A 72,089-nucleotide genomic window follows, 5' to 3' on the forward strand; every position below is an offset into this window, starting at 1 on the left:
GCAAAATCAAAATGGCTGCTTCGTTGAAGCACCCAATTCGCCTGCCAATTATTATTATTATTACTACTCTGGTGAGGATTTGGAGGTAGGTCTAATTTATTATTATGATGCTTATCTGCGTTAATAAACATTAATTCAAAATTTACTAATTAGGGTTTACTTCAAGCGGTTAATTAATATTCAGGCATACCCGAACAGTCTTCAAAGGAAAAATGAATTCGCTCTGCAGCTGATCGGTGTCGTGTAATTTTTGCATGAAAAAGAGCGATTCTTGATACAAAACTTAAAACAGCGCCAAAAATCAGTAAAGAAATGAAAACGAGATACGGGAAGTGATGCGTCATCTAAAAATCAATCAACCAAATAGGAAAAATGGAATAACACGAATGGGACTCTAATATACTAATTATTAAATTATGAAATCAATGTGAATATAGAAATACAGGGAAAAATTTAGAAAAAATTTAGAAAATTCTAAATTATTTTCGAGGTTTCCGTGGCTTCATAATAATGGTCCTGGTGTATGCTTTTCTGGAGGCTTCACTTCTTTGAAGATCACTCACTTCAGACACACCATCCTTGCATCTCATTGACTGTCTACCTCTTCTTCTTTTTTCATGAACTTTATGTTATTATTTTGAGAAATTCTGCTTCCATTCTTAATGTTAACCATTGTGATATTTCAGCTTTCTGCTGTGAATATTCTTAAGCAGGTGTAAAGTTTTTCAGATCTTTTATAGCAGAAGACAAGAGTCTTCTGCAACACCTCATCTCAAAAGCAACTGTTGTTCCACTATCAGACTTCTTCAGATTCCAAGTGTGACATCCGTAAGTCGCTGTTGGAAAATCAACTGCATCCAGGATTTTAAATTTTGTTCTTGTATAGCTAGATCCATCCTTTCAGATTTTAGACAATTCTCTGGCTATTGTTTTAACCATTATTAATCTTCTACTAATTCTTCACATTATTAATGGATCCTAGTTATTCTGCCTTGCTGCCTTCCCCAATTCTTTCTCAGTTAAGGTACGAATGTTCCCCAGTATTTTCCCTTCCTATATTTCCTTTCAGAACCATAATCTTCGAGTTTCTAGAAGTCAGTTGAAGTGCTCTATTCTTGCTGATCCCATCAACTTTGTTAAGGATTCGTCCTAGTACTTCCTTGTTATTACATTAATTAGCCATGCGGATGAAATTATATAAGGTCAATATAAGTTAGGTATTGTTTCTGGGAAAATTTCCATGCTAACACTATTATTACGGCTATTATAGCCTGTTTTTGTTTAGGAGTGTCCCTTGTTTTAAATACATTGGCTATTTTTACTCAAAATGTTTTTTTATATATATTTTAGGGCATTATGGGTAAGTGTTGAAGGCAATTATAGCAGAATAAAAGAGGAGGAAAAATTTTTTGTACATACCTTGTTTTGATACTAGGATGTCTTCAGATTCCATGTTCCTGCTGAAGGTTGTTTATAACAAGGAGAAGGGAGCGTGTGTGTGTGTGGGGGGGGGGGGTTGTTTTGACGAAATTATATATATAATTTCGTCAAAACGTCAAATGTATATATATATATATATATATATATATATATATATATATATAAATCGCATTCACTTAAATTAACAGCAATACGGAATTAAAAGAATGTATAAAAAGTTTGCTAACACACACGCATCAAAATATGGATCAGAAAGACTGGGGATACATCCGAAATGTAACTATATTCTCATAAATCCCTTCATTTCGATTTTTTGCTACCATATGTGCATGATCACATGATTTTTGAATATAAATTTAAATGTCTTTACAAATATTTGAAATATTCTTATTTATTTTTTTTACCTTAGCGAAAATTTTCTAGAGTGGAAGGCGTCCTTACAGCTTTCGTTGCCATGGTACTACAAAACGTGGACTCCAGAACCCAGTCCGATGCAATACAGAATGCGTTCTGGTGCGTATCAGAGGCCGAGAAAAGGTACAGTCTAGACAGCTGCTTGAAAGCAATGGCTGCATATGCTCACTCTTTGGAAGGAGACCTCACAAATAATTACATAGATCGAGTGTACGGAAATAGAACAGGCGAGTGTAATGTTAAACTAAAAGTTATCTGATGGTATCAAACATAGAATTTAGAAATACGTGAAAATAACCCTTATTCATTGTCCAGTAGATTTGTATGATGTTAGCAGAAAGAATTAACAGCAATGTATGTGCTTCTCTCTCTCTCTCTCTCTCTCTCTCTCTCTCTCTCTCTCTCTCTCTCTCTCTGCATTATTATTGTTATTATTAGTATTCAGCCTATCTGCAGGAATATATAGACTACATGGATATTACATAGATATTTTAATACTAAGTGAAGTACCAAAACAAACGAAGAGGCAACCATCAAACAAATGCCAAACTTTCAACAACAACACAAACACTGAAAACAAACCAAATGAGGAGGTGGTATAACAGTATTTAGCAAACATAAATTAGAAGTAATACAAATAAACTATAAATCAGAATTTGGAGAAAATATATGCATCGAATTTTAAAATATCAAACAAGAGAACTCCTTGATAATAAAGGCAATATACAGACCACCCAATTTCCTCTTCTTCATCATCATCATCATCATGCTTTTCAAGAATTGAGGTCTACAGTGGACTGTTCTGCCCTTAAATGTCATCGATTTCCTAAACACAGGTTTTCGTTTTCCTAATAACTTGTACTTTAAGACTTGTTTTGGTAATCTTTCTGTTTTCATTCTTTGAACTTGTTCCATCCATTTATGTTTATATTTTTTAATTTTTCTATTACTGGTTCTTGGTTTAATTCTTTCCTAATATCTTCGTTTCTTTTATGATCAAATAGGGTATGCTTTGCAGTTTTTCTTATATAAACTTCATTTCTGCTGTTATTAATCTTCGTTTATCTTTTTGTTTTACTGTCCAGATTTCGCTTCCATACATTAAGACCGGTAGGGCTAATGTATTGTATACTTTTAGCCTGGTTTGTTTTTGAACTAGGTTTGGTTTAAATATAAAGTTAATTACACCTGTTATTTTTAAATATTTTATAATTTTAACGTTATATCTTTTTCATTTTCATAAGTGATCATACATCCTAGGTAGGTAAATGAATTCACTTGTTCTAAGATCTTGTTATTTATTACTATTTTAGTTCTTACTAGATCTTGTCCTTTAAAGACCATAGTTTTTGATTTTTCTGTTGATATTATCATTCCATAATCTTTGGCTATCTCATTTAGATCTAAAATAGCTTTCTGTAAGTTATCTTCAGAATTTGTAATGATTATTTGGTCGTCGGCAAAGAGAAGAGTGTTTAAGTTAACTCTAAGAGAAAGTTTAATTCCTCGATGAAAATTTATATTTCATTTTATTATTATTTCATTGAAGTAAATATTAAAAAGAGTTGCTGAGAGGGGACATCCCTGTTGGACCCCTTGGTTTATCTCTCTTGTATATGATAGTGTTGATTTAATCTTATTTGTATTTGAAAATTTTCATATATACTTGTGATAGCTTTCAGGATATTATTTGGTATTTGACTTTCTTTTAATATGTTAAATAAAATGCCTTTTCAAAGTCAATTAATGCAATATGTGTTTATAAATTGTATTCCCTTCTTTTCTCTATTATTAATTTAGGCAACGTTTTCGGAATATTTCATTAGTTTGCTATTTAAGATTCTGCTATATATTTTGTAACAGGAATTTAGTATACTTATACCCCTATAATTTTTAGGGTCATATCTACTACTTTTTTTTAAAGATAGGGATCACAATTGCTTTTTTCCATTCTATTGGTGGGTTACTAGTTGAATAGATTGTATTTAAAAATGATAGGATTCTTTCTTTGAACCTTATTACTGCATATTCATAATTCTGACCCTAACTTATCTTCTCCAGGTGATTTTTCCATTTCACCTGGAGAAGATAAGTTAGGGTATGCTTTGCAGTTTCTAATTCTTCTAATTCTTCTTTAGTTATTTCCTCTTCATTAATTGTTAGCCAGTTGTCTTTTTTTAAATATTTGTCTGTCCACAGTTCTGTGTAGTAATTTAGAAATTCTTCAATTTTCAACTCGGTGTTTAATTTTATGATTAATTTAGTATCTGTACTTAAATGGTTCAAGATCGTATTTACATTAGGTATTATTTTATACAAATCATATTCTTAATTAGAAACAAATTTATTCCATGATTATATTCTCTCTTTTTTCTGACTTCTCTCTTAGCTATGGCACTTATTCTTGTATATTTGATTTCATCTTCTTATCTTTTACTGATTAACCATTTATGACAACATAAATGGTTTGACAACATCAAAGAAATGATCAAAATGACAACACTTCTGTTTTCATTTTGATCATTTCTTTGATTGTATCATCCCATATCTTCAGTGTTTTTCTTTTTATTCAATATTTTGGTGTTTTCTAAGCTTACATATGCTGCCGTATTTAGTATCGTTTTTATATTAAGCCATTCTATTTATATTTCTTCGCTTCGTTTTATTTTATCTAAATATTGGTTAATTCTTTGTCCATATAGGCAATGCATATTTGTGTCATTTAATAATCTAGATTTCTAAAGGAATGTTTTATATTTTCTTTCTTGTTATTTATAGCCATTTAGGTGGTAATTTTAATTTATTTTAACACAAAAATGTTCGCTAATTATTTCATATCTTCTGTGGACTCTAACATCTAAAGAGAACTTTGATGTGTTTTCCTTTAATAAAAAATAATCTAATATTGATATCCATCCTCTTAGCACCCAAATTAAGAACCACACATTTTCTAGATGAACTAAACAGATGGCTTTCTTCCACGGAAGAATGCCCATCAGAATACCTGATAATAATAAGTGACATGAATAAAAACATTAGCAGCATAAATAACAACACAGAACAATACCTAGACCTAGTATCGGCATATAACATAACCCCATCCTTAAAGTCGTATACCCGAAAGGAGATAGTCGAAAATACAATCACTTTGTCCTATATTAACGACATTAATATACTTGCCCCCTCCAAACGGCTATACAGCAGCCGTCATAATTTGCAAACTGGCAGTCCATTAACTCACTCTCACTGCAGTACAGTTACACACTGAACCAGAACCCATAAAACTGAGACTAGAAAACAGTATTATAGCCTTCTAAACGAAACAATAGTAAACGACGAAATCAGAAAAACAGACTGGATTCAGATAGCATTTTTAGGCTTTGCTGACACGGCATATAGTAATCATAAACTTACATTTAATAAAATATATAACAAAGCATTAACAAAAATAAAAATACACTCCCAAACTAGATGGAATCCATGGATAACAGACATGTTAATATATATCCAAGAAAAGATGCCCTCTGGAAGCAACTTAAGAAGTCACCACAAAATACCGTTTTCCAAACTGAATACAAAAGAAAACGGAATCTCCTAGCAACACAGATTAGAACGGCAAAAGGAAACTATCACATATAAAAACAAATTAACAACAGCGCAGAACGACATACAGGAAACTTGATTAGAGAACAGTGAGTGAGTGGAATAATTTGCCTTTACGGGTAGTGAGTCATCATCTAGTGTTACTGAATTCAAGGAAGGGTGTGGCAGCTGGTTTAGATTTGATTTAGATCTTTGATCGTGATCTAGTCCTCCATAAATGTACTCACATTTTCCGATATCATTAGCATCACATCGCTCCTCTCCTATCGTGTCCATCCGTTCTAAAAATACTGTTCTCTCTGCATCCAACACTAGTTTATACAATTGCTCTGAGAGCCAGGTCTCACCAATGCCAATAATTTGATGCCACAGCCTACCAAACTCAATCATTTTGTTCTTTTTTGCATCTTTGATTATTATGTTTATAAATATAAACGTGTTAACTATTATATAATTTTCTGGGCATTTTGTGATGTATCCATTTCCTGAACTTGGCATAAATACCTTTACGAGTACAGCTTTTTTTCCTCGCTATTTAAAAACAGATGAATATGTTTTTATTTTTATTTTGTTGTTATTCTGTAGCACTTGCTCGTTAATTCTTGTTAAAGAATTGATTTATTATTGAATGATGTTTAATACAACGAAGGTTGATCTTGAAAGTGTTGATCCATATTGAGTGCCATGTTTTAATTCTAATTTCAAAATTATTAATTTATTTGCCATGGCAATTTTAACCAGGCGAAAGGGATGGCCATAATAAAGTTAAAAATTCTACGCTTTAGTAATAACACTTTATCCACACCATGTAAGGCAGTACTAGAATTTATATTATTTATTACTAATTGGTTACGTTGTCTCATTCTCATTATTCAAATAAGTTCTCTAATAATAAAAAAAAGTATTTTTTTGTAGAATACTCACAATTGAATGCCCTGGCTGAATCATTCGTACTGATGGTATACTCGAAGCAAAAGAAGATGAAGGAAGGAATACCATTGGCCAACCGTATAGTCCATAATCTTAAATATATATCCTACTATCAAAGGACAAAGCTGGTAGGCTTCATATGAACTATAATATTCATGTATAATTGTTGCTTTAGTCAGTATACATATAGTTTATGCTTGCTTACATTGTTGGTTGTTATTTATAACCATGTTTTCTGCATAAATAATAAACAATTGATTTATTATACCTATTAATATTTCCCGATTTTCAACCACCATCTTTGAACATAAAATTAAAAATGTAGTAGATCATCATCACGATCTCCGCCCATGGGCCAATGCCCCTTTTGTGTCTAACGCTTATTTCGCCATTCTTTGCTATTTCTCTCCCGCTTTCCATTGCCAGATGCTGCAAACTCTTCCGGCACCACTCTTTCACATCATCTACTCACACTTGTCATTCCCGACGTTTTCTCTTTATCTCATCCATTGTGCCATTCATCAATACTTTAATCTCTTGTCTGTTTATCAATCTGCAGTTACGACCAAAACACTTTACTTTCCTTAGATTTATTTTCTGCATTACGTTATCTGTGCAGTTTGACTTGCTGTACAGTTCTCCATTTATTATCTTTTGCACTTGTTCGTAAAATCTTTTTATTGCATGTTCTTTTGAAAGACACTTTTAAGGGAATTTTCTTCTCACAGTCTTCGACTATTTCCGAAAAAGTTACGAAAATAATTTGCGATTTGGAGATGACATAGTAATTATTGAAGAAAACGAACAGAAGAAAAGCGATTTGGGTTGATGATGAAAATCAAATCATAAAACAATACCAGTGATGGAGAGAAGAGGGTGAAAAGCAAATAATGGTGAATGGGCAAGACCTGGAAGAGGTGAGGAACCTCGCATATCTCGAAAACAATATAACAAAAGATTTTCAGACTGTAAAAAGTAACGAGATCGCAGATAACAAAAGCGTAAAGGAAAATATAATGAATAGTAAATTGAAGCGCTTTCTCATAAAGCTGAGACTTGGGAAATCCACACACACACACACATACACACACACTACTTGCTCACCTTCCAGTTTTTCTTCCAGTAGATTGCTTATTCTTTATGTTAACATCATCACCATCATTAATATCTTCCCAACCTGACTAATTGCAATAATTGTTCTGTAGTTTTTGCAACTGATTTCGCTTATTTTTTTATTGCGAATGAGTGGTGTATTTGATCTTGTGCATTCTTTTGATGCTTTTCCCTCTTTCTGTGCCATGCTATTCAACCGACATAATTCGTCTGTCATCAACTCGAGACATGTTTCACATTGCAGCAGTGATCTCTCATTCCCTGTGATTTTATATTTTTTAGATGTGTTACTGCCTATTAACTGCACACGCGCACACACACACACACACACACACACATATATATATATGTGTGTGTGTGTGAGAAAATATCATCACCAGAAAATATCTTCTGGTGATGATATTTTCTTCAATTCATCAATAAACTTCTTTTGGATGCCAACATCTCCCTGTGTCTTATATTTGTCTGAGCAGTATTTTGTCCATTTCTCTTTTATTGCGTTCGTAAAGATTCCACCATTTTCATCTTTTACGACTCGTTGCTTTGGACTCCGTTTCCATTTGATGTTTCTAATCATTTTGCAAACGTTTCTTGTTCTCTATTGACCATAACCTTCATTGATATTCTTCAACTGTTCTCAGGATATTTTCATTTGGCTCTACTAACGGCATTGTCGTTTTCATTGCGTTTTGCTCTATTCGTTCTTCCGTTTACACAAAGAACTCTTTCTTAATCTTTAATGCTCTTTGTTCTTGAAATATCTTTAATAGATTTTATTTCTTCCTCGAGACTTCCCTATACACCTTCCCTGTAATTTCCTTGCTCAGTGCCTGTATTTCTGTGAAACTGACTCTAAAACTCTTCCTTCGCTCGTCGTTTGAGTTTTAACTTGATATTGGCCATCAACTAACTACGATCAAATTCCATGTCTGCTTCTTGAAATGTTCCACACTGCTGAACTGATGTGGACCATCTCTTGCTTATGCGTATCATGTCTAGCATGTTCTCAGTTCTTCCATCAGGTGACCACGATGTCCATTCTCTGCGGTACTTTTCCTGGAAATGGACATCGTGTTGCAAGTGACCATGTCATGTTTCAAGCAAAATTCAATTTCAAATTCATTCTTTTTCCTCCTTCATTGCTTTTTCCATTTCCTTATTTGTCCGTTATTCTTTTCCCATCCTTCGTTGTCCTTTACAATCGTCGCATTCAAATATCCTCCAGTAAATAATACACCTTTCATATTCACTGATATTCGTGAACTGTTCTCAAGCTATTTTTATTTGGATTGATTTCAAGATTATATTCAAATTGTTGTAGAAAAACTCTGTTTCTTCTCCAGTACTTTCTCAAACGTGACTAGATCTGGATTATTATGATATCAAATAGTCAAGCTGAAATTCTTACCATTAGCATTCTTTCATTTTATGGTTTTATCCCAAAGATGCTCCACCTCCTCTTTTACCGAGAAGAAATGCAATACCTTCCTTTTCTTTTATACTATTGCCTGACTTGATGATTTTTCAATATGTCATCCCTCCCTGCTACCGACTCTGTCGGGCTCACCTGTCGCTAATCTATGCATGTTACATTCAAGGAGCCCATGAAGTAAGGACATTCCGTGTTCCTACTGATAGTCTGTTTCTTGCTGGTTTTAATGTAGCAGATAAACGAAGTTCATACTAATTTAGATATGAGCAGAAACAATTGAAATTTTAACTGAAGTTTATTGATTTCCTAACAAGTCGCCCTCTAATGATGTGATAAATACGAAGTTAGTTACGAAAAATCAGTGTGGCGTTTACAGAAAACAAAGTTTTAAAGAACATTTTACACGATAGCAGACATTTTACTAAATAATTAATATTAATGATGCATACATTTTAAATTTAATTTATTGCAGTAGACAACAAGAGAGTTTCTTTTCTCTAACACTAGACTGCTAAATATTCCATTACGGGTTGATTGTAGAAGTTGACTCAAGGAATTGTTTCCACGTCTTTTAACTGCACTCGCACAGGCAGCCAGAAATTTTAAATCGTTTGCTTGCCGAAATAGATAAACCGGAGAAACTCCAAAATTTCTTCAGCTTCTTGTAAATTTATATTAGCGTTTTATCATACTCATAATGAATTCCAACCAATAAAATGATTTGAATTAAATGTAACAAAGCCATTGGATTTCAAAAGTAACTGGATTTAAAACTTCGTTGTAGAAAAATATCGTATTAGCAAACTCTGGCAATTGGATTCAGAATTTCATTAAATTTATCTTTTGGAACAGGTATAATGACGTACTTTTATCAACTGAATTTCAACGTCTATTTTTCTGCTGGGTTTGTGTTACCTTCCTTTATTAGCCTCAATTACTCCTCAGCCATTACAGGTGCAAGAATAGTCGACTGCTGAAGGAGAGATTTCTAGGCCAACCTAAAGGCTAAAGAAATATAGCAGGTAGGTTTAAAAAATAAATAAATAAACGAAATACTGCAGGATGAGGTTTGTCTACCTCCTGTTGACTTTGTATTTCCGTGGCTTGCTGAATTTTAATTATTAAATTAATACTGGCAAAAACACATAAATTCTACGGTACAACCTGAACGAAAATGTGTAAAACGTAGTCAATGTGTTCTTCTACGTTTTTTGTTTTATCTTTTACTTGTCTTTTTCCAGCTTTAACTGAAAATTGGCTACATGCTGATTTCTGAACTTTTTCAGGCTTAGAAAGTGACAGGGCTAACGTTTCTCTTAGCCCTTTGGGAGAAAGTGGAGAAAGAAGAGATATTAGTTGATGTATTTATTTTTAGTTTATTTTAATTGCATCGCTTTATAAACCTCTAAGTGTTTTTGCTATTAAAAATCTCGAGAGTATCCTCCAGCTGAAATCAAAGCTCGTTTTCATACTGCACCACAATTGTGTTCTTTTATTTTATGAGTGCAGAGGTGTAGGGTTATATTCGCGCCCTTAATAACTTTGCAGTCGATAATTCTGTGGTAAGAACCATCACGGTTTTCCTCCGTCAACGCTACCTAAATGGCTTTGAGCATGGCGGTGCTGTGGACAGTCCGATTACCGTTTTGAATGGTAGACCTGCTGAGGCAATGCAAAGTGCAAAGGCTATTTTTCGCATAGCAGAAACTTCATTTTTTTCATTCTAAATATGCCGACACCATTTTCTTCCATGAATTTGTTGTGCAAGGCAGATCAGGTTCCTCTTCTCCAATTCCAATGATTCAGATGAACGAATACCACTGTAATTACTATTAATCTAGCATACACTACTTTATTAATGTCCGTTGCTTATATATCTAGAGGATATATAGACAACGGACTCAACTTCCCTCCAATAACTTTCACTTACTTTAATTCGCTTTTGAAATATTTAGTGGCGGTCAGCTCATCTATTCGCAACTCATAAATTTGCCCAAATGTCCATTTCTAATAAATATTCCAGCTCCATTGAATTCGATTTCATTCATTTTGCCGCTAAAATGGTGCCCATATTATTACTAACGTGATTTCTGTCCTTTTCCCTCTTCCGAGTGCTGCTTTCACCGTCCTGGTCTGAAGGGATGAATGAAACGATTCGTGCTGGGATGACGCTCTTCATCCCAGATCACAGCGAACTATGCAAGAGTGAGTGCAGCAACGCTTGTGCTCACGATGTCCAAGAAAAATCCAGCCAAAAGTGGCTAGAAACAAAACTGCAAATTCAAATTAATCCGAATTCAAGAGGTTCAAATCTAATCTTGAAATCACGCAGCTAAACTGTCAGTCCTACGTTCTATTATTGATTACTGGACACAAGGAATGCTGATCCATGCTTCCACTTCTCTGACATCAATCTGGCTATAAGATGATATGCGATGAGTGTTCCAATCGCAAAAGCCTCCATTACGACAGCCTGAAGGCCAAGAGAAATCGTCACTGAAATGATAATCTCCATCTCTCCCAATAAATCTTTTCTCCCATGTAGAAATGTTTCATTATTCTGTTAGTAAAACTCTACGCGTTGCTTTGGGAATCATCGCACACTCTTTCAAACCTGTTCGTTATTTTCAAACCTTCAGATAGGTTGATGAAGAGTTAAGAAAAATTCACTCACAGCTAAAAAAAAAAAAAAAAAAAAATTACAAAGAAACGTGAACTTCGATTAGAGACTGAATGTTAGCTTTCGGAACGTTAACTGGCGATCAGAACACCTGCCGAGAGGAATGGCATCTGTGGAATTCGGAAGCAAACGATCAAAAAAAGTCATTAATGGCTGATAAGTATTGGAAATGCACAGTTGTTTCCTACTGACACTTTAAAGCTTTTTCATTATAAGATCATGTTTTCTTGTTATGTTTTCATAACATGTTTTCTTGTTGCATTGTACGGATTCTGCAGTGAATTAATCTTTCTTTCATTATCTTATATTTTTCTTAGAATCTCATGGTAGAACTGCATGCACTTAATACTTTCTTAGAGGATACGAAGAGAGACATTCATCTCACACTGGACTTTGAGAATGAGAACTGGAAAAATTCACTGCAAGTCACACACCACAACGTCGTTCAGCAGATGCAAGTTCCTGGTCCAGGACTGTTCGCTAAGATCACGGGAAAAGGAAGAGGGTGCGTCACTTTACAGGTGGGTGATATTTCAGCTTAAATAGGCCAATTTTCTTAATAATATCAGCGCTGTTTATTTATTTTTAAAATATTTTAATTTATTAAAATTAAATTAATTTTTATAAAATGAAGAAGGATTCTGATTTAACTGCCAGTAATAACGTGTAATCTCTCTTTTAGTTGCTTCAGAGATTAAAAAGATTTATTTCAATCAGTTTAAAGATAAACCTGGACTGTGATATGATATCACACGTAAAAAAAAAAAAAAAAAACAGCCTAAAACCATTGGGTGTTTGAATAGATAGTTGTGATCTGCGCATTCTGTTTACAAATAGAAAAATAGTGCACAACGTACTTACTGTATATATATTATATACATATATACATTTTTCTCAGATACCTCATGTAAAATGAGGGTAATATAACAGAAATTTTTATCATAAAATCTTTAGCGCAAGGATGAGGGTTAATTATTTACAAGAATTGAGAGGAGGAACATTCTTAAAGTCTGATTTACGTTTTTCTTTTGATTTAGTGATGTGCACCAATAGTTTCTTTCTATGTTCCAATAGAATCTTCTTGAAAATAGAAAATAACGAATTAATAGAACTTTGGTTTGATCGTTTCAAACGCGCTGTTCTTTTTTACATGAAACTAAGAAAACGTTTTTTTCTTTCCTGAGGTTATGTAACATACGAGGGTCGTCTGATATGTTCTCGGCCTCGACTATAGATGGCAACACTCTCGGCAAGGTTTTTTTTTTCTTAGTTGGTATCCCATCTGTCCTAAACATTCTTGTGAAATTGTAAGTAATTCTATCAAGTAGTTTGTTTTATACAGCTGTCTGAAGCAAAAGTGTTGTCTGTATCCCTGAAATGGCAAAAGTGAGTATCATGCAGTTATAAAATGTTTTGTAAAAGAAGATTTAATGCCAATAGAAATTCATTCGAAGATCATAAAAGTTTATGGACACTCTTCTCCTTTGTTTTCGACGATTACGAAATGGGCTGCTAGATTAAATGTGACCGTACTAGCCTTGAAAATGATCCCCGTAAAGTACGTCCTCAAAAGTGCAACAACACCAGAAATCATTGATCAAGTGCACGATATGTTATTGGATGGCCGGCGAGTCAAATTGCGTGAAATATCTGAGACTATAGGTATTTCAAAAGAACGTGTAGGATATATTTTGTATGGCTAGCTAGTTATGTTCACTGGCCATCTACAGATGCCGTATGGTCACTCCGATGCTCGGTGATGTTCCACACCAGGCCACGCCAGGTAGTCTCCTGTTATTTGCTTTTTTGGCAGCCTCAACTCTCTGAAGATCAGTCACTCCACACACGCCATCCATCCATCTTACTGATGGTCTCCCCCTGCCATTTTTCCCAGGAACTTTACCTTCTATTACTGTTCTGAGAAGTCCTCCTTCCATCCTTTCTATGTGTCCAAAATATTTTAACTTTCTTCTATCAATATCCTTAAGGAGCCTGAAAGTTCTTCTGATCTTTCTAACACCCATTCATTTGTACGCCTTTCAGTATATGATATCCTCAACAGCCTTCTGTAACACCACATCTCAAAAGCATATATCCGTTTCTTATCTGACTTCTTTAGGTTCCAAATCTTACATCCATAAGTCGCTTTTCGAAAAACAACTGAATTTTGTTCCCATGGAGATAAATCCATCCTTCCAGATTTTAGACAGATCTCTGACTATTGTTTTAGCCATTCCTAACCTTTCTCCGACATCTTCTGAACAGCAATTCTTCACATTAATAATGGATACCAGGTACTCAATCTTGCTGACTTCCTCAATTCTTTCCCTATTAAGGTACACTTGTTTCTCAAGAGCTTCTCTGTTTGTTTTTCCTTTGAGACCCATGATCTTTGTCTTGCTAGAATTTAGTTGAAGTCCTCTGTTATTACTGATCTTGTTAACTTTGTCAAGAATTAGTCCTAGTTCTTCCATGTATTACAAAGGAGTACTCTATCAGCAGCATATCCCAGATTACTGATCAATCTACCTCTAATTCCTGTCCTGTGCTCATCCAATGCTTCACGCATGATGTCCTCTGCATATATACTAAACAAGTGAGGATAAAGTAAACATCCTTGCCTAACTCCTTTTCCAACTTGAACCAGTAATTCAATCCAACACATGTTCTTACTGTGGCTTCTTGCTCATTATACAAGTTGGCTATCAACCTGATAGTGTGTTGAGGAAAACCCATTCTTTTCATTACTTCCCACAGTTTCACATCTTCAACATATTCAAAAGCTTTAGAGTAGTCTAAGAAACACTTCACCAGAAGGAGTCTGGATTCTTTGTATTTTTCTATGATCTGTCTAAGGCAAAGGATCTGATCTCTGATGCCCCTACCTTTCCTAAAACCTGCTTGTTCCTTGGGCATCTCTGCCTCAACTTTGGCCTCAATCCTGTTTAGCATGATCGTTAATAAAATTTTGCTTGAATGAGATATCAAACTAATAGTTCTATAATTCTTGCATGCCTTCATATCACCTTTCTTATGTAGTGGTAAGAAAACTGACTTCTTCCAGTCTCTAGGCTGCGATCCCGTCTCCCATATCCTTGTAATCAATCTATGAAACACTTTTATACCTCCATCTCCTATGGCCTTAATTAACTCTGCTGGGATTTCATCTGCACCTGGGGCTTTATTACTGTTAAGCTGCTTGACTGCTCTTTCAACTTCATGCCTAAGTGGAGGAGGTTCCAAATCAAAATTTTCTTGGTAGGAGAAGTCCACATGTTCTTTATCCACTCTGCTGTACAGGTACAGTTCCTCACAATATTCTTTCCATCTGTTTTTGATTTCCAACTCTTCTGTTAGTAATGATCCATTCCTATCTCTCATGACATTCAATTTAGGCTTAATCTTGTGCTTTAGGTCATGAACTAAATAAAACATCATTTTATAATTATGCCTTTTCATCTGGAACTCTATTTTTTCACATTTATTAGTATAGAACTTTCCCTTGTCCTGCTTGATGACTCTTCTGACTTCTCTATGTAATTTCTTGTATTCTTCGGTCCCTGTGTCTCTTTGTTTTTCCAAATGCCTACTTTTGATTAGTTCCCATGTTGAATATGATAACAATGGGTCTCTTGATTTTCTTATCGGGCCATGATACTTCTTCGCTGTATCCTGTATTATCATCTTCTCCTTCCTAAAGCATTTCTGGTGAGTTTTCCTCATTGGTCTCCAACAAATCATCCAAATGAGTTAATGTTTCTTCTGTGAATCCACTAGGAATTACTCTAACATCAAATCTAGTGAGATGTGCCTGACCTGGACGTTTTCGGAGTCTTAGTCTTACTTTGGCTCTTACTAGCTGATGGTCTGTACCACAATCTGCTCCAGGACAAGAATGCACATCAGAGATGCATGTCTTCCACCGCTGGAGAGCCAGGATGTAATCAGTCTGGTGACTTGACCTATTATTGTTCGATGTCCAAGTATAGGTCCGTCATGGATGTTTCTGGAAGCAGGTATTAGTGATAACTAATCTGTTAGCACGGCAAATTCCAACAGCCTTTCACCACGGGAGTTACGTTCACCCAGACCAAACATGCCACACTCCGGTCTGACTCTCATACTCTTCACTTTTGCATTTAAGTCCCCTAAGATGTACAGTATGTCTTTCCTTGATAGACAGTCCAAAACAGTTTGTAATTTTTCATAGAATTCTTCACTCTCTTCTTCAGGTCTATCCCTGTGGGGTGCATAAACTACCACAATTGATACATTGGTATGCTGAGCCTTAAGTCTAATGGAGAGTATCCTATCATTAATGAGGTTATAACCAAGAAGGCTTCTTGCCTGAGCTGTCTTCAGTATCACAGCTACCCATGATGTTTTGGGTCACCACATGAGTAAATAACTAGCTTACCATGTTAAGCTAGTTATTTGCTTTGTATGAAGAATTTAATTATTTTGTATGAAGAATTGCAAATGAAAACTCAAGATGGGTGCCGCGTTTGCAGACAGGAGATCAAAAACGCACTTGCATGAAAATCTCTGAACAGTGCTTGGAGCGTTTTAAGAAGAATAAAACTAATTTTGCGCATCTATTTATTATGATGAATGAGACTTGGATTCACCAGTGCATACCAGAATCCAAGCAGCAGTCAAAACAGTGGACAGAAGCCGGTTGTTCAGCGCCAATGAAGACAAAGTCATGACATTGGTGTTTTGGAATGATAAAGGCATTTTGTTTATTAATTATCTTGGAAAGGGTAAAACAATAACCGGGGAATATTATTCCGATCTTTTAACCAGACTACACGAAAACATTTGTCAGAAAAGATCCAGTTAGCAGAAGAAAAAAATCATCTTCCATCAGGACAATGCATCTGCCCATAAAGGTGTTTTGGCAATGGGTAAAGCTATATAAATGGGATAAGGGATATGCACTATGAACTCTTCGATCATCAACTCTGTTCCATACAGTTGGCTCCCTCTAACTTCAATCTCTTCCCAAAACTAAAACTCTTCTTCGTTGGTCAAAGTTTTTCTTCGAATGAAGAGGTGATTGCAGCTGTCGAGGGATATTTTGCAGATCTTACTGAGAACCACTACAAGGACAGGATAATAGCGCTGTAGCATCGCTCGAATAAATGTATTAGTCTTAAGGGATATTATGTTGAAAAAAACAAAATCATTTTGAAATTACAATTTTTTTTTTCGTTGTTAGGCCGAGACCTTTTCAGACCTCGTATATTTGCAAGAGACCTGCTGCTATCTTGAAATATCCATAAACTAGATTACTGCTTTGATTCATATGTATTCTTCAGCCATTTCATATGCAAACTGAAATGTAAATATGATGATCATTTAAAACAGTGCTTCCCAAACTTCTGGATGTCAGGGCCCCCTTTGCAAAAATTAAAATATTTCACGCCCCCCCCCCTCGGAAAAAATTCGTAATAGAGATATATTATTATAATATTTATTGTACTTATATTCAATACAAAACATACACAGCGAATATTGCAAAAATCAAATGCATATATTACATTTTTTGCCTCTTACCGTTTGGTTCTGAAGACGATGCGAGCTGTTCTGGAAAATATGGAATACTCTCTTTTTTTTTTTTTGTCTGTTTCTGCTTCTTCTGATTGTTCGCGGGATTTTTTTTTTATTTTTTATCAGCCACTTATCCATCTCAGGGTTAAATTTTTTAACGTCAAATAGATCAAATAATATCACCACTTACCGATACTGGCACACCACAGACTGATAACATGAAATTAGTGAATGTTACATGAATAATGGAATTCCCGGACCAGGAACATTTTTCTCTTTTGTGAATTTTCTCCCTTTAATGGAATTAATCCTAACGCGAAACAGACAGCAAAGGCAGGTTATTAAAACGTGCATATGATTGGTGCGGTATTAACAAAAGATGGTATAAAAAAATATAAACACACTACTAGTTTCGGCCTGTAACAGCCTTCTTCAGGTGACATTATAAAAGAAAAAACACTAAACATTGAGGGTTAAAAGACTATGAACATCATAGACAGTCTTTATACATAATTAGCATTAAAACGTTGTAGTTGTATTTGAAGCTGTTCTTTCATTTGTTGCATTGTTGGGAGAGTGCGTGCTTGCTGCATCACGTGAACGCCAGTACATGATTACAGCTGAATGACTATCAGGGAGGTTGTAGCTCAAGTTGTTATTTAGATGAACAGGATTGAAGATGATTTCTCTCGATTCCACAATTTTCTCTCTATTTCGTCACTGCAACGGAAGATGTTTGTAGATTTTTCCCAGCAGACTTTGTGACTTTGGTTATCATCATTAGGACCAGCCGAGAAGAGGATATGACTTGATAATGCACTTGCTCGCTGTCTCTTGTAAGTAATGTCTCTCATGTGTTCTTCCATACGCATTTCGACAGATTTGTCTGTCTGCCCGAAATAAGGAATATCGCAGTCACATAATATTTTATATACGCCAGGGTATTTGAGTTGATGATGACAAGGTTTTGGGTGGCTAATTAAGGAACGGATCTTTGGAAGTGGAGTGAACAAGGTTCTGATATTGTATTTTTTTAGAACTTTTGCTAATTTATGTGAAACAGTACTTATGTAAGGAATAGATATATTGCCTTTGAATCTATTTGTTTCTTCTGAGTGATGTCTGGGAGGATTAAGAAGGAATTTGTTAATGATTTTCTTGGAATATCCATTAACTTCGAAAGAAGTTTTCAGATGGTTTATTTCTGTAAGCAATTCATTTGGATCATCAAGAAGAGAACGGGCTCTATGTCCCAAGGTGGAAATTATTCCAAGCTTATGAGGAGGGAAATGATGGGATTGACTGTGCAGATATCTGTTGGTATGTGTGGGTTTTCTATATATCGATATTTTTAGTTTATCAGCAGAAGAGCGAGTCAGTTTGACATCAAGAAAAGGCAAGGAATTATCCGTTTCAAGCTCAGCAGTAAACTTAATACTTTGATGTCGGCTATTGAGATGTTAATAGTAGATATTAATAGATAGATGTTAATATATATATATATATATATATATATATATATATAATTACTACGGCAGCTATGTATGCAATTCATCTGAGATATAAAAAAATAATAATAATAAATAAATAAAATAAATAAATTATTATTATTATTTATTGTGTATTTATTATTATATATTTATTATGTATTTATTATTATTATTATATTTATTATTATTAATTATTAAATAATTTATTATTATTTATTATTATTTAAGGTGAAACACTTACGCCACTACACAGTCATGTTAAAACACTACTACAGCCGAACATATAGAGTAACCAGAACAACATATCAAATAACAAGACCACAGTCAACAAACTACATAACATATAAGTACAACAATCAAACGGCAAAGCCACCCGAAACTTCTACGTACCTGACATGAAAAACAAACTGCCGTTCGACAACAGAAACCTAGGAACATACAGAGAGCTGAAACAGGCACTATATAAATATTATAGCGAGAATGAAAATTAGAGCAATTCCTGTTTCTCTCTCCCCCACCACACATACACACACACAAACCTACAACAACCCCCCCTCTCAAAAAACTATCACTACAAGAACACAAAGAAACAAACACACCATGTCTAAATCCAACCCTATTTGCACAAAAAAAAAAGTTAAACTGTAATAGCAGTCGAAGTCTTTCAAGCACGTACCAACAAACAGTAAAATCAACACCTGGCTTGTGACCAGTATAGGAACACAACCATGTAACCACCACCCTCTGTCATCTATTATCTTCCTCAGATAAGCTCTGCTAAGCTTCGAGGAAGAAAATTACTAACTTGCAAGTATCTGCTATACACACTTGTAATGCGTTATAAATATTATATACATATAATTACTACAGCAACTATGTATGCAATTCATCTGAGGCAAAAAAAAAAAATTCTGTATAATCCTTATTGTAAATATTATTATATATGTAACTTATACTGAGACATAATAAAATGTAAAAAAAAAAAGTATTATTATTATTATTGAATTGTGTGTGTATGTTGCATTACTGCATTGTATCGTGCATTGTGTGCACATTGGTGCCAATCCATATTTAGCTAGTTTAAAAAAAAATGTATATTCATATTTATAAAATGTACTCTGCATTTTGTATATCGAATTTTCGTACTGTACAGAAAAGATAATATGTTTTTCATTGTGTGTGTGCAGATACTCTGTGTGATAGTAAACCTTATCATTTTCATTGTAAAAATAAATAAGTCGTTTATAATAAAAAAAAATATTATTATTATTATTATTATGTATATTCTAAATTCAAAAATTCTGTATAATCTTTATTGTAAATATTAGAAGAACATGTGTTATAAATACATAATATAAAGGTAAAAAGTATTTTTTTAAATTTTTAATTGAAATCCAATGTAGAAAATGTAGCACTTTGTGCTGAATTCTCTAAAAAAAAATTATTATTATTATTATTATTATTCTCATATAAGCTCAGATACATCCTCAGATAAGTTAAGAAGTAAGCTTCGAGGATGAAAGCTGAGAAAGTACATCTCATCCAAGATTTTTTTTAAAAAAGTAGCATATGTATCATATGTAATCAAAACTTATGATTACAATGTAATGTAATGTGCGTATCACATGTAATTAAATGTATGTAATATATGTATCATATGTAAATAAAAAATTTTATCTGGACCTCCAAGGAGTCAAGAACTCATCGAGGGAGGCTACATTTCACCCGCACCAGTTGCAATACCTCCCTTCAATTCATTCACACGCGATGCACTTACTACTGCAAACAATTCCACTCACTCACTGCTCTGTGAGTCAGTGGAATAATCTGATCTTTCCCCTTTCTCGACAGTGAACAAAACTTCCATTTAACGAAAAATTTCATCAGACGATATCCTATAACCCCCATTCAGATGTTTCCAGACCTCTCTCGTATCACTCCTCTTTATCTATTCAAACAGAGTCTGCAATCGACATACTCGCAATCTGTCCTCATATCAGGTCTCGTGTTCCTCAGCTTCTCCATTTTCTTGGAATCCAAATATCATCACAATATTCCAGGATTTTAAATTCCAGGAAATTAAAAGAGATCGATCAGAACGATGGAATTAATTTTCATTATATTCAACCAGCCTCTTATATTTCACGTATACTTTGGACTTTGTCGTCTGATCATGAAAAATGCACCCGTTCGCAACATTTAACATTCCTGCACTCAAATAAATATCGTAACGAGCAATGAAAACTTGGTGATTTTTAAAAACTGTTTTCTCTTCCAGACTGTCGCAAGTGCGAATTTTGAGACGCCGGTATTCAATGTGGATGTTAACACGGTAAGAGAAGAGGATGGAAACTCCTCGGTATTTCAGCTGATTGTCACAGTCAGGTAAGATAAAAGTTAACAAATTCAATCGCTTTGATACAAATGGTTTGTATCAAAAACACAGTTAAGAAATCGTGGTGTGGATTTTTGCTCTTTGAATTTCTAGAAAGAAGGAAACTATTGATAAACAAACTATTTCTCATTAGGTTTTCAGGCTGGAATGAGACATCAGGTAGGACTCTGATAGAAGTGTCCTTCGTTCCAGGATACCATTTCGATACTTTGCAGCTGAGTAAAGTGAGTTAAATTTTATGTTGCATTTTGTATATAAATATGTCTTTTTATAATTTTGTTGTTCACGGGTAAGAATTAAGTAGAGACTGATAGTTAATTTTAAGGAAACACAAGAGGTGGTGTCGAATGTTTGCTTTGAATTATAGGAGACCTCTAGCTCAAATAGAATCAAGTGATGGAAAGGAATACTGGAGAGAGAATGAGAAGAAGGGAAGGAGAATGATACAGACAGAGAAAGCCAGAGAATAAAACTGGACGATTTTAAAGAGGGAGGAGTGGAATTTAAGCGAGCGCTGTCTTTTCTAGATTGCGCTCGGCATTTTAGAAAGGTTATTCATGCCCTATTCAATGTAAGATAGAATTCTAAGTTTGAGGGTGTTCTGAGTTTGTACAGTAGAAGGAGTTAAACTGGTCAAATGTAATGTCTTGAACAGAAGAGATGGAACTCGGCCACTGCAGATCAAGGAATGCGTTTCCTTGAAAATCAGTCAAGCAGTTTCTGAAGGAAAAGTTAAATGCAAGAAAATATGCCTGAAGATTAAACTTTCTGTTGGGGTTTCCTACTAAATTTGAGATGGAAGGGTCAGTAGTAGAATACTGTCAGCGAATCTCATGTTTTAGACAAGTCATTAAAGAAATGAACAGAATATTAATGAAGCGATTGGAAAAGGATTTCAAAGCATGCTCGGGAGGAGAGGAAGCCTCAGTTTCCTTGAAAATAATGCCAGTGATCATCGTTAATATTAGACACGTTCAATAAGAATGACATTTACTTTCCCAGAGATCTAATTGTTTTACACAAATGCTAAACAGTTCTCTTTAGTTTTTAATTGATAAAAACGAAGAATTTTTATTTATTTATTTATTAGTTAGCTAACTAGTTTGCTTATCAGTTTTATGTTGTTTCTATTTTTCATTGGTCTTGCTTTTTATTTGCTGTTTTTGAAATGGTTTAATCGGTTAATGTGTTTTTTTTTTCTTTTTCAGCAAAGACAATCGGAAAATGTAACTTACAGTTACTTCTTCTTCTCCTCTTACCCAAGGAAAATAACGTTTGTAATGGATATGGTAAGTGAAGGTTTTTCTACCTTCTGCCTGAGAATTCACTGACTTCCAATAACATTTTCATTCTCTACAAACATAAGTTATCAGTACTAGTTTGATTGTAGTCGACATTAAGTTATAGAAACGTATCGCTGAAACGAAACTCAACGATTATTCTAGCAGTGAAACAAGGAGGGAGTCTGGATACTTCTGATAAACACCTACAACCGAGACAACCACAAGGAAGAACACATCTTAAAACCCTTTGAATCCCACGTTTCATGAAATTGCAATAATTTTTCTTTTTCTTCCTTGTGTCTATATCAGTTCCTTTAATATCATTTTTGTTCTAGGTGTCTGTCAGAAATTTTAAGCCCCCCCCTCATAATAGAGAGGAACTGAGTGAAGTACATTTTGCGTGTTTTTCATTTCTGGCAATCAGTTGATTTTCTCAACGAGGACTTCTGCATTTGCGGAGTTTGTGCCATCGCACTACTTATTGAAGTGCAGTCCAACCACCGTGGCGTCCTGTTCATCTGTGAACAATCAGAAGACTGTTCGAAGGCAGAGGTAGAGAGCGAGTGAGATGCATCTGAAACGCAAAAAGTCACGTGTTGGTTTTGGTGCCGGAAGAGAACGATATGTTGCAGGGTATACTCCAATACGTAATATGAAAGATGCTTCCATGTGATGGCGGCGTTGTCCACGTTCATGATCATAAGCAAATACGAACAACGAATAATAAATTAATATTACAGTATAGGGAAGTTGTCGCCATATTAGATCGCGCCCTGAGGCAAACAATTAAATATAGCCCCTGATAAGACAAAATATAAGAAAATCTCCAAATGATATTTTGTTTTTATTACAACAGAAATATTAATCCAAAACGATTGCATGATAATGTCAACTAAATGTTTGTTTGCTCTACGGGGATATCCTACAATGAAAATGTTTATAAGCTCTTCTATAGTTAAATTCTATCTCCGCCTCTATCGATATAGTGGCTAGACCAACCAACCAATCTTTCTTGGGTCAATGCTGTTGGCCAATAATTATTAATCATTTCATGCTTGGAAAAATTTCTTTCTGCATTTGCTACGCTAACAGAAATTGTTAACAATCTCCTTAAGGCGGTGGTTACGTTGGGATAAATTCCTACAAGATTTTGGTCATAGGTTAGGACTATTTTTCTTGTATTATTTTGGGGAGAATTTTTAATTCTTCAAACAAATCGATTGCATCTACATCAGATGTTGTAAAATATCTTGTTGTCCTAATACGACGCCCACCGCAATTCAACAGTTATGCGAACTCATGTAACTCTTAACCTGCCACATCCTGAAACCCATTGCTCTTGTACCAAGAAATAGTGCGTTATTATTTCGGTAATTAGAAGGGGGATTTTCCACACACACCTCCCACAGCAGAGTACATTGGCAGTGCTTATAATCAGTACCGTCGACAAGGTGTAGCGTGGAGGCAGGTGAGGCAAGCTGCCTCCACGCTACACCTTGTCGACGGTACTGATTACATCGCCTATGTACTCTGCTGTGGGAGGTGTGTGGAAAATCCCCCTTCTAATTACCGAAATAATAACGCACTATTTATTGGTACAAGAGCAGTGGGTTTCAGGATGTGGCAGGTTAAACGCTACGTGAGATCGCATAACTTTTGAATTATTCTACACACCTCTTAACAGGAAAAATATTAGAACGCGTGATAAGAACGTAACTAAACTATTGAGCATCGCAAAATGAACCGATTTCAGTTTAGGAGATGAACGAGTCAAAACACATTCTACCATTCAAGTCTTTAGAAGTTTATCATTATTTTTATTTTATTTTTATGAATACTCAAGTACACTGACGTAATTTCAGCGACGCAGTGTGATGTGCTGTGGAGTGTCTCTAAACGGCAATTTCTTTTCCCTTATCCTCTTTTTGCCTTTCAGATACTGCCAGAGGGAAGTACTATAAACATTCCGATTATCGTAAACAATGCAACCACAGAAGGTTATTCCCAAGCAAATAATGGCTCTGTTCACGTGTACCGCCATCCCATAAGTAAGTATGCGATTGTACAATTAATTTAAAGGATAGTTTTGTTGTAGAATATCACAAATATATATATATATATATATATATATATATATATATATATATATATATGCATTTTTTCCCCTTTCTCAGTTTTGGTTTTAGTTCACTATTTTCGTTGAGTGCTGCGTGTTTTAATTGTCTCTACGATGTTTATTAGCAGTGTTGTGCGTTTTTAATAGTATTAACAAGTTGGCATTCGTTATGTTCGATTCATGTCGAGTAAATAATGGGTACATCTTTAAAATGAAGTGCATCTCTAAGAAAGCATTCCCAAAAACACACTCTTTCTCATCACACATCCATGACTCAAAGATAAATTGTCAGCGAGTGTGGTTTGTTCCTTCCTTCGTGTACTGTAAATGCGATTTTAAGGAGGTCCTTTTCTACCGAGAGGAAAGCAAAATATGAGAGAAAAAGGAAAACTCACTTACGAAAGAACGTTTTGGAAAAGCAAGATGCATCCAAGATTATGGAGACTTGGCAACTAGTGTGATTAATGTTTTTAACATGACAATCCGTCGAAGATAGTTGGAAGCTGGGAGGACTGCCCACTGACCAAAAGAAGAAACAACTGCTGACGGAGACTATGCAAAAAATAGACTGCGGTGGGCAAAAGTGTATAAAGATTGGACTGTTGAGAAGTGGAAGAAGGTAATATTTTGAAATGAGAGCCATTTTTGTGCCAGGAGCGTAAATACGCTATATTTGCAAATCTGCAAATCAGCGGCTGATAAGGCTTCTCCCGCCCGCCTTGAAAAGATGTTCTGGGATGGTTGTGCCTGTTGATAGTATAATGAAAAGTCACCAATTCATAAAAATATTGGGGAAAAGAGAGATCGCACAGATCCAGATGACAAGGAACTCGTCTTCCAACGTGATCTCGCTTCATGCCACACTTCAAAAAATAATGAAAGAATAACGCAGACATCGTCCCATCCAATTGGCTGTTGGCCAGGTAACTCTCCTGATATTAACCCAATAAAAAATTTGCGGAAAAAAAAAAAGACTTGGAAAATTAAATTGTGATACAAAGGATCACTTAATACAATTTAAGAAGTATATTTTAAAAGTATAAAAGTATGGATTAGAAATGCAGTAATAAGAAAATGTTTTTTACGTTGGTAGAGTCCATGCTTAAGCGAATTAATTGACGTATTAGGAACAGAAAATCACATAAATTATTAAGTAAAGCTGGTGTTTAATTTTTAGACTTCTTTTCTTAAGAAATTAAAACTTTTCCGTAAAAGGCGTGTTCGTATTTGTTTGCTACTATATATATATATATATATTTGATTACGATATCCACTCGAAGAGGGGGGATATGCTAAACTACTCAGCCAATTAGCGGGCTAAATGATGAAATCGAATTCAACGAGCCCGAATGTGGCGACAACGGACTGAACATTATTTGCAGAAATGTGAAGTGGACTGATAAGAAGAATCAAATATCAAATCAAATCCTAGATACATTGGTTTGTGCACTTAGAGAATACAAAGAAAACGTATGATCTCTGCATATTTGTAGGTAAGTAGCTGGACCAATCAGACTGGGACGGTTCCTTAATTAACCACAGTGTCCTGAGCATGCCAGAAAGGTCATTAACCCCACAGCATATTTGAAGAAAGTGGGGAACAGAAACCAGAGCGTCTATGCTGGGCATGAAGGACACCAAAAACCTTTTTGTTGGCATCTCTTCTCGAAGGAGGTTCCAGAAAAACCACTAGGCATCTGCTTAACTTAGGAAAATATGCCTATAATGTTGCAATATTAACAATTGCTATGACTTATTGATAGGTGAAGTAATCATAGAAGAGTGGCAGGAAATCTTATCATAATTTCTTGAAAAAAGCTTCCTTTGGGATATTATAAAAGGCTTACATCAACTGCAGTGAAATTTAGATTTGTTTTTAATGGTGAAAGACCTACAGGAAGGGAGTGTGATGTTAAAGTGGATTTGCTGCACTGCACTCACTCTGGTGTTACTTCGCAGTACTTGAACCTCGCCATTTGAAAATTAGCATTAAACTGGGTCAAGGAAATTTTTTCGCCGATGATTCGCAGCTCCGGTTTTTATCCTACGCATAGGCAAATTGGACATCATAACACATGCAATTTACAAACAGAAATACTGTTTATAATGGTGGTGGATGGTAGATGGGGTTGATAGTAGTAGTACTGTAGAGAGTAGTCGGAGAATTAAGTAGAAACTGAATCCAGTTGAGCTTCTTCCCGAGATGAGTCCTTGCACTCCACGGAGGTTCACATAATAATAATTCATTACGAGAAAATTGAAATGAGATTGTAATGATACACATTCATGAAAAATATTTCCGAAAATGTCGTTTTCTCTGTATTTTGGGGTTATTTATTTAATTAGCTTTCATTCCGCTATTTTATTTTTTTTATTATTCTGTGTATAGTAAAATTAATATTTTATATTTTACTCATCGGTCAGTTTACTAATTTCTGTTTACTCGTGCCAATGTTAATCTTATGTTTTTTCCTTAGATATTGTATACAGAGTAGACGGAATTTCTTTTTTATATATATAAAAGTGTGATAGTATGGATAAAGAATAACAACACCAAATTTAATCAATAACAACACCAATTTAATCAAGTTCATCATCATCATCATTATCATCATCATCATCATCATTATTATTATTATTATTATAAAAAAAAAACAGAAGTATCCATAACTAATGACGAAGCGACTGCTTTCCAAATTCCAGGCTTCCAACAACATAGATCATGCCGCCAAACAAAAAGAGGGGGTGGAATATTAATATTTATCAAACAAAAATTAATAGCAAAAGAAACGGCCTATCAGTTTGAGCATGCTGAAATCCTCTGCCTCGAAATCATTAATACCACTAATACACAGCATCCCATAATACTAAATACTATTTACAGGCTACCAACCCAAAACATGATAAAATTCTTGCACGAACTCAACTGCTGGCTTTCAAGCCAAAAAATATGCTCAACCGAACACCTAATGATAATTGGCGACATAAACATAAATATTGCAAACGAAAACCAGAACAACACTGTACAATACCTAGACACACTATCCATGTATAATCTAATACCAACAATAACATCATGTACTAGAAAAGAAATATTCGGAAATACTATCACTGCCGCCTGTCTAGATCATATAAACGTCCGAGCACCACCAAATAGTTACACTGCATCAGTCATAAAGTGCAAAATAGCAGACCATTACTTCACCGCTCTAAACCTGCACACCAAGACAATATCCATGCAATGTCCCACAGAAGAAAAGCGACAGAAAACAATAATAGACGAAGAAATAGTCAACCACGAAATAAGAAAAACAGACTGGGAACACCTGGCATCAGATTCAGCAGATATCTTATACAACAACATTAAACTCACACTGGAGGAAATATATAAGAAAGCTACAAAGAAAGTCAGAATTCGTTCAAAACAACCCAAAATCCTTGGATAACACAAAACTTAATCATAGAAATACACACGAACGACGCTTTATGGAAAGAATTAAAGCGATATCCAAATAACACAGCTTTAAAAACTGAATATACGATAACAAGGAATCGCCTTACAACACAAATCAGAACTGCAAAAAGATGCTACTACAGAGACAAACTAACCTCTGCACAAAAAAACATGAAACAAACCAGGCATCTGATCAATGAGATCCTAGATTTTATTCCCAACACCACTGCATCCGAAACCATAAAAGACAGCTTCAAGAAAGACGAAAAACCTATCCAACAACTAGCAAATGACTTTAACCAATACTTTGCAGACTCCATCCAAGAACTGCACAGAAATATTCCCCCAATCACAAAACGAGACCCTCCACTTGAACCACAATCAGAACAGGCATTGCGGTTCCCAACCATAAAAGAAGCAGAACTTCTCTCTGATGGTATCAGACCTAAAGATATAAAGCAACATGCAACCTTTCTTAGGTCCTATCGTATTAAAACTAATAAATAAAATATTTAAAACAGGACAGATACCAAGTATGCTAAAGCATGCCACAATCACACCCATATACAAACATGGAAAAAAAAATTTAATCAACAATTACAGACCCATAGCAACATTATCAATTATCAATCAAATTATGGAGCGGATCATACTGAAGAAACTCACAGCATACACTGGGATCTTTCATATTATCCCCAAAACACAATATGGTTTTCAGAAAAATAAGGGAACAACATCTCTCTTGGAAGACTTTACTGCCGTAATTAATACCGCCTTAGACAAAAACAAAATTGCCATGGTAGTCTTTATAGATTAAACTAAAGCATTCGATACACTTACACATCAAAGCTTGTTAGAAAAGCTGGGGCATGTTGGAATAGACGGGCCTCTTCACAGGTGGTTTACAAACTACCTTCAAAATAGAAAGCACATCACGCGTATCGGGGTCAAACCGAAGCAGAGAGCTACCAGTAACCTGTGGAGTACCACAAGGAGCTGTACTCTCCCCAACTCTATTCAACATTTACACGCATGATATTAATCAGATACCACTCAAAGGTAAGATATTCCAATATGCAGACGATACAGCAATAATATCCATCCATAATAACGCAAGCATAGCCCAAAAAAATATGCAACATGACATAAATCTGATCATAGACTGGCTCACAAAAAACTCCATACACCTAAACTCAGAAAAGAGAAAATTAATGATATTCAGAAATCCACTGACTCGACAAGTTGATAACAAATATATAACCATCCAACATCCACTTTCCAACACAAAAAACACACAGAACAGCAAAACCACTACAATCACTCAGGTTGAAACAATACGATACCTTGGAGTTTACTTCGAAGCAGATATGAACTGGAATAGCCACATAAACCATCTACACAACAAACTCCGAACAATAAGTGGTAAACTCTACAGGATAAAAGACATAGTTTCCATGCGCCTAAAAACACTAATATACAAAGCACCTATGCCAAAATATACTAAGATACGCTATAACAACGTATGCTTTCTGTGCACCCTGCAAATTAAATAGATTAATGTCGCTACAATACAAAATGACCAAACTGATCTTTTGGGAACAAAGAGAAAATCATGACCTTATATACATTGCAATGTCAGAACACAAAATACTGACAGCAAAACATTTATGTCACTATGCAGCTTTGCTAAAACGTTATTTCGATTCTAACTACAGGACAGTCAAAAATACATAACAAGACCTCAGACTACTAATTATATCATATATAAATACAATAATCACTACGGAAAGGCCACGCGAAACTTCTACATCCCAGATATGATAAACAAATTACCTTTTGAATACAGAAACCTTACAAATTGCAATAGCCTGAAAAGAGCTCTAAGGACATACTACGAACAAGAAACACGCACCCAAAATACCATACAAACTTAATAAAACACAATATATTCGTTTAGACTTCCAGTTCTGCGATCCCTCAATGCATTCCAAGTTATTGTGCGTGCGTGTGTGTGTGAGTGAGTGCGCGCGCGCGAATTTCTCAATCACAGATTTCGGAGCTTCCCAACACAGCAAAAAAAAAAAAATTCATAATACCCAACTGGTGGCATCCTCAGATAAGCTTATATATAAGCTTCGAGGATGAAAGCAAAGAAATTAGTTCTCATCCAAGATGTATCATATGTAACCAAATGCATGTAATGTACGTAGCACATGAAAACCAATGTATGTAATGTATGTATTATATGTAAACCAATGTACGTAATGTAAGTAACACATGTAAACAAATGTAAGTAATGTATGTAATAACTGTAACAAACGTATGCAATGTAATAAAAAAATAAAAAAAAAAATTATTATTATATTATTATATTATTATGAACAATAGCTATTCTACTAGTCATTTTAAAAATTCCAGAAAAACTAACACACACCGGCGTACAGAACTATTTACAGAAGTACATCATCTCAAAAATTCAACGCGGCTTTCATAAAATAAAAAGCAGTACAAATTTATTAGAAGACATCGCCGATGTAATAAACAAATCTCTGGACACAAAAAAGTACTCCGTCCTTATACTGCTTGAATTAACCAAAGCATTGGATACACTTGAACATGACATACTACTGACTAAACTATACTCAATCGGGATAAGAGGTACACTCCATACCTAGTTCAGGAACTACCTCTCAAGCAGAACACAAGTAACAAAAATAAGCTTATGTTACAACCGGGAAATACAATTAAAACACAGTGTGTCTCAAGGCGCCATATTATCACCCACTCTATTCAACATATACATTAACGATATTCACAACATGGTCAAAAGAAGTCAAATATTTCAGTAAGCAGGTGACACAGCACTACTAGCAATCCACACCGACACCAACTCGGCTCTCTTCAAAGCATAACAGACCTAAATCAAATCACAACATACTTCTACCAAAATGCAATTCTAATCAACCGAACCAAAACGTTTATATACGCCTATAGAAACTATGGTGTGACTGTAATGTTCCTTATTATGGCCAAACTAAAAAATCAATTGATCTTCGCATGGAGGAGCATAAAAGAGACATCTCCTATAAAAGATCAAATGCTAGTGGCTTATCCAGCCATATTCTCTTCACTAACAATCTTCGTGATAATTTTCAAGGTCACTCAGTTTCCTGGGGTAGATCTGAAAACATTTCCAGTTGCAAGGATGAATTTGAAAGAAAGATAGTGGAATCCGGGGAGATCGTCCTTAATCCTGAACATTTGAACAGTAAATTGAGCTATAACTTCCCTGAGAGCCACACTGCTGTTGTTCAATACTGACGTTCTTTAGATTCTACTACCGCATACAATAAACAATGGCACATAAATGGAACAAATGGAATTTTAATGCAACGTTTTTTATTTTTAATTAAATTAACCTGTGCTTCTCAGTTTTCTTAATATCTTCAATTTTTATTATTGTTTCTTCTACCAACAAAGATACCTGATGAAGGCCATAATAAGCCGAAACTTGTTGTATCATTAAAGTTTTCTAAGTTATTCTCGGTTTGATAGTCATTAAATATCTTTTTTTAAATATATATGTGTGTGTGTGTGTGTGTGTGTGTGTGTGTGTGTGTGTGTGTGTGTGTGTGTGTGTGTGTGTGTGTGTGTGTGTGTGTGTGTGTGTGTGTGTGTGTGTGTGTGTGTGTGTGTAGACAGTATTTTACCTTGGGTATAATAACTGTTAAAGATACCAAGCTATTTTAAACCTGGTTTTACTCCATTTCCCAAGTAAGCAAACAGACAAATATGTCAAGTTTGTGCCTGAGTATTGCCGGTTTCGACCTTTATTGGGGTCTCATCAGTGGGAGCCAGGCTTAGGAATACCAATGGCAAGTAATACAGAGCTTATAAGCATAGAAACCGGTCTGGGTAGTGGCCCTTGCCATTAATGCATAGCGTCATACATCTCCTCCAGGAGATGGGCTTTGCATTAAGGGTAAATATTAAGAATAGTGATCAGAGCTTATTTCACCTTTACCACGAGTTGCCTAATCTTGTACTAATTTACTGGTCTCCTAGACTTGCAATACACGCAGGCATAAACTTGACATATTTGTTTGTTTGCTTACTTGGGAAATGGAGAAAAACCAGGTTTAAAATAGCTTGGTATCTTTAACATATATATATATATATATATATATATAGTTTGTATAAAGAGAATTTAATGACTGAAACCGAGAATAATTGTAAGGTTTTAATGGTATAGCACACAACTAGTTTTGGCTTTTTACAGCCTTCTTCAGGTGTGTATTTAAAATAGGAAACAGCATTAAAAACACTAAAGCTTAAAAATCCTGAGCAACAGAGGAAAAAAAATTGCAGTACATCATTAACGTGAAAAAATGTTGTAGCTACATTTAAGTTGTTCTTTCAATTGTGGGACTTTTTTGGTGAGTTCGTGCTTGCAGTCTCTCGTGAACGCCAGTACTGAATAACAGCAGAATGACTATTGGCTGGGAGGTTGTAGCTCAAATTGTTATGTAAATGTTCATGATTAAGGATGATTTCTCTGGACTCCACAATTTTTCTTTCAAACTCATCATGGCAACGAAAGATGTTTTTGGATCTATCCCAGCAGACTGAATGACCCTGCTGTTCATCATCACGATTATTCGAGAAAAGAACATGACTTGACACGGCACTAGCGCGTGTTCTTTTGTAAGGGATGTCTCTCTTATTCTCCTTTATACGTAATTCAATAGATTTATCTGTTTGACCAAAATAAGTGATATTACAGTCCACCATATCTTGTACACGCCAAGGATATTTCAGATGATGATGATGGGGCATCGGATGGCTTACTGGAGAGCAGATTTTTGGTAGTGTAGTAAATAAAGTCCTGATATTGAATTTCTTCAGAACTCTAGCTAATGTTTGAGAAACTGAACTGATGGAAAACTAATACGGAACTAATATTACCTTTAATATTGGTTATTTCTTCAGTGCGGTGGCTAGGAGGAGGATCTAGAAGGAATTTTTAATGGTTCTATCAGAATATCCAATTTCTCTAAAGACATGTGAGAGGTAATTCATTTCTTTTTGTAGTTCATTCGGGTCATTTAAAAGAGAGCGTGCTCTATGTTTTAAGGTAGAAATAGTTCCACATTTTTGTGGAGGAAAATGATCGGACTGACTATGAAGATATCCATTAGTGTGTGTGGTTTTCTATACATTGAAATTCTAAATTTTCCAGAGCAGCGGGATAGTTTTATATCCAGGAAAGGTAGGGAATTGTCATATTCATGTTCAGGTGTGAATTTTATATTAGGATGTTGATTATTGAGATGATCAAGAAAATCCATGAGATAATTGTGGCCCTGGCTCCAAATAATAAAAATGTCATCCGCATAACGCTTCCAAAGTTTCGGTTTAAACGAGAAGGATGATATAGCTTTTGGTTCAAAATCCTCTAAATAAATGTTTGCAAGGGGATAAAGGATTGCCCATCGCTAGACCTTGGTTTTGTTTGTAGATGGTGTCTTGATATCGGAAGTAACCAGACGTAATGCAATGGGTGAGTAAAGCAAATATTTTTTGGATAATTTGTTGTTTATTAATATTAGCACTTCTTCTGTAGAGACATTTGTAAATAAGGAAACTATGTCAAAACTAGCTATGATGTCATTCTCGTTGATAGTAATATATACTTAATGTGTGCCACACCGTCCATGGTGTTGTTGATGAAAGACGAAGACTTGTTAGAAAAACATTTCAGGTATTCAGCAAGATGTTTAGAAAGTTTGTAAGTCGGAGAATCAATGCCTTCCACAATTGGACGAAGAGTGATGTTTTCCTTGTGGATTTTTGGAACTCCATAAATACCTGGGATAAGTGGATGAAGAATGCGAAGAGAAAGGCGAATGACACGAGATAGTTCAGTTGTTGTTTTTAATAAATTATTGGTGCGATTTTGTAGTTCTCAAATTGGATCTTTCTGAAGTATTGAATAGGTATTTTTTTCAAGCAATCGAACAACTTATTTTGTGAGACTGCAATATCCTTTATTTTGGTCAAACAGATAAATCTATTGAATTACGTTTGGAGGAACACAAGAGAGACATCTCTTACAAAAGAACACCCGCCAGTGTCTGTCTTGTCATGTTCTTTTCTCGAACAATCCTGATGATGAACAGCAGGGTCATTCAGTCTGCTGGGATAGATCCAAAAACATCTTTCGTTGCCATGATGAGTTGGAAAGAAAAATTGTGGAGTCCAGAGAAATCATCCTTAATCATGAATATTTAAATAACAATTTGAGCTACAACCTCCCAGATAGCCATTCTGTTGTTGTTCAGTACTGGCGTTCACCAAAGACTGCTAGCATGAACTAATCAAACAATCTCACGTTTGAAAGAACAACTTAAATGTAACTACAACGTTTTTCATGTTAATTATGTACTCAATTTTTTCCTGTGTTGCTGAGTCTTTTTAAGCTTTAGTGTTTTTAATGCTGTTTCCTATTTAAAAAGGCACCTGAAGAAGGCTGTAAAAAGCCGAAACTAGTTGTGTATTATACCATGAAAACCTTATAATTATTCTCGGTTTTAGTCTTTAAATTCTCTTTATACAAATTTATCAAACAACCAAGTCAATGTTCTTCAACATATATATATATAAAGTAAATGAGTTTCTTTATTCAAAACTAACTTATAGTTATTTATCTATTTATAGCTCCTGAAAATGAAGTTTGGAGGAATTTCACGCTAGAGTAGATGTCTTGAAGACGCAAGACATATTTCAAAATAGACTCTTCTAAAGAAGTTATAAATGAATAGATTAACAAGGAAGGTGTTATTCAACATAATGTGATTCCTTCTTGTAATATAGTTGCACGCACGCTCTCACACATATTTCTGTTACTAATCGTATTATATTTACGAGGCGGGGCCCTCGCGACTGCACACAAATCAGACTTCCTTCTCTCTACGCCTGCATTGTTTGAATTCTCCAGTTCTGTTCTGTTACGCTGCTGTAAGAAATTGAAACCGAAATATTTGTAATCAATTACGGTTAATTAAATCTTCTTACTGTGATCACGTGAAATTTTCCTTCATTTTGTTTTGTTTTGTTTCGCTGAGGTGTTAATATTCTCATATGAGTAACTTAACAGAAAGTACTAGTAAGAAGTTATTTCCTTACATAACAAAAATACTTTTGGTATTTAAAATAAGAATAAAAGAGATTCACTTCATTTTTAAATCAATTTTCAAATAACTATGTTGCAAGAATTTTGTGTGTGTGTGTGTGGGTGGGTGTTTGGAATCTAGCAGAGTTTGAATGGCATTTTACAGTTTACGACTTCTCTGTACTGTAATAAGTCGCATGTTTGCAAGTTTAATGTAAAAAGAACTATTCAAGAATAATTTGCTTTGTTGCTTTCTGAGACAATGGTTTCGCGTGCATTCTCCAGCATTTCATTGATCTGGTTTCCTTGATTTGTTTCTATAATAGTTTCTTTTTGCATTTCTATCTGTGTTGTTAAGTGATTCCGTTTTCTTTTATATTCGTCTTGTAAAACGGTATGTTTAGGTGACCTCTTATGTTCTGTTCTATGTATCGCTATTAAGATGTTGCCAATTATCCATGGATTCTTGGTTATCCATGGATGTTTTTCTGATTTCGTCGCTGTAGTTTTGTTTATGATGCTATTGTGTTGGTTTTCAGTCTCAGTGAGTTATAAGGCTTCTGGTTCAGTATGACATAATGGTCTGCCAATTTACACGTTATGACGGCTGCCGCGTAACTGTTTAAAGGGTCCGTATATTTATGTGGTCAATACAGGATGAGGTCATTGTGTTTTCGTCTATCGCTTCTCGTGTATCTGACTGTATGGATCGGGTTATGTTATATGCTGATAAGACGTCTAGGAATTGTGCTGTGTTGTTATTTATGTTCCTAATGTTTTTGCTCATGTCACGTATTATTATTATCAGGTATTCTGGGGTGCCTTCTTCCATGGTAGAAAGCCATCTCTTTAATACATCTATTTTTAATAGATGTATTAAAGATTTAATACATCAACGTAAGCGGTGCTTACGTTGGGTGGTTTGTATATTACGTTTAATATCAGGGATTTCTGTTGTTTGATATTTTAAAGTCTGACGCATACGTTTTCTGCAAATTCTAATTAATAGTTTATTTCTGCTACTTCTAGTTTATGTTTGGTAAATATTATTATACCACCGCCTCGTTTAGTTTGTCTGCAGTGTTTGTGTCGTTGGAAGTTTGTCGTTTGTTATATGGTTGACTCTTGCTTTGTTGTGGATACTTCTGTTAGTATTAAAATGTCTCTGTTTTGTATGTCTTCCTTCAGATAAGTTTGCAGGATCAGCCAATATTTTTGAATGCTCATGGTGTTGATGTGGAGAATAGATTGCCTTTTTTTTCTGGAGGGGGAAGGGGGTAGGCATTTGTTACCGGCTTGTTGGCCGAGTGGTTAGCGTGTCCGCTCTCTAGGTAAGAGGCTGAGGGTTCGAATCCTGCCATGGGCATGGATGTTTGGATTGTCCTGCAAACTTTGTGTGGAAAGGGAATCTGCGAATCTACCACTCCTAGGAGAAGAGATCATCGCCAAAACCAGGTGAGGTAAGGTAGTGACCATACGGCGTCAAATGTGAAAATTTTATAGTCTCTTGATCCCATTCTGTTATCCAAATTAGAATGTGGCTGTTGTCGTATTCCCTTGTGAATACATGCACTTGGTGTTCTGAGTTCATATAGATTTGTGTGTTCCCTTCTTTACGATTCATCAGTGAATGAACCTTTTAATTTGACAACCTGTTGAGATCTTCTAGATTTTATTTGGATTGACTTTGCTCTTGTGTTTTTTAAGGAATATTTTGCTGTTTCTTATCCATAAACATTGGTGATTTTTTCTGGTATGGTAGAATAGTTTCTGATAATATGGTGTTAAGTACTCGGAGAAGGAGATTGGGCTATTGGTGTGAGCTCCATTCAGATCATCGGCTGCTGGTTTTTTAACCCTGCTGGCTTTTGTGATGTTAACTTTTGTCTGGCTGTTAGTGAGTCCAATACGACTGCGGAAAGTCGAGAAGAACTCTTTTTCTTTGTATGAGGTAATCGATAAAAGACTGGATATCTTTTGATTTTGATTCTACGCCAATTTTCTGGGTTAGTTGGATTACCATCTTTTAAATGTTCAGCAGCAATTTCTGGGAGACCATTTTTGTACCGTTTAGGAGTTCATGATATTGTTTTCAAGAATTTAATTTTTGCCGTAGTTCAGTTGTCTTTTTAATTAAGTTATGCCGCCTGTCCGTCAGCTATTAACCGGTTTTAATTTCTCTAACAGTCTGCAATACATCTTCTACCGAACTGTATTAAATTTAATAAATTTCCTATATTAGTGAAATTTTCAGTAATTTGCATGGAATATTTTTCAAATAGTTCTCCAAGAAATATGATTAAACGGTATTTTAACTTTTGTATCTACTTTCTAGAAATACATTCAAAGTGGCCTCACCTGAGTTTCAGTTATTGCATTCTTCGATTTTCATATCCTCTGCTGTTGATTGCTGCGTTAACTTTTCCTGCCTGCCACTGAAGGAGACATCCCTTTGTTTTCTCTACAGTGGGGGAACTTCCACTAGTTTTGCTTCACATTTGATTTACGCTGCCAAGTGGCCTCAGCCAATCCGGAACAGAGAAAATTCACATTTTTCTGGCAGTTCCTGCAGGTTTTCTTCCCTCGTTAACGCTTCTTGGCATTTATGCCATTTCAACTTTCTGGTTTTGGTGATCCTTGTGTGACCGCTGAAATTGCAACTTCCTTTGTTCTTCTGTTGTGTGGTTGATGCTGCAAGTTTTGACAACTAATTACTTAATAGATACTTATCGTTTTGCCATCTATATGTTCAGCTTGATGAACGGAATTGATTGATGCACAGCATTGATTTAGGATTAATCATTATCAAAAGCAATTTTGATTTATTTATCTGTTCATAAGTGTAACATTGGCCACTGAATTAGAAACGTTTATGAAAATGTAGATAAACATTATTTACGCAGCGAATATGTAGAATGCTTAGTGAATGTCATCAGTACGCTTTCTAATTGAAGAATTCTGCTGGTCAGTAATCGTCAATGATGTTAATCAGAATGGGAAAGACAAAGATTTTTCGGGATTCGATGAAGGACTTATTGTGGGTGCCCTTCAGCTGGAGCCACGATTTTGAAAGTAGCAGAGCTGACACTGGTTTCTGAAAAGGAAGATATTCTGTGCGTTTAATCAGTGAAAAAATAACCCACATTGCTCGAATAAGAGGCGTAACTCTAATCCTAATACAGATTGAAAGGAACGAGTTCACCATCATCAGAGAAGGCTTGTACGGACAAACAGAACTATCTTTGTGTGTGTAGCACTTGACCAAAGCAATAAACGAAGGCTGTTCCCAACCCATTTCTCTCCGAACATGATACTTCTAAATAGATAAATACAAAAATAAAGAAAATAAATCAGTTAACGCCTTTTATTCCCTTATGAGGAGTAAGCGAGGAATTTAAACTCCCTCTAGGTTTTGGAGACTGATTTCTGTGAAGAATGTAGATACCTGACGTCTAAATTATATGATTTTATTTCAGGGAAATACTCAACAATAGAAGTGTTACACACTGCGATTATTGTATTCTTGTTACTCACTCTAGTACTATGACTAAACGACTAACTACTTTCTCAGTGTGAAATATAATTTGTTTTCATTAATGGATCCACTGGTCATGTCTAAGTAATGACTAATTAAAGAAATTTAACTACATGCCGTACATGTAAATGGTGTATGCCAAGGTTTTTTCTAGTAGGGAGAAAAAATCCAACTTTGTACTAACATTTGACAATATTTAAAACAATTCGCAGTAAACCATTGAATAAAATTAATATTTTCAATGTTTTTATCAAAATAAATCCGTAAAACTCTCATACCCAACTGATGTTCATTAAAATTTGTGAATATCCATGGGTTATGAAAAGATGACCCTCAAAGATTTCCGCCTCTCAGTTCTGCTGTAAAACTGCAGCTTTTTGAAAACTTTTTAGAGTTGATTATAAAAGAACTGTGATTGTCGAAAATTTTCTTCCCTCGAAGTAATTTAAAGTTATCAAACAAGGCGAATATTCAACTTGTTTTATTTGCCTTCTACTGTCATTTCACGTGATAATTTTATTTCTATTGTCTATTTTAAAAACATACGAAAGAAATAAAACATAGTTGGACATCCGCAGTTGAAACACTCCACTCCGATGAGGTATCTAAATAATGAATTTCGGTGGAAAATTAGACTTGTAACAATAGCAAATAAAATATGTTAATTGCGAGGTTCTCGTTGCTAGATTTGATGGATGTTTCACTGACGTAAGTCTTAACAAAAATACTTGTAGTCATTTTTAAGACAGACTCTTAACTTTTCCTGCCATTTTTGTATAGACAACGAAGGAAAATTATCGTTTACAACACCACAAACTACTCCAGCGCACCTCCTCTAATCGTTCACCAGTAGGATTTCAGAAATATCCTCTTCAGTCATGAAACTAGTCAGTTTTCCATTACACAAGAATAACACAGTTGTTTTGAAAGCATGCTATTGAATTAACACCCATCTTACATCACTTATATAGGCTGTCATACTCATCAAGCACTTTCACCAAATGGATAAAACAAGCCGTTATCCATCTTGTTCCTGAAGTGGGTGGTAAAATCCCACAATCAAATTATCGTCACGTTGCACAAATCTCCCCCAGTATACACTATCTAAATTAATTACATGAGTTCATCAGCAACAACCTCTTCACTACCAGGATTCCAATCAGTTCATTAGCCAACACCACTATGGATTACACCATTCTAGTTCTACAGTAAACTTCCTTGTCAACGTTTTTTACAGTATTTTGGATACAGGTCATGAATAGACTTGGAGAATCCCATGTGGCTGCTATGGATTTTTCCAAAGATTTAATCGTGTCTTGCATTGCTGTCTATTCAATGAACTCTTCCTTCTATACATCGATAGCTCTCTCTCTCTCTCTCTCTCTCTCTCTCTCTCTCTCTCTCTCTCTCTCTCTCTAACTTGTAATACCATTGTCGTTTAGCTCATACTAGTTTAATCCACTCCTATTTTTCATTTAATAAACTGTGGGGTGCTCATACTCGTATGCCTCAAGCTTCGAGATCTTCCATAACCAATATTCAGGGCGTTTCAAAACGAATGTCCCGATTTGAAAATTGAATTTTATCTCTGCAACCACGAACTACAAATGAATGCGACTTATACGATGTGAACAGCCTTGGCCCAAAGTTTGATATGGCATCTAGTGGTCGTACTATCGCCCAAATAGCCCCACGCTTAGTTAATTTTATGCCTTACTTCATACTTGGTAATTTATTTTGTATCTGTACCACATTTTCATTATTAAATATAATTATTTGAAATCGGGTCATTCTCTTTGAAACACCCTTATAAATACCGGTCTTCTCATCACTCTCCGATGGGTGAAATATTCAAGTTATCCAGTTAATTCAAGTACAATTAATACAAATTCCACTCTTATTACCATGGAAAAATGATTCGGGCTAACTTTCCTCTTCTCTTTTTTATTTTTGTTCCAATATTGTTATGGGGTCCTTGTATGCTCAAAAATGTCCAACGTATGCTTAGATTTTGTGAGCATGGTTACAGGGTAGTGTAGTTAGCTCTAAATCAATTTCTGATCAAGATCATTTCACCGTTCTTTGTCTGAATTTCAGGTAAACCTTATCCTGTCATAAATATATTATATTCAAAGCCTTCTAAAATCTTGTGCTTTGTATTCCTTCTTCCCCTCCACCCCCAGAACAACAGCTCTCTCACCCTCATCCAGTAATTATTTTTGTTCAAGAAACAGTAAAGTTCAAGAAAACAGTGCAGCGTAATGAGGAAATAAATGGCTAGCCATTCAAGTTTCATTTACCTTCACAAAGTTCAAATGTAGCACGACAAGAGCAACCTCCAGTGTTCGACAAAACAGTGAGTGCATGTATTTCCCGAAAATAGTTTAAAGGAAGTTCGCTTCAGGAGACGTGAGTTACTTGATGGTAGTTCGTGTAATTGACACTGCTTTATCCGTAAAAATACTGAGATTTAGTAATGTAGCCTAACGCTCATAGGGAGATGACTCATTATTTATGACAAGCTTTCTAATTGCAGTGATGAGTTTCTTGTTTTGCCAAAATACATATAGATCGTCAAATTAACATACATTTTCAGATAAATGGAACAATTCCTGTACATATCCGATTCGTATCTCTCGTTTCCCAATAATGAGATGCACTCACTCTTACCTGGTCGAAGTTGTTCCTTCTTTAGAAATGTCGGCTTTGGAACTTTTATGGAATGGATCGCACATCATTAGGTTGCTGATTTAAAATGTTGAGCTTCTTAATCAGTTGCATTCAATATTTCTAATTTTCATTTTGGTAGTATTAAAGGTTCCATCATTCCGTTTACAGTAAACCAAAGTTTAAATCGAATATAGAAGAAACTTTCCTGGCTAAAATATTATTATGTTAATAATATAAGAGTACATTACATTAATATTTTAATCGAAAGTTATTAGTGTGGATCTTGGTCTTCGTGTGAAAGTGAACAAAATAACCGGCAAATCGTTCTTCACTGATTCCTCGAATACAGAACTTCTTAAACTCTGTAATTATATGCACAAGCATTTCTCTCTCTCTCTCTCTCTCTCTCTCTCTCTCTCTCTCTCTCTCTCTCTCTCTCTCTCTGTCTCTCTCTCTCTCTTATTTAAGAAGAATATATATATCAGAGTCTGCATAATATTTTACAAAATGTGTTTTACTTGCCTCGTTAGGAAGTGATGATGAGATGAAAGGGTTTCCAAATTCTGTATACTTTTTATTTAAAGTGATGCAGGTAAACAGATAAAATTTCTAGACTCATTCTATTCTCGAGAGCTCTTTGAGTTCTTGAAGTCTATTTCTATGGTGTTAGATATTTTATCCAAACGGAATATACTGACTTTATAGGAACAGAAATTCTTCACAAGATTTCCTTGCTACACCCCTAAATCAAGCATTCGGCGAAATGTGTCTGTGGAATTGAGAAGAGATTGTCGTCAACATACATCCAAGTTACACTGGCGGACACAATGCACATATTACGTATAGTTAACTGCAAACAGTGTCTGTTAGAATAATTTGGATGATAGGCTTATACCGTAAATGAACTATTATAAACGATATTCAGTAGACTCAAGTGAGTGGAACACGTGCAATGGCTACAGGCTGCATCTTCCAAGGGAAGATTTTTCCTTCCACAAAATGGAACCTTGATGATATATATATGAACTCGTAGCAGGCATAATCCACTTTTCTCAATTAAGGTTGTCTTGATAATGGAGAGTTGCTGAGATAAACTACGTTGTACGTTGTTATTTGTAGCACACTGACTCTCGGTATTTTTCGTCATTTAAACCTTTTTAAACACTGACTAATGTCCAAATCACTTTGGAAATAATAATTCTAATGAAATGCATAAATGCATATACGTGATGCGTAAAGTCCAGAGACAACTAAACTAATAACCCAGTCAATGAAAATATTGGTTATTTCTTTATTTATTTTTATAATACAGAAAACCAGAGGTCGTAATACCCATAACACACCAGTGCTACGTACGGCTGAAACTTCAACTTATTCAACAGAATGAATAATTTTGCTTGAGTTGTTAAGACCACGAAGTGATATGCCAAGTTTTTTATGGAGACGAAACAGTTAATCAACGGTATAATCATTTGCTATGCTTACATTTAATGATGACAATCCGGATTTCTTTCTTAAATTTACTATATTGAATTCGTAAGTAATTGATTTTTAATAATAATAATCACGATGATTTTTTTCAGTATTATTAGTTACCTTCGTTATTTACACAGAAGGAACTCCATTAGTTCTGGTCGTTGTAAAAGGATTTCAAATACAGTGGAACCTCCGTTGTCGAACTTAATTCGTTCCCGAAGGCTGTTCCGAAACAGAATTGTTCGAAAACTGAAACCGTTTTCCCATAAGAATTAATGTAAAATGGATTAATCCGTTCCCGAACCGCAGATGATTGTTTATTTAAACCTTTACAATAGTACTTCATGCATAAGATCGTACACAAACATAATGAAATGCATAAAATCTTACATAAAAAGAATGAACACAATAAATAGATAAAATATAAACGAAAATTTAACTTCACTTTAACTATACATGCGGAGGAGCGTTGATGGCGCAAGTGGAAGCAGGTGAGTAATGGGAGTCCCCTTCCATAACAACATCAGGTTACTGTCTTTCTGGGTTTTTTCTCTTTCTCTTTTCTGTCTCTTGACATCACTTGACTCTGCTTGAGACACACTAGCCCTCTGTCCCACTTAAAGCCTGTCCAATGAGATTTGCTTTTGCATGCGTTTTAAAATGTTTCTGTAGTGCGACATGGCACTGTCATTGAAATGGTTTATGTTGCGGTTTGCTACAGCTTTGGGAGGGTCTTGATAATCTTTGATATCTTGCCACAAAACTTTGCACCTCACCCCATTTCGCACACATTTCTTTGATTAAAGAACTAGGAACATCCTCAATCCCTTCCTCTGTGTCTGAAGACATTTCCTCCACCTCCGTCTTTTGCTGCTCCTTCTGAAGGTGTTCCAGTTCTCCCTTGGTGAGCTAATTCCTGTGATCTTCCACTAACTCCTCCACAGTGGTACTCAAGCAATGGCTTGAAGTCCCCACTTGCGTTTCCACATGGCAAACGAGTCAGCCTGTCCTTCATTGGCTTGTGTCCTGGCAATGCTTTTTCCTCCTGAGTAATGTAGGTCCTGTTTGGCAATGTTTTCCAAAATAGGCCGGTTTCATGACAGTTGAACACTTCTTGGGTAAGAAAACCGTCAGCCTTTACATAGTTACTAAATTTCTCATATTTCTTGCACATATTTCTCAGCAGCTTCTCGGTTCGAACTCGCAGCCTCCCCATGCCTAACCACATAGGTATGCCGCTTCTCCTCATACATTTCTCGAACCACCCTCTTCTAGCTTTCAACAGATCAGTATCAGCACTCGTACCAGGGTTTTTCTTTAACAGGACATCATGTAATCGCCTCGCTTTTTCACAAATTATAGCCCCAGAAACACTATCACCAGCTAACTTTTCCTCGTTTATCCGAATCAGCAACAATTTTTCCACTTTTTCAAACGTCTGCAATCTTCCTTTAGTAAGAACTTTCACTCCTCTTGCAACATCAGCTCTGCTAATCGCCTCTTTATTTTTGAGTATTGTACATATCGTTGATTACGCCATATATATCAAAGTGCATGGCAAGATTCGAGACACGCATGCCATTTTTCATGTTTGGATATGATTTATTTTTTCATTTCTATCGTGGTTCTAACAACTTTTCTTTTCGCTTTGCTGCTATCGCTATCTTTCTTCGGTCCTCCCATGGTGGCTTAATTAATAATAATTTATGAAACAAAAACAACAAAACACAAAGAAAATCAAGAAAACTCACTGCGAATTCGAGCAGGTGTCTGCACTGAACGAAGACTGCCGGGTAACTAACGCTTCCCCCCCCCCCCTACAGCTGTTCGGAAACCGAATTGTTCGAGAACAGAGGTGTTCGACAACCGAGGTTCCACCGTATTCATATTTCTCTTTAAAACGATCAGCTCTTATGTGTTTCATATTTACTCGTTTTATATTTACGAACAATCCCATATTTTTCCTTTTCTATGTATGTCTTTGAATGCTACGATGGTAGACAAGAAGAGTATCTACCTCTGATCATTTTCCAGAGCTTTCTTTTCACAATTCTCTTCACATCCTTATCTCTAGCTAGTCGATATTCAAGTGATAACATATATTCTTGTGATAAAAAGCTATAATAATTATTGGTACATTTTAGTGTATCGGGGAAAATAAAAATGTAATTAGTATTACATAATATTAAAAAATTAAGAATAAAGAGTTTGGTGATTGCGAAATATAAATTATGTTTGTACGTGCACTGTACAGATAGGAAAAATTACACATTTGTTGATAACATTGAGTTTGACATTAACATACATTCTAACTACATACCGACACTGTGAAAATTAATATCAATATTAACATTTATTTTTAAAATAGAATAAGAAAAATTCTTAAGTCGTTGGTCAGGCAAAAATAGAAAACTTTCTTTCAATTTGGGTTGATGTAGGTGCTGTTAGTAATGGATCGAAGATAATTTTTTGGGTTCGTAGCCAGTGTAGATGTCGCTTCGTGTAAATTCCTTTAACGTTTTAACGATGAAAATTCTTTCATTGAATTGAATTTTGTTTTGACGTCAAAATGAATTTATCTCGTGTTTTCAAATCCGCTCCAAGATCCTAATATTCCATTCTTCGTTCATGTGATTTTTCTGTTTCCAACTTCCACTGAAGTACGCTTTTCTTTTAAACGGTATTAAAATTTGTTCCACTACCGATTTCCCAGATTATCTAATTCGTATTTATTTGCCTTCACATAAAAATTCCCATTAATCTCTTTAAGCAATAAGGGATACCAAAATTTTCCTTTAACAAGGTGCTCTTTAGTTTAATTCAAAAGCTCATGACTGAAAATCATGACACCCCCCCCCCCCCAATAATAAATCCTGAGTGCGCTACTGGTAACAAGCAACGAATGCTGTAAATTAACAGCCACGGAAGCGCGCAGCGATTGTTTCACAGGGGCCGTTCCTGCTAAAAAGAACCATCGTATGAGCTACTGCATTGTATGGCGGGGAGGCTGGAATGTTTTGATACCTAGAACAAAAATGATATTAAATTAAAGAAAGTGATATAACCACAAGAAATAACTTATCTTAAAATCCTTTAACCGCATGTTTCAAATTGTGATAATTTGTTCTTTTTCTTTTAATAAAGGAAAATTTTAATCTAAGATAACATAAAATTAATTGATTTTTCTTGTGGATGTTCATCAGAACCCCCCCCCCCCCGAATCGTATAAATGGGCGCTGGATATAATTGAGAAGCGTCGTTTAAGTGGATCTTCATAAAGCGAAACGTCATTGGCCCCAAGTCACTAATCGTGGGGCCTATAAATGCTTCTCGCGTTATTGTTAAATTAAAACATAATCACTTAAGCTTTGTTACATCATTTTAAAAAACATATAAGTAATAAATAAAAAGTAGTAAATAATATTTTCGCCATAATGTCTTCCTTATAAACAAACAAAAGAAGTTAGTTGTTAGAAGATTCCCAAAGCAGGGATATTTATCAGACCAAACTAAACAAACAAAAACGATATTGGACTTGCTGCATTACATCCCCCCCCCCCAACCAGCTGAGGTGGATGAAAGTCAGCTCTCCCTAGCTTTTTCCATGGATCAAAACTTCATTGGCATTCTACCTTTGATCATGCCATTACCTTCCTCCCCCGATGACCTCGTTACGCTGTTCTAGGGCCATTAGTGGATTAACTGTTGCCGAGTGACCTTTGTGTCCCCTCCTCCTGTCTTTACGTCTATTGTGTTGCTTGGAATTTCCTTTACTGTCCTAAGATATTTGACCTTTTTGCCTCTAAAATGATTTTTGTGTCTCTTCCAAAAATTGAAACGAATTTCACATGTGCGAAAATAATCAAGCCTGAAAATGACTAACGATCAGTCTTTGCAATGAATCTGTTCAGTGATAGTAAATTTGGTGTATTTTATTCTACAAATCAGTGCAGGAAGAGTTGCACTGGTTGTTCTTTCACTTTACTTGTACAGGTTGTCCCAAAATTCACGCAAGATTTAAATTTAGCGCCATTTGTGCGGTAAAGTGTTGCCAACGAGAAAAAAAAGACAGAGTTCAGGGTTATTAAAAATGGAGTGGTACACGAAAGAACAACGCATTTTCATTGTTGAGCAATATTTTAAAAATAATGCTTATTTTTTGAACAAAATCATCTTCAGCGATGAGGCTCATTTTCATCTTGATGGCTTATTTAATCGACAAAATTGTCGCATTTGGGGTTCAGAAAATCCACGAGTGATTGTTGAGAAACAAATGCATCCACAACGCGTCACTGTTTGGTGCGGATTTTGGGCTGGAGGCATCATCGGTTCATTCTTCTTCGAAAATGCGGCTGGTAAGGCAAGAACAGTTAATGTGCTCGCTATCGCGACATGATAATCCAGTTTTTGTGCCTAAATTGCAAGATATGGATGTGGACGACATGTGGTTTCAAAAAGACGGTGCCACATGCCATACAGCCCGAGAAACAATTCAATTACTGCATGAGTCGTTTCCTGGTCGTGTAATTTCCCGTTTTGGTGATCAGAATTGGCCGCCCAGATCATGTGACTTAACGCCGTTGGACTTTTACTTTGAGGTTTTTTCAAGTCTAAGGTTTATGCCAACAAGCCCGACCACCCATGCCATGAAGGAGGAAATTGAGCGCTGTATCAACGAAATTCAGCCACATTTATGCAAAATGGTCATGGAAAATTTCGACAAAAGAGTGCGAATGTGCCAGCAAAGCCGTGGAGGCCATTTACCCGATAGGCTATTCCATGCATAAGCCCATACTGTATACTTTATGAATCAATAAGAAATTATAATTTTGAATTAAAAAACTGTGTTTTCTATCAAAATTACTTCTTGCGTGAATTGTGGGACACTCTGTAATATAGAAACAGTTTTTTGTTTCGAATTTCAGAATTTTCAAATGTTTGCTTTGAAAATATTATGTCAAATATTTATATTTTTAAATAATATTTATTGAAATAAATATGTCCTTTTGCTTTCGTTCCTAGCCAAATAACATTATATGGATCATCTCAGTTTTAGAAACGATTTTTTTTTTTTAATTTTGTCAGTATGAACAACAAATGTTAAAATGCTAAATTGCATTACTCAGTTTCCGTTGTGAGTCTTTTTGGTATCAAAAATTTATATTCGATGATATTTTAGCAGTGATTCTTTGCCTTCGTCTTTTATTTATTTATTATTTTGCATTATGCAGGTTACGATAATATCCAGTGCATATCCTCGTAGATATGTAGAAAATATAATGCGAAAAATATCATATACGGAATGATTCAAAATATTTGCTCATTTTGAAGATTTTCTAGTGCTTCGTCCCTTCTTTATCCTCTCCTGGAACTCGCGCATAACTATTTTAAATTTCTACAGATTTGAAAGCTTTTCTAGACAGTATTCAAAATCAATTATTTCATTTTACTGTTTTGACAAAAAGAAATACGGCAATCAGATTGTTGTAATGTGATGCTTCTAATTCTGTACTATTTATTTGCAATCTAAAATCAGCTATTCTACTGTCTGCTGAAATTATGTGAACTTTGAAATATTAGAAATAATATTTAGAAATAATAGAATATAAAAGAATAAAAGCCATAGCTAAAGTCAGAAAAAGACATAGAGAATCATGAACAAATTTGTTTCTAATTTAGAACATGATTTACATAAAATAAGACGCAAAGTATATAAAATTTTGAAACACTTAAATGCAGATACCGAAGAAAACACAAAAATAAACACAATTGAAATTATAAGAATTTCTAAATTACTACACAGAATTGTGGACAGACAAATATTATAAAAAAGACAACTGGCAAACAATCAACGAAAATGGAAAGGAAATAACTAAAGAAGAATTAGAAATCAGCCTGAAAGAAATAAGAAAGGAAAATCACATGGAGAAGATAAGCTAGGTTCAGAACTATATAAATATGCAGGACTAGATTCAACGAAAGACTCTTATTATTTTTAAATAAAATTTATACAACTGGTATCCCCCCAATAGAATGGAAAAAAGCAATTGTGATTCCTTTCTTTAATAAAGGTAATAGAGATGACCATAAAAACTATAGAGGTATCAGTATACTAAATTCCTGTTACAAAATATATAGCAGAATCTTAAATAGCAAACTAATGAAATATTCCGAAAACTTTATTTTAGAAGTACAGAATGGATTTAGAAAAGGACGATCATGTATCGATCCGGCCTTTTACGTAAATTTAATAATAGAGAAAAGAAGAGAATACAATTTAGAAACACATATTGCATTTATTGACTTTGAAAAAGTATTTGACAAAGTTAAAAGAAACATATTATTTAACATATTAAAAGGAAGACAAATACCAAATAATATCCTAAAAGCTATCACAAGTATATATGAAAATAATCAAATACAAATAAGATTAAATCACGAGCTATCACATACGAGAGAGATAAACCAAGGGGTCCGACAGGGATGTCCACTCATAGCAACTCTTTTTATATCTACTTAAATGAAACAATAATAAAATGGAATAAAAATTTACATCAAGGAATTAAACTTTCTCCTACAGTAAACTTAAACACTCTCCTCTTTGTCGACGACCAAATAATCATTACAAATTCTGAAGATAATTTACAGAAAGCTATTTTAGATCTAAATGAGATTGCCAAAGATTATGGAATGATAATATCAACAGAAAATCAAAAACTATGGCCTTTGAAGGAAAAGATCTAGCAAGAACTAAAATAGTAATAGATAACAAGATCTTAGAACAGGTGAATTCATTTACCTACCTCTGATGTATGATCACATATTAAAATGAAAAAGATATAAACGTAAAAATTGAAAAATATTTAAAAATAACAGGTATAATTAACTCTATATTTAAACCAAACCTAGTTCAAAAACAAACCAGGCTAAAAGTATACAATACATTAGCCCTACCAGTCTTAATGTGTGGAAGCGAAATCTGGACAATAAAACAAAAAAGACAAACAAAGATTAACAGCAGCAGAAATGAAGTTTATGAGAAAAACTGCAAAGTTTTACCCTATTTGATCACAAAAGAAACGAAGATATTATGAAAGAATTAAACCAAGAACCAGTAATTGAAAAAATTAAAAAATATTAACTTAGATGGATGGAACACGTTCTAAGAATGAAAACAGAAAGATTACCAAAACAAGTCTTAAAATACAAGCCATTAGGAAAAAGAAAACCAGGACGTCCTCTTAAACGATTCCACGATGACTTCTAAGGCCGGAACAGGCCATAATAGGCCTAAATTCTTGATACGCATGATGATGATATATATATATATATCTTCGAAACAAGAACTTTGGAACCCATATCACATCAATGTTAAATGTTGGCAAGGTGAAAATATTCACGTTATTATGTATATATTTTATTTATTAATTTTATTTTATTATTTATTTTGGTGAAATAGTTTACCTGGAATACTCTTTCCCGTTGAAGAGGAACTGGAAAGAGTATTCCAATTCCTGTTATATTTTATTCATTCGAAAATATTATTCTGTGATATAAAAGGACTTAAAAATTCGCCTTCAAGCTGCAATGAAACAGTACATTCAGGAATCTCTCTATCAATATTTGTAGTCCTGAAAAGGACTATTTTGATGGCCCTGAAAATAAACATTTTTCATTTCATACTTATTGCTTTCTGCCCAGTAATAAGATCTAAACTAAGGGAGATCACTAACCCCCACTGAGAAACAGAACAATAGAACACGCACAGTAGACAGCACACTAAAGAGCCTCAAGCAATATCTGAGTATTTTACAGGCAGAACTGTTTTGTTTGGTTTTTCCATCTTTCTTTATTCTGCTATTGCATTTGAAGGATGACAGTGATTTAAAATATTAATTTCGCCTATAACCGAATATCAGATAATTTCCTGATTTATCAGGAAATAATAAGTATATTTTCTGATTTTTAATTTGCTAATTCATAATAATCACCACATAGTTTCAGTATTGAATAATTACAGTTATGTGGAGATTACAATTACTAGAGAGAAATAACGAATTAAATAAAAACTGTACCTATGTTTCATAACAGTTTTCGGGTGTGTGATAGTAATGCAACGGGGGGGGGCGTGTTAAACTATCAAAGGCGAAATAAAGTCCAATTCTATTGTAAAAGTATGGAAATGAAATTTCACATTTGATATACATATTTTGATTGATAAAATATAGGAAATGTATCGCTTACTTTAAAAATTGGAGAATAAAATATCTGAATTATACAGAAACTATCTACGTATAAATTTAAATCACAACTGTTAATTTCATTTTGTAATGACCAATTATACAAGGAAACCAAGAAAGCGAAAGTACAAAGAACAGTAGATCACTGTATAAAACAAAATTAGTGATATTAAAGAATTTCATGTTATTCTCTATAAAGCAAAGTTTGCTCAAGCGTGTCCTAAAGGAAATCTGTGAAGTATTCTTCGATTTCGATGATTTTGAACAAAACTAATATAATCTGGAACGTCGGCAGCTGGTTTTCTTTTCTTTTTTTAAAATCGTATTTCAACTGATTATCGTGAATTAATTTACAGAGAACATATTTTGTCTAGAAAGCGATTAGAAAAAAATGCAATTGGTTCTCCAAGGTAAAGCAATATTTAAGTGAAGAATTATGCAAGGATCTTTATTTTGTCCAGACATTAAATTTGTATTGTACAATAAAAAGAGAAAACAAAAATATAAATAATTTCGATATTTTTAGTCTATCCAATATAACTAAGATCCAGTTACCCAGCATAGAACAAGAAAGTGAGTTTCTTGTTATAAGCAACTGAGAGGTAGCTATGAACGTGAGATAATCCGGTTAACTGTTCTCCTCAGCGTGAGAGTTTATAACACCTTCTAATGGACAGGACGGTCAAATTGCACTTCTTATCCATGTTCTTTTCAACAGGTGGACTGAATCATATCCAGATTTAGCTGGCCTAGTCTATAGACGTCCTGGCCGTTGGGGAGATTAAGTCTGCTTCTAATGGAAAGTCGTTGTTTTCTTAAACTGTACATAACTTACATCCTTTCAATCAAATGAAAAATTCTAAATCCTCTCCCATTCAAAAAATATAAAATAATAATTGTTGTACTGGAAATTAAGTGGATAAAAATCCTATGTTGTTATATAGCCAGTAAGTGAAACTCAAGATCGAGAACTACGATCTATGCGTTTCATGCCGAAAAAAACTATCGGCGAAGGCAATTCGTAGGCAAAGGTGGAGCAAGCTCCCTCACTGTTCTTGATATTCTCTTATAATGTAAAACACAGCTCCTAGGAGATGTAATACTACCATTACATTATGAGGAGAGGTCACTACCCAGACCGGTTTCAACCTTTTTTGAGGTCTCATCAGTCTCATCAGTCTCATCAGTATTACCTTATTTATTACATTATTTCATTATATATTACATGTGTTTTACATTATTAGAGAATATCAAGAATAGTGAGAGATCTTGCTCCACCTTTGCCTACGAATTGCCTTCGCCGATAGTTTTTTGGGCATGAAACTCAAACTCATAGATCGTAGTTCTCGATCTTGAGTTTCACTTACTGGCTATATAACAACATAGGATTTTTATCCACTTAATTTCTATATTAAGTTGCCAGAAAACTAGCCGTTTGACTTTTTATCTTAATTGTTGTACTGTTTCAGAAAAGAAAAGAAAAAAATAAAATTAAAAAAACGCATTTCAAATTTTAAGAGGCAATGCAATTCAAAGTGATCAGAATTAAAATATATACTCTGTGTGTATGTGTAATAAGCAGATGATAGTGTCCACTCTGCTATTCTACATAGTTAGAGGGAAAAAAAATAAAAATTCACGATAATTTTAAAAGTAAGTAAAATGATAAATTCTGGTAAATGAATCCAGGAGTATCGGCAGTTGTTACGTTAGAGCTATTTAACTTCCTGTTCACTTTATTTCTGTGATGTTTTCTTTTTTCTGGCTATCACATCAAGCAATTACATGGTCTTCTTTTTTCTTTCCTCCCCACCCCATGCTCTCGGTATAAGCAAATGTTTTTATGAGCATTCCACTTTTATAAAAACACCACGGCACTTCAAACTGGAAAACCAAACTTCCTTCACACTGGTTATTCATTTCGCTGCAATGCATTCACCATGCTGACTTAAGCAGTGATGTTTGCCGATTTCTTTTTTCAAACGAAGTTCTAATTCAACAATAACTAAAGTCAAGCTGCTGTAAACGAAACTTGCTTGGCAAATAAATCAATGTTCATCCTTCGTAACAAAATTATTTCGTTCACTTGTGTTATATCACGCGTACTGCCATGGGAAACTTCGACTGTGATAACAGAAACGTTTTCCCCTTAAGGCTAAGAGATATCTCGTTATGCAGAGGTAGGAACGCAATGGTTGGGCTGGTGTCAGAAGGGTGCCACTAACACGATATTTTATTGAAAATGGGACACTTAAAGAAGGCGCATAGCTACGAATTTTTCAAAGGCTCCAATGATATTCTACCGATGCACTTCCTTTCTGAAATACCTTAATTTTATAATCCCTGTATATTGTAATAGATGAATAAAATAACTCTTCAAAAATTGCTGATTTTTAGGACATTAAAACTTCACGGCATTAACTGCTTTAAAAGCATGCCGATGGATGCACTACATTAATAATAAGAAACAAGCAAGTTATTCACAGTAATCATTACAGGAAAATAGTTTTTTTTTTTTTTTTTTTACTTCTCTTTCGTGCGGCTGAAATGGTCGCGGATTGCTCCGGATTGTTGGCACGTGAATGAATCCATATGATCTATCATACGTTAGGATAACAAAAAAATTTTAAAATTTAGAATTATGGCACCTTTTCGAAAGGTAAATGAAAAATGTCACAAGCCAAGAAATTGTATAATAAATGACATAGAAATAGTGGATATTAAAGATACAAAATGAGTTCTAAACGAATATTTCTAGAAACTATGAAAGATTCCTAAATTTGACCTGAGAGATTACGAAAATACAATCCCCATAAGCTCTGAAGTTATTTAAAGTGTTCTTTTGAGTAGAGGAAGCTAAGGTAACTTCGATCAATGCCGAAGATTGTATTATCGTAAGCTCTGTCTGTATAATCAATGTACCGGCAAAGTTAACTTCTGAAACCTGTGATACTGTATTAAAACGACTATGTTTCATAGTTGAATTTAGCAAACTGTTAACCACTACCTCCCATTGTCTTCAACCATTAATAACATTACACAGCTCAGCTGAGATGACCATTCATTTGGAATGAATCATTTCAGTAGTTACGATATTAGATTATCTGAGTGTGTGGAACACTCGGCAGCGTGGCTAGACTTTTATCTCTCTAGACAAATTCCTAACTGTTCGCAATATATATAGTTAGACAGTTGCAATGTAACACACTTGGTAACACAGCAGGTCACTGGCGCCCTTGGCAACTTCCCCAATGCCAAAGTGTTCCACGCCGCTGGGAATGCAGATTGACAAAGCTCATAAATCTGTCACAGATGACCTAACCCAAGTTTTGAAAGATTTAAACATATTTACTGCAAAATATTTCATTTTTTTTAAAAAATTTCAGTATTGGGAAAAATCTGAAGCTTGATATTTTGTGTTAAACGATAAAGAAATTCTCATAATTTTTTCCCCTTTTCACATTTACATATATTCACACAGTAGCGCACTCAGGATTTAATCTTGGGAGGGGGGGGGGGAGTTCAGTAGGCGATTGAGAATACACACTACGCATCGCATACAACCTATGACTGAGCATATGCAATGATCGCTAATTCATAAATAGTATAGAAATAGAAGACACGACACAAAATAATTTTTTTAAAATTAATTTTAATTAAGAAAAGATTTTTGGCAAATTTTCTAGTGTTTTTTTTTTCTTTTTCTTTGGTGCCCCCTTTCTTTGGTGGGTCAGATTTGGCTACAGTTAATTGAAAAGTAAAAGTAATCAAAATTATTCTACAATTAATATGTAATTAATTAATATGAGCGCTGATGCACTCTTAACCCTTTCATACATTGATACATTGATAAGAATTCAATCATACTCTCAAAATGGCGGGATTTTGCAGCGCGGTTTGCATAAGTCACACGACAGCATACCCAACCTAAGTGGGAACTCGACGCTACTGATATATATATATATATATATTTAAATAGACAATTAGGAAACTACTCTGAACTCTATTAGTGTTTATCTAGATAAAAGTAAGCAATGTTTGAGCGTCAATTTATTGATTCATGGAATAATCTTAATCCTCTCTTTTAAAGGATCTCTCAATTTTTATTTCTGAGCTCTTGAAGGAGAGCTCAGAAATATTCTTGATGCTGGGAATGTGAAATTGTACTGCAAAATACTTTTTTGTGCTTCTGGTATCTGGAATAGTAGATACCAGAAGCCTGAAGGGTACGGTGCAGGCCCAACAAGGCTAATCCAATGTTTATTTCAATGTAAGAAGATCAGTATGCTATAAAGCAGTGGTACACTCAGGATTTAATCTTGGGGCGGGGGGCGAGTTGAGTAGACGATTTACGGATACATACTACGCATTGCATACGACCTATGACTGAGCATCTGCAATGATCGCCAATACATGATAAGTAGTAGAGAAATAGAAGACACAGCATAAATAAAAAAATGAATTTTAATTTGGAAAAGTTTTCTGGAATTTCCCAGTATTTATTTCCTTTTTCTTTTGGGGACCAAAGCCCCTTGGCTCCCTTCCTGGGTGTGTCATTGCTATAAAGGTATATTTTTATATGCTGGACGCCGAGGAAGATTAAATTATGTTATTAACTGCATTAATATTAAAAATGCAGATTTTCTTTAATATTTTGTTGTGTAGATGTAATTTGTTAAGGATATTTTTAGGCTCATCATTCCCAGCAATTCTGTATCGAATTCTTATATATATATTCAAGGAAGTAAAGATTACTTAATTACGGTAGAATTATTTTGCTATATGATGGAATATTAAAAGTGAAGTTAACCAGTATTGTAGTGATCAAACTACAAGAATAACAGAATGGAATCGGGAGACCGATCGTGCACAGACCAATTTTTGCTCTAAAAACCTTAATTGAAAAGCGAAGAGAAAATTTCTAAACGAAACACAGACGTGGCCTTCATTGATTATGGAAAGCCCTTTGAGAAAATTAATAGAGAAACCTATTTAAGATGTTGTCAATCTAAATATATTGAAAAAAGCTCTTACAGCTTATTCAGGAAATATACACAGGAAATAGAATAGCAGTCATACGAGAACAAAGAATAAAAAGACATATCAAGAGGAGCATGACAAGAATGTATCCTATCAACTCTTCTTTTTAATATACGTATATATATATATATATATATTCCCAAGCTAAAAAAAACTTATATATATATATATAGTACGCCCACAGATACGAGACCCTTGGACACTTGTGCGCATGTCAACAGAAGGAGAATCCATTTCGATAATAGGTAATCAATGCGTTTCGTGCGATGAGTTGTTTATTATTACACGTCGGAAAATTAACTTCTCTGTTATGATTATTGTAGTTTTTAAAGTGGTTAAACCTTTTCTTTTTAAAACCTTTTTCTTTTCTTTCTTTTTTTTTTTCTAAAGTTTTTAAACTTCTCTATTCTTTTCTGTTTTCAAATTTCCTTCCAAAAATGTGGTCACCAAAGCAAAGAAGTATTCGTTTGCTTTATAGGCTTCGAGAAAGCATTTCACAAAGTCCAACATAGTAAAACGATTCAGCTATTAAAAGGAACTGGCTTACATTGTAAAGACATTAGGATCATTGAAAATTTATACTGGAACCGAAAGGCATATGTTCAAGTTGAATCAAGTTGATTTTGATGTTAATGGAGTCATTACAGGCTCCATTAACATCAAAAAAAAGATGTAAGGCAAGGATGTCTGTTGTCGCCTCTCTTTTTTAACATATTTCTCAGAAGACATATTTCAAAATATCTTAAAAGGAAGAGCAGTGATATCTCACGCATATTTAAGAAAAAACAACCGTATATCATTCAAAACAAAAAGAGAGAAATAATCTCCGAAAAGGAGGACACAACAATCAATGAAATATAAAACTGTTTACTGGAAAATGAGAGATTAATGTAAATGGCGAAAATGTAAGAGAAAGGAATTAATGTAAATGGTGAAATCATCGATAACATCCGATATGCTGATGACACAGCTCTCCTGGTAGACTATATTCAGAATCCTGAAAATAGTCTGGTTAAATGAAGAATGTGACCCAGAAATGGAAAGAAAAAATTTCTCCTGCATTGAAATTGACCATGAAGACAACATCTATAATAAAATATTAATAATTGAGCCTTTTGAGATTGGTAATATAGAAGAATTTTAAACATTCCATGGACAGCAAAAATGTCCAATCAAGAAGTACTGGAATAGAGGAGGAAATCAGGTGAATTTTTACATACCATAAAAGGAAGAAAAACTGTCTTTTGGTCACATACTTCGTAATGAAAATATACCATTAATGGAAGAAAGGAGGGAAAGGAAGGAGAAGAAGATCTTGGGTGACAGACATCAGACACTCGAATGATATGAGATCTGAAAGATTATTCAGAATGGCAGACGATCGCTAAAAATTTGCCAAGGTGGTCATCTAGCTCCGATAGGAGATGACATTCAAAGAAGGGGAAAAACAAAGATTTAGGAAAATACATCCACAATAGATGTAATATTTATATTAAAGAAAATAATAATGAAATCATTAGAATAGAGTAAAACTCTTTGCATATGCTTTATTGATTTAACGGAAGGCATTTTATAAAATACAGATATAAAGTGTGATAATTACATTAAACATAAAAATGAAAAAAATACGAAATCAAAATTCAGAAAACTAATTAGGAATCGATATACACAGTTTTTGATGAACTGAATAGATTAAGTTTAAGTGGTTTTCCATCGTGTTGTGTAGTACTGATATCTTAAAGTATTATTAATAATGTCTCCTATTTACAAAACCATCTAAAAGATGATTTTGTTAGAAATCTCATCTGGGCCTGGTCTCTCTCTCTCTCTCTCTCTCTCTCTCTCTCTCTCTCTCTCTCTCTCTCTTATCTTAAGTTTGATGGTTATTTTATTAACTTCCGCAAAGAATGCCCGTTGAATGGAATTTAAGTAACTTTTTTTCTGGAGAGTTCTGGACCTGCATTTGCGGTTTATGTCTCATCTCCATGATTCTTTGTTAGTACTATCGGGAGATTTACATTTCCAATGTTTTCTTTGTTGTGCTTGACAAAGTAGCACTCTCCCTGTTCTGGGTCTGTTATTATGGGAGGTATAGAATGTAATGCCTGAGCCTTAGGTTGTTGTTGCGTTCGTTTCGTTTACAGCAACTATCACATCTGTGGCAAGTCTTAAATTCTAAACCATTGGCTTTCAAGAACACAATCTAAAGATAGTTTGGTCATGAGGGTTTGTTGACATTCAACTAATGCAGAAGAGAGCGTAGGTCACAAACTTCTTCGTCGAGTTATGGATTGGGTTTGGTTTTTCAATAAATGATTGCTATGATTGCAGCTTTGCTGAATGAGGTTGAGCTCTTGGAATCGGATTTTTTATTTGTTGTTTTAACTCCACCAATTCTGCATTAGAGGAGAGTGCTTGGTCGGTTTGGTCTAATTTTGGGAGCTCGTAGGCACATTTTTTTTCGATGAATTTTTCATCGAAAAAAAATGTGCAATTTTTATAGCGCATTTGCTTTTCTTATGGTAGTTTGTTTGGTGGATAAGTATTATCATACAATCCTTCCTTTTTAAATGCCTGCATATTAATTAAATTCTGAAGAAAGAGACCGAAAATTCAGAGAATGTGACAGGGTGAATAACCCTGAAGATCTAAAATTAGCAGAATAAATTTCATCCTTCATTCAACGAATATGTTTTTGTCCTCACTCACAGAAAATAACTACAGAAACCTTGAGGATATTTTCATCGATATCGTTTTCAATACACTGTATTTATTCATACTCAACAGCTAAACATTTCACGCAATGAAGAAAATATTATATCTCGGGCTTTCTCAAGCAAGAATAACAACCTTTACTCTCCGAGCCAATAACTCCTCCAGATGCATTTGTGTTTCTCGAGTTACTTCCAGCCATGTCAATTGCAGCATTGTCCACAATTGCGCCTTACACGTCGGTCCAGAGTACATGGATCTGATCTCTCTCTCTCTCTCTCTCTCTCTCTCTGCATGGTATCCCAGAGAGAGAGAGAGAGAGATTGGATTAAAATCCGGAACCTGGGGACACTTGATTGTCCCTGACTCATATGAGCGATCCAAGTAATTAGAGTGAGATACCAGGTTCAATATTTATAATGATAATTATTCATAAAGCTTCATCCAGTGAAGAAATACATCATTCTTTGCACAACTTGAAAAGAAGTAGCTAATTCAGATGATACAGTACTAGAATCTAATATTTGGCTATCTCCATATTCCCTGATTCTAGGTTATGTGTTTGTGCTTCGGCTGACTGAACAATATCGGATCTCAAAAGTATCGGAATTTGAACAGATTGTCAGGGGATGTTGTCCCCGCCTGTGGTTACTCCATTTCTATTTCTGTACGTGAGTCATCACACGTATTTCAGTGATGTTCACTTTTCTCCTGAAGATTCTTATAGGAAGTTTCCCAATGCGCATCCTCTTTACAGATCTACATATTCAGAATTTTAGCTGCGCAAAGTAACGTACAAAGTTTTTTACTGTGAAATATTCACATCACCCATTTTACATAAAATCTATTATCATTTTTAAATCTGTGTATGCTATATCTTGAAATATGCTATGAAAAGAAAGAACCGGATACAGACAGCACTATTATGTGTGTTTAAGCCTCTCACCTTCGCATATACTAAAGTCACATCAAGAAAAGTTTCACTAGGGAAAAATTCATTAAAAGCAGTTAATACATTGAATTGGTGATTATTTCTTTTTAGACAGATTTCCTGAGAGATTCCTTCTGTATAATTTAATAAGATTTCTTTAAAAGTTAACACGTGACAAGTTAATATACAAATAAGTCCTAGTTGCTTCACCAGCAATAATCGGCATGCACATGTGAATTATACTCGTAACTAACTGAACACATGTAAAAAACACCAGCCAATAAAAATCACACCGGATTAGTGACTTTATTCGTCATATTACTAACCTCATTTATATTAAGACCTTCCGATCACACACAGATCATTAGTATAATTCATCTTCCGAACAAACTAATAATAGAAACCCGAGAACTGAAAAATATCCGACATTATCTAATTCTCAATGTAGTAATATATGGCGAATTAGTAATTTAAAAAAGGAAGTTAAGTGGAACACGTTTGTGGATAATGTCGCTGCCACACAGTGGTTCACTTACACATACGAGTATATCGTAATCCGAGTGATTATGTTTTTGCAAGAGGGAAATACTGCCTTCTTTCTCACAGACTTTATTTTTATTTATGCATATCAATGTATGTTTTGCCTTCACATAGATACATTGAGCAACTTGCATCAGTCGTACACTAATGGAAGTCGCGAGATTAATCTGGATACCTTGCAAAGAAAGATTTTTTTTAACATTCTCTCAGTTGAAAAAACCGGTTAGGTCTTCAGAGACTCTTTCCTGGATTATACCAAAATGTTTAAAGTAATCGAGAATCGACAAATTATTTACTCTCCCATCAGTACTAATTTTCACTATATATTCACAATCTGTCGTTGGGAGGCATACATAAAACGTTTGGGTGTAATGCAAGTTACTGACGTAGGATTCAATGTTTGATTGTGTAGCCTAATTTATGTTTAATTATTATAAATTATACAGATTCAAAACAAGATATCCTCCAAATAACAATCTGACTGGTGTTACAGTCCAATTCTCATTCAACCCAGGATCTAAGAATAGTCCGTCAGGTAACCTCGTAAAATGTGAACCATTCCAAGTAACGGCGTGAAAACACCAACTGCAAGTCACATTTCGAAAATAATGAATATTTTTTAATTAAAAACATAAAAGTTATAAACAGATTTCTGATTCCAGTGATTCTACTTTAAGTATATTGTAAAACAAATTAAGAAAGGATTATTTTAAAATAAAATATAATGATGTCATTAACAGTTGCTTGTTGATTATTTCAATCCATCATTGGTCAGGTTCTTTTTCTTTTGCGAAAATGCTCTTTGGCGTTTTGAACTTCAGTGAACCGAAGGATTGCAATTAAAGATTGAATCACACCATAACGAGATCTTCACTTCCCCTTCTTCTTGGACTGATGCGCTGCTATTTTTTCGACAATCACCAAACCCATATCGTAGAGAGACACAAACGACACTCCGATCCAGAGTCCCAGATATCCCCCAAGACAATTGAGGATTTCGATGCTCTTAAAAAAAAAAAAAAGGACATCATACGGTTTAAGGGCATTTATTATTTTATTTTATAGAAAATATTTTATAGAAAATTATAGAAAATAGTAAATATTAAGGAATGAGGTGCTTGAGATATATTACCAACACATGTATTACCAAATAGGCCTCAGCCTATTTGGTAATTCATTCATTTCTAAAAGACGTTCAAAGACATCCGCTATTTCCTTTATTTTTCTTTTTCATAGATTGGTTCTGTGATATTTGTACTTCAATCATGGGCAATGGAATAATGCCTTTTGACTTGATCTTCTGAAATAAGCATGCAAAGTATATGTACTCCAGAAAACTGTCGTACCTCCATATTTAAGAAGTTAATGTTAACAACCATCATATGTTCCTATTTCCTTTTGCAATTCATGTTTGGATAGCGTTCTTCTGAATGAAATAATGATCCCAAATAAGATATGTTAAAGGATCTGCAAGTTACCAGAGGTAGGATACACGGTGCAGGTGGCGAGTAAGAAACATTTTTGTCGACTTTTTTTTCAATTTTTATGAGTTGCAAGTTTTAGCTTTTTTGCGAATGTTCCAGAAGGAAGACTGTTTCAGAGGACATCCGCTCCTGGTTGTATTCAACTTGAATCTTTTCTGCGGCATAGATTGTTTAATTTAAAATTTGAAAGAGATTATCGCAGGACACCTCGAAAATCTTCATAAGTGATATCATAGTTGTCAACTTTTATTCCGTTTACAGTATTCGTAACTTCATTTCTAAGATTTATTAACATCTGTGGGATATTTGCCACTTTTATGATATTTTTCTACTTCTTCTAACGTTTCTTAAGAGTTTCTTCGGGAAGTAAACACCTAAATCAGACTAAGAACTCGAGATTTTATTGCGGAATGTTCGAGAAAGATGAGGTTGTCAATTCGGAAATGCCTTAAAGGCAAGACAATTTCAAGGATCTAACTCGGAGCTTAATTTTCAAAAATGATCATCGTTTATTGGAAATTGTTTGGCAAACAAATTCGAGTTACAAATTACAGATATGAAAAAGCTTCTTATATTGCATTATTATAAATAAATATAACTGCTCACATCACTATATATATATAGAAAGATATTTAATGACTAAAAAACCGAGAATTAATTAAAATCTTTAATGATTAAAAACACAACTAGTCTCGATTTTTTACAGCCTTCATCAGGTATTTTTTTTAGGAAGAGGAAACAATAATAAAAACTGAAGATTCTGAAAAATTGAGAAGCACAGATAAATTGCAGCAAATAATTGAAAAAAAAACACATTGTATTAACATTCAAGTTGTTCTATTTTACGTGCCATTGTTTGTTATATGCGTGGTAGCAGACTCTTGAGAACGTCAGTATTGAACAACAGCAGTATGGCTCTCAGGGAAGTTATAGTTCAATTTACTGTTCAAATGTTCAGGATTGAGGACGATCTCCCTGGATTCCACTATCTTTCTTTCAAATTCATCCTTGCAACGGAAAATGTTTTCAGATCTATCCCAGGAAACTGAGTGACCTTGAAAATCATCATGAGGATTGTTAGAGGAGAGAATATGGCTGGATAAGGCACTGGCATTTGATCTTTTATAGGAGATGTCTCGTTTATGTTCTCCATACGAAGTTCAATAGACTTATTAGTTTGACCATAATAAGATACATTACAATCACACCATAGTATATATACGCCAGGATATAAAAACATTAAAAAAACAACATCCAAATATAAAATTCACAGCCGAACTAGAACATGAAAACTCCCTATTATTCCTGGATATAAAACTCTCACGCGGCTCTGGAAAATTTAGAATCTCTATGTACAGAAATCCAACGCATACTAATAGATATCTTCACAATCTTTCTCATCGTTTTCCACCACAAAAACCCGGAACTATTTCTACCTTGGGAAAGAGAGCACGCTCGCTTTTAAACGATCCAGGTGAACTTCAAAAAATAATTAATCACCTCTCACATGCCTTGAACAAAATGGATATTATAAAAAAAGCCATTCAGATATTTCTTATAGATCCTCCTAGGCACCGCACTACAGAAACTACCAATTTTAAAGGTAGCATCTCAATCCCATACATCAGTTCGGTCTCCCAAAAATTGGCTAAGGTCCTTAAGAAGTAGAACATCAGGACGTTATTCACTACACTTCCAAAAATACGATCTCTTATACGCAGTCCTTAGCCTAAGCATCACATCTGAAATATCCTGGCGTATAAAAACTATGGTGTGACTGTAATGTTCCTTATTATGGTTAAACTAATAAGTCTATTTAGCATTGTATGGAGGAACATAAAAGAGACATCTCCTATAAAAGATCACATGTCAGTGCCTTATCCAGCCATATTCTCTCCTCTAACAATCCTCATGATGATTTTCAAGTTCACTCAATTTCCTAGGATAGATCTGAAAACATTTTCCGCTGCCATGATGAATTTGAAAGAAAGATAGTGGAATCCAGAGAGATCGTCCTTAATCCTCAACATTTAAACAACAAATGAAGCTATAACATCCCTGACAGCCATTCTGCTGTTATTCAGGACTGGCGTTCATCAGAGACTGCAAGCACGCATTCACCAAACAATGCAGTGATTGAAGGAACAACTTAAAAGTAACTGCAAAGTTTCTTCATTTTAATTATGTACTGCAATTTTTTCTTGTGTTTCTCAGTTTTTTTAAGCTTCAGTGTTTTTAATGCTGTTTCCTATTTTATAAATATATATATACTGTACATATATTCCTGAGCTTCGACTCGGTTGTTATGGTACATTTCAAAAATAGATATTTAGTGACTTTAAACCGAGATAAAATATTAAGTTTTAATGAAAATGATACAACTAGTTTCAGCCTTTTACAGCCTTCTTCAGGATTCTACTAAAAGTAGAACACAATAATAAAAATTGAGGTTTCAAAAAACTGAGAATTACAAGCAAAAATGCAATACATATCTGACATAAAACGCATTGTATTTTTGTAAGTTGTTCTATCCAACGCGCCATTTTTTATTGCGTGCGTGCTTTAAGTTCTCGTGAACGTCAGTATTCAACAACTGCAGTATGGCTATCAGGGATGTTGTAGCTTAAAATTGCTTTCAGTTCAAATGTTCAGGATTAAGGAGGATATCCCTGTATTCCATAATTTTCCTTTCAAACTCATCACAGCACCAAAAATGTTTTCGGATTTATCCCAGCAAACTGAGTGACTTTGGAGATCATCATGAGGATTGTTTGAGAAAAGAACATGACTGGATAGCGCAGATGCATTCGATCTTTTATAGGAGATGTCTTTCTTATGTTCTTCTATACGTAGTTCAATAGATTTGTTAGTCTGTCCAAAATAAGGAATATTACAATCGCCCCACAACTTGTAAACCCGTCGATATATTAGGTTGTGATGAATAGGTTTCGGATGGCTTATAGCTTAAAAAATCCTGATGTTGTATTTTTTAAGGACTTTAGCCAATTTATTGGAGACTGAACTAATGTATGGGATGGAGATGCTACCAGTTTCCGTAGTACACTGCCTAGGAGGATTCAGAAGAAATTTCTTAATTTTTTTTTTTTTTTTTCAGAATATCCATTTTGTTTAAAGATAAGAGAAAGATGATTCATTTCTTTTTGGAGCTCATCTGGTTCATTTAAAAGAGCGCGTGCTCTGTATCCTAAGGTAGAAATAGTTCCTAGCTCTTCTGGGGGAAAGTGATGGAATTGACAGTGCAGATATCTATACGTATGTGTGGGTTTTTTGTGTATAGAGAATTTAAATCTATCAGCGCATCGTGTAAGAATTGCATCCAGGAACGGAAGGCAGTTCAGAAGGCAAGAACGTTCTAGTTCTGCAGTGAATTTTATATTAGAATGCTGGTTTTTAAGATGATGAAGAAAATCCATGAGAGATGTGTGCCCGTGATTCCATATAATAAAAATGTCGTCAACATAACTACTCCAATGTTTCGGATTAAGTGAAAAGGACAATAAGGGTTTCGTTTCAAAATCTTCTAGGAAAATGTTTGCTAGCAATGGGCAACCCTTTATCCGCGGTTCTATCGAACATTTCCTAGAAGATTTTGAAACGAAATCCATATCGTCCTTCTCACTTAAGCCAAAACTTTGTTGACGACAATTTTATTATATGGAGTCACGGGCACACATCTCTCATGGATTTTTTTATCATCTTAACAACCCGCATCCTAATATAAAATTCACTGCCGAACTAGAATGAAATAACTGTCTTCCGTTCCTGGATGTAATTCTTACACGATGCTCTGATAGATTTCAAATCTCTATATACAGAAATCCAACTCATACTTACAGATATACAGATATCTGCAGTGTCAATCTCATCACTTTCCGCCACAAAAGCTCGGAACTATTTCTACCTTAGGACACAGAGCACGCACTCTTTTAAATGAAGCATATAAGTTCCAAAAAAGAAATGAATCACCTTTCTCTTATCTTTAAAAAAAAATGGATATTCTGAAAAAAAAAACTATCCGAAAAAAGAAACCGGAACTTGTTTTAGTAAGAACTGTCATCTCATGCCAAATCTTATCTCATCTAGAATAATCTTTTCATGATCTTCATTCGCTTATAAACTCATTATTTCACGTTACTCCCTTCATTATCTGCCTCCGAACTCCGATGATTCCGCTGACCTTTTTGACTGCATTTATCTGAAAGACTGCCACATTCAGTTACCGCAAGAGTGAGGTAAGCGTTTGTGTAATCTCAGCCTCCATAATTCAGGCTGGCTTCCGCTCAACTGCTTCAATGACACCTCAAAAGAAGCAGAACCCTTTCTCAGCACTGATTTAACACAACTCGTTCATTAACCAAGAAGAATTCTAGAATATTCCTACCTTGTCTCGTTTCCCCTATCTGATTACTTCGTCCCCTTTTCAGATCCTTGCGTCTGGTATGATATAATAAGAGAAATTGTTACTGCAGGCGAGTGTTTAAATTTCCCTCTCCACTGAAAATTCTCGATCCTTACCCAACCATGTTTCTCAAACAATTGTGCCAAAGCGTGTTTAGCTAAAAATTCAGCATATGCTCAACGCCACCAGCCAAAATCTACAGTTTCTCACTACATCACAAACGAAATACAAAAAAAAAGTCATCAAGAAATGCAATGCACACTTTGTTAAGGGCCAAATTCGTTCAACCTGTGTAGTTTCCTGATCGCAGTCGCGCCTTCTAGTTCCTCACCAAGGCTGTCAGACTTGACCTTGTCTTTCCGTTTTTCCAAGTCTCTCGCGTTGTGATGATACAATAGTAACATCTCCTAAAGATAAGGCAATTTTTCTTCTTCTTTCTTCTTTCTTATCCGGAAGATAACGGTTGTGTCCCATATGAACAAACATTTACCATCCGGTTCTATTTCTGTCATCTCTCCGAAGCTCGATAATCGATAACTGTGATCTTATCTTCAAAGAGTGTGGCCAAATTATTGATCCAACTCGATCTGTTTCCTCACACACACACACACACACACACACACACACACACACACACACACACACACACACACACACACACATTGATTTTAATTCCGAAAGTTATGCATTCTTCGTTTAATTTTAATTTTTATTTTTTTCAATTGTTCTTTAGATTCTGCAAGAATAATAATATCGTATGCATATTCAATATTCTTGAGCTATTATTTGCATATTTCTTTAAGATAGATAATAAATAAATATTTGTGAAAGTAGGCAACACTGAAGACTCGTTTTATCTACAGTACTTTGAATTTTTCTATTTTTACATTTATGTTGTAGAAATTTCGTGTGGCCTTTCGTAGTGGTTATTGAATTTATATGTGATATAATTAGTAGTCTGAGGTCTTGTTATACGGTATGTATTTCTGACTGACCTGTAGTTGGCATCGAAATAATGTTTTAGCAAAGCTGCATAGTGACATAAATGTTTCGCTGTCAGTATTTTGTGTTCTGACATTGCAATGTTTATAAGGTCGTGATTTTCTCTTTGTTCCCAAAAGATCAGTTTTGTCATTTTGTACTGTAGCGACATTAATCTATTTAATTTGTAGGGTGCACAGAAAGCGTACGTTGTTATAGCGTATCTTAGTATATTTTGGCATAGTGCTTTGTATATTAGTGTTTTAGGCGTATGGGAACTATGTCTTTTAACCTGTAGAGTTTGCCTCTTATTGTTCGGAGTTTGTTGTGTAGATGGTTCATGTGGCTATTCCAGTTCTTATCTGCATTGAAGTGAATTCCAAGGTATCGTATTGTTTCAACCTGAGTGATTGCAGTGGTTTTGCTGTTCTGCGTGTTTTTTATTTTGGAAAGTGTATGTTAGATGGTTATACATTGGCTATCAACTGGTCGAGTCAGTGGATTTCTGAATATCATTAATTTTGTAATAATAATAATAATTATAATTATAATCTATCTCAGCATAAGAACAGGAGTTCCATATCCTTTTCCGCCTACAAAGCTTGGTATTATTTTCTGTTCCAAAGAGTACTTCTCTCCTGTGCAAATCGTGCTACATAATAAAACTCACATTCACCTAAACTAACATTAAATATTCTTCCTATCTTTGGGGTGTACACGTAAAACTTTTACCTCAGAATGATTAACCGTATAAAGAAGGGAGCAATCGTTCGGGATCATTTGTCCCCCAACCATTCCAGACACCCAACATACGATGCCCCTATATCCGTTTGCCAAGATGAGATCAGAAATATACTGCCCAAATTAGACACAAAATAGTCTCCTTCCCCCGATGGTATTCCCCCAATTGTTCTGAACGTTTGTGCACCAGAACTGACTCCTATCCTATGTCGCCTATATATTCTCTCCTACTTAACTGGAATTTATCCCACAAACTGGACATTGGCCTATATTGAGTCCATTCCCAAGAAGGGCGACAAGTTACTGCCTCCAATAACCCCTTATCTCGCTTACTTCAATCCTGTCAAAAGTAATGGAAAAAATGAATTCCCAACTCCTGTTTTTGTCGAGAGCTTTGTTTATTGCGTCGGCGATGTCTTCTAATAAAGTAATGGTGCTTTATGTTTTCTGAAAGCCGATCGACTTTGTGAGATGATGTTGTACTTCTGTAAATAGTTCTGTAGACTTATGCGTGTCATGTTTTCTAGAATTTTTGAAATTACTGGTACCGTAGCTATCGGTCTGTAGTTCTGAGTATCGTTTATTTTTGCCGTGTTTATAAATTGGCATAATTATTGCAGTTTTTAGCTGTTGTGGAATAATTCCTGTGGCGAATATAATGTTCACGAGTCTCAAACGTATTAGATTTAGTTGTACAAAGTGTGTTATAACGTCTGGGAGTCATATTTTGTCTATTCCTTGGAGTGGTCTTTGGTTTTAGTTGTAGGATTACTTCTCTCAGTTCCAGTATTGTTACTGGTGGAAAACGGATAGCCTTTTGTTGACTTTGTGTTGGTAGTTTTTCATTGATCGTTGGTAGTTTGTCTTTTTTGAGTTGTGTGATGTTGTTTGTGAAAGCATGGTTGAATCAGCCTACTTGTTCATCTTGGTTCGTGTCCTGACAGTTCTTTCAATAAATTCTTGTGCCGAAGTTTTCTTTTTTCGGGTTACTAATTCGTTGAGTGCAGCCCATATTTGCTTCATGTTGTCGTTATATTCCATGAATTGTTTGGAAGTAGTAGCGTCTTTTTGCCCTACGAATTTTTGTTGTTAGTTGATTTCTTGTGTTTTTGTATAAGGTTTGTAAATATGTGTTACTGTGTGACTTTTTAAGTTTTTTCCATAGATTTTCTTTTACAGTAATAGTATTTAGTATATCGTCATTTATCCATGGATTGTTGTGTGTTTTTGTCCCCGTTTGTATAGGCTTTGTTGCTTATTTTTTGTATTTCTCTGAACTTTATTTGGAAATACTCATATAATGTTACAGGATCATTTATTTTAAGTAGATAACTCAAGTCTGTATTTTTTACATAGTATTCGACAATGTTCTTTAATAAGATCGAGTTTTGTCGACCTTAGTGGTGGCGGGAGGGGGGAGGGGGGAGGGTAGGTAACGTACCCCTCTTTATCCTTCGTGAAAAAACGAAGTTGAGACAAAGTAGTGATCGACAATTTTGACGTTAATTACTGATGATGTATATGTTTGGATGAAATCCAAAAAAAAAAAAAAGCATTCATGAAAAATATTAATGATAATATTTTTTTTTTCTTTTGCATAGTAAATACAGCTGTGAATATATTGCACATACCAACTTCAAATACACGTCTCATTCTATGTTGCATACTAACATACAGTGCAGGAAAGTAATTTATGCTTCACATATATACATACGTTCATTCTTAGTGCTGATATATTCTTCCATTCTGACAAGCATGCATGCAAACATACAGTTGCTTTAAATTAAGTAGCTAAACAGTGTTGACAAAGCTCCCACAAAAGAAAAGTAGGAATTTAGAAAGGAAACATTTTATGTACATTTATGTTTTATGATAATGCAAAAGAAAAAAGTCTGCTGTTCAAAATCAGTGAGTACAGCAATTGGGCAACTTTCAAGATCATCATCTTCGTCAGGAAGAGATAGGTTCTGAGTCTCCTTCATATCATTTTCCAGTTTTGCCTGCCATTCTAAATCCATTGTAACTTCAGGAGGTGCTAAACCAGGCATTGCTACAAACTCTAAGTTAGGATCACCTATTAATTTTTTGGCCAGCCATAAGAAAGGCTTTTCAAAATTGTACTTGCTCTTGGCTCTAATATCATACTACTGCAAATTTTTTCCTGTGGAAAACAATAGACTTTGCTTTGACTTTTCTGTCTTTGATATCAACCTTATTTCCACATAACACAATGGGTATATTTTCACATACTCTAACTAAATCTCTATGCTGCCAGTTTGGAACTTTTTTGTATGTTACTCGTGATGTCACATCAAACTTGATAATAGCACATTGGCCCTGAATATAATCCCCATCTAATAATAATAATAATAATAATAATAATAATAATAATAGGTAATTTATGATTTTTTTTACAAATCATCACTAGAAAAACGGGTTTTAGAAAGCGTATGTATTTAATTAGGAAAGAAAATTTCTCCGAATATGCAATAACAGAAGGAAGACTTATTGACCAAAAGGAGGTCTTTCCATGCAACAAAATATTTCATAAACTTGAGCTTCAAGAGCTACGCAATAAATAAACAACTGCAGTAATAAATCATGAGGAGGTATCTGTACTCGTATTTAAATTCGAAATTTCGCTCACTGATCACCAAGCTGACGAACAGGGCCGTGGCCCTGGTCGTGAGCTTGGTGATGAGATCAGATTAGATCCCACCCTGAGGCAGACAATTAAATATCGTCCCTGATGATTTATAAGACCAAACTATAAGAAAATCTCCAATCGCTATTTTGTTTTTATTACAACCGAAACATTAGTGCAAAACAATTATGTAATAATATTAATTAAACGCAAACTGTTTATATTTAACACAATCATTCCTATGTAGTCACTGAAGATGGTCTGTAATATTCAGACTTAAATATTTGGCAAAAAAATATTCTTGTGTAAACATTTATAAACTGTTTATAAGCTCTTCGAAATTTAAATTATAAGCTATATCGGCAGCTATCGAACATAGTTGCTAGAATAACCAAACTTTCTTGGGTCATTACTGTTTGCAAATAATTTTTGATCAGTTCAAGCTTAGAAAAAGGTCTTTCCGCACTTGTTACGCTAACAAGTGCGGAAAGACAGGTTGCTTCTGTGCTACACCCTGTCATTGTCGTTAGCAATACTACCTCAGAATGGTTTAAAAGAAATACAGGCTTAAGTGAAGTTGGAAATAGTGGAACATATCAACTTCATAAACGATAAAGTACTACATAAATGTAAGCTAAAGACGTTCCCGTAGAAGCAAATGCTGTAATAAAAAATATAGCAACCAAAAGATGAAAGAAAACAAATTCGCTCTTAGAATAACACACAGCTCGTTTCATTAAAATGAAGTCTCGCTGCAAACCGCAAGAACAAACGCCGAAAGTGAAGCAATCTGAACCATGGAAAATCCGGACGGAACGAAAAGTCAACAAACTTTGCGCTCATCGGAGCAACTTAAAGAGTCTTAAAGAAAGACGCTGAAAAATAATACCATAAAAAACAAACACACGCATTTACAAATATTTTGGCTACCGAAATAATTTTTGAAGTTACTGGAGAGCTGAAGCAAAGAATTATTATTTTGGTTCTGTGCAATGTAGTTAACATATTTTCTAATAATAATAATAATAATAGTTTTAACGCTTCTTATGTCTCTCTCTCTCTCTCTCTCTCTCACACACACACACACACACACACACACACACACACACACACACACACACACACACACACACACACACACACACACACACACACACACACACACACACACAGTCGATTCCATTTAATTGGACCAACGGTTAATTGGGGCAGCCGCTTTTTTTTGGGCCAAATTTCAAAGAACGGAAACCAAACCAACACATTAATACATAATTTAAACGCTTAATTGGGACAACTGTTCGTTTATTTGGGACAGTAACTGAAATGGAATTTAGCAATTTTTGATATATTTTATGGATTTTTCGAAAATATGGCAACGCTAATATTTGGCAACACTAGCGTGATGCGAATCAGTTATCTTTCTTCTTGCGTCTGGCAAGTATGCATCTGCTTAAGAATCTACCCTTACTATATACTGTACGTAGCGATATCGAATTATTGTGTCAATTTTATTTAAAATATTTAAGTCTTTGCCAAGATGCCAAGAAATGATTTTACACTTTCAAGTAAAATTGCTTTGCTGGATAAAATTAAAAGCCAAC

The sequence above is a fragment of the Typopeltis vanoorti genome, chromosome 13 (assembly GCF_054136105.1).
Source record: "Typopeltis vanoorti isolate ZY-2024b chromosome 13, IOZ_Tvanoo_1.0, whole genome shotgun sequence".
Lineage (NCBI taxonomy): Eukaryota > Metazoa > Arthropoda > Arachnida > Uropygi > Thelyphonidae > Typopeltis > Typopeltis vanoorti.